At 39.6% G+C, this 65,132-nt stretch overlaps 3 protein-coding genes across 9 annotated transcripts in view; 2 read left to right on the top strand and 1 right to left on the bottom strand.

Annotated features, from left to right (window-relative positions):
* Positions 1-5,288: 5,288 nt before the first annotated feature.
* Positions 5,289-23,498, bottom strand: LOC143284261 (ATP-dependent (S)-NAD(P)H-hydrate dehydratase-like). Of its 4 annotated transcripts, none has more exons than XM_076590944.1 (11): positions 21,158-21,503; positions 19,893-20,188; positions 19,462-19,588; positions 19,005-19,050; positions 18,303-18,391; positions 17,780-17,888; positions 16,640-16,690; positions 9,733-9,837; positions 8,909-9,032; positions 7,531-7,654; positions 5,289-6,676 (listed from the first exon to the last, which is right to left on the bottom strand). In XM_076590944.1, the coding sequence occupies exons 1-11, from the start codon at positions 21,427-21,429 to the stop codon at positions 6,520-6,522; spliced, it is 1,500 nt and encodes a 499-aa protein (XP_076447059.1). In that variant the 5' UTR covers positions 21,430-21,503; the 3' UTR covers positions 5,289-6,519. The 4 variants fall into 4 exon arrangements, with proteins under 4 accessions (XP_076447059.1, XP_076447060.1, XP_076447061.1 ...); XM_076590945.1 differs by lacking the exon at positions 21,158-21,503 and adding an exon at positions 20,992-21,008; XM_076590946.1 differs by lacking the exon at positions 21,158-21,503 and adding an exon at positions 20,898-20,918.
* An 886-nt stretch (positions 23,499-24,384) lies between these two features.
* LOC143284260 (coiled-coil domain-containing protein 138-like) lies at positions 24,385-45,352 on the top strand. 3 transcript variants are annotated; one of them, XM_076590941.1, is made up of 14 exons: positions 24,385-24,478; positions 30,612-30,650; positions 32,038-32,211; positions 33,052-33,134; positions 33,815-33,946; positions 34,815-34,934; positions 35,878-35,955; positions 36,897-37,034; positions 38,027-38,173; positions 39,676-39,798; positions 40,707-40,929; positions 41,765-41,889; positions 42,465-42,655; positions 43,807-45,352. In XM_076590941.1, exons 1-14 carry the CDS (start codon positions 24,388-24,390, stop codon positions 43,940-43,942), a joined length of 1,800 nt encoding a protein of 599 aa, XP_076447056.1. In that variant the 5' UTR covers positions 24,385-24,387; the 3' UTR covers positions 43,943-45,352. The 3 variants fall into 3 exon arrangements, with proteins under 3 accessions (XP_076447056.1, XP_076447058.1, XP_076447057.1); XM_076590943.1 differs by having other exon boundaries at positions 24,391-24,478; positions 30,612-30,656; XM_076590942.1 differs by lacking the exon at positions 24,385-24,478 and adding an exon at positions 24,494-24,715.
* A 2,039-nt stretch (positions 45,353-47,391) lies between these two features.
* The window catches only part of LOC143284037 (calnexin-like), a 23,632-nt gene continuing 5,891 nt past the window's right edge, over positions 47,392-65,132 (top strand). For both annotated transcript variants that reach the window (XM_076590633.1, XM_076590634.1), the window contains exons 1-18: positions 47,392-47,481; positions 51,065-51,236; positions 52,898-52,977; positions 53,240-53,298; positions 54,256-54,320; positions 55,004-55,080; positions 55,535-55,616; positions 56,470-56,538; positions 57,418-57,465; positions 57,966-58,041; positions 58,646-58,724; positions 59,163-59,237; positions 59,897-59,932; positions 60,425-60,538; positions 60,922-60,962; positions 61,668-61,783; positions 62,513-62,587; positions 63,233-63,382. In XM_076590633.1, the coding sequence (XP_076446748.1) occupies positions 51,066-51,236; positions 52,898-52,977; positions 53,240-53,298; positions 54,256-54,320; positions 55,004-55,080; positions 55,535-55,616; positions 56,470-56,538; positions 57,418-57,465; positions 57,966-58,041; positions 58,646-58,724; positions 59,163-59,237; positions 59,897-59,932; positions 60,425-60,538; positions 60,922-60,962; positions 61,668-61,783; positions 62,513-62,587; positions 63,233-63,382 (1,413 nt within the window). In that variant the 5' untranslated portion in view covers positions 47,392-47,481; position 51,065. The remainder of the gene's footprint in view (positions 47,482-51,064; positions 51,237-52,897; positions 52,978-53,239; positions 53,299-54,255; positions 54,321-55,003; positions 55,081-55,534; positions 55,617-56,469; positions 56,539-57,417; positions 57,466-57,965; positions 58,042-58,645; positions 58,725-59,162; positions 59,238-59,896; positions 59,933-60,424; positions 60,539-60,921; positions 60,963-61,667; positions 61,784-62,512; positions 62,588-63,232; positions 63,383-65,132) is intronic.

Below are 65,132 nucleotides of genomic sequence, written 5' to 3'. Positions count from 1 at the left end.
CTGGCCGTACTGAGTGAGTTAAGGAGGTGGGTAGGGGATGGGGTTGTGTTAAAAGAAGAGGCGACGTTTGAGTGGCGTTCTGCTGTGATGGTCACAGCGTGAGCACATCAGCTTGAGTGATCAGCGACATGTGTATGTAACTCCCCCACCCCCTCTCCCATCCTCCTCCACCCCCCTTTTCCAGCCCCCTACATCTAAAGAGCCAATCACACATAAACGCATCAGCAACAGCGATCGGGCTTTCTTTCTCTGGCCTTTACATATTATTGCCCTGTCTCTGTCCCTGCCCCCATAGTTATAGATCCAGTCAGTATTAGCGATCGGCTTTATTTATTTATTTTTATTTTTTTTACAGGCCTATCTATTGCCCCCACATCTACAAACCTAGTCAGATCCTTGTTTGTCTTCCGTCTTCCTTGCATCTTCCCATACCCCCCCCCCCCCTCCCGTCCCTTCTCTACATGGGTGAAAGGAAATTGCATCTTGAATCAGATCCTAAATCTTTTGTGTCTTTTATGATGAGTTAACTGTGTCTGTGTTCGCTTGTTTGCTTGTATCTCTGTCTCTCAACTCTGTGTGTGTGTGTGTGTGTGTGTGCGTGCGTGCGTGCGTGTTTCTGTGCATATCCTCTTTCCTCCCTTCAATCTTTAATCCATGCATTCATCCATTCGGTGTTTGTGTGCGTGTTCGTGTTTGTGCATGCGGCATTTCTGTGTGTATGCGTGCGTGTGTGTGCCGGTGTGTGTAGTGTGTATGTTTGTGTGCGTGGAGAGGGAAAAAATATATACACAGAGGAAGAGATAGAGACAGAGACGGAGACGGAGAGACAGAGAGAGAGAGAGGGTAAAGCCCTTATTGAAACACAGTGTCAAGATTGCGTTCGAATGATTAGTGGAACGTCAACCTGCGTGTTGACAACAGCTGAAGTGGCACATGCGTGTGTGTGTGTGTGTGTGCGTGCATGCGTGCGTGCGTGTGTGCATGTGTATGCGCGCGCGCGCGATCGTGCACGAGTAACCGTGCATGTACGTACGTACTGTGTGTATCGTGTATGGTTATGAATGAATTTACGAACGTGTGTGTGCGTGTGCGTGTGTATGTGCACACACACACACACACACACACACACACATATATATATATATATATATATATATATATATATATATATATATATATATATATATATATATTCATTCGGATGAGACGATAAGACGATAAACCGAGGTCCCGTGTTCAGCATGCACTTAGCGTAAAAGAACCCAAGGCAACAAAACGGTTGTTCCTGGCAAAATTCTGTAGAAAAATCCACTTCGATAGGAAAAACAAATAATACTGCACGCAAGAAAAAATACCCAAAAAAAATGGGTGGCGCTGAAGTGGAGCGACGCGCTCTCCCTGGGGAGAGCAGCCCGAATTTCACACAGAGAAATCTGTTGTGATAAAAAGAAATACATACATACATACATAAAGTATTTTAAAAAATTAAAAAAATAAATAAAAATAAAAATTAATGCCTATTGACTTAGATTTGTTCACCAGCTTTTGTTGCTGTTGTTTTGTGAGTTCAGTATTACACAGATTGCATGACTGCCACCAGAAAACGCATTTGCGAACAGAGATACCTGTGCATAAAAAGGAGATGGCTGCGTAGTTTTCTTCCATACACAATTTTGTGTTTGGCGCAAACACGTGGTGTGGTGTTTGTACGACGATCAGATCTAGAGTTCACCGTCAAAACATTGCATGCAACGAACCCCCCAGGCCAAAACCAGTATGAAGCCTGTTTGTACGCCAATGTTTGTTGAACTCGCCTCATGCTGAGGGTCAAGTCATTTAATGGCCATGACAAGTTCGTTCATGATCGGCAGTGGTCGTTAACTGAACGATAACTTCGCATGTGGTCAGCTGTGACGAGCGAAGTTTGAAGACACCACGTAGTCCCTCTGTGGCTGATTGCTTCGTGTTCAGTCAGCTGTGAAGAACACCTGACCCTCACGCTTGACTGGAGGTTGCATACATAAACACGTAGGATTGAGGGGGGAGGTGGGGGGGGGGGGGTGGAGGGTGTGTGCTGGGGTTTGTTTTACGTTATGGCTGATACCTCAAGGTCAGCTCACGTTAATGACCGATTTTTCCGTACATCCTGTTCAGCGGTGTCCAGTCCCCCAACATCCATCATGTACACCCCTAAAATGACAGTGAAGATTGATACCTTGACCAATGGTCACCAACGGAAAGAAGAAACAGAAGACTAGTTGACCAGTTGAAGGACTGTTCATTCCATAATCCGAGGTATACACATGTGATGCTGTTTGGCAGATGCAGAAGTCGTATGGATTCAGATATATCACACTGACCATGACATCTGTGCCCTGGCCATATTTTCGTCTGTTGAAGGCCCATGATCAACACATTCTGGAACCTTTGAGATAGAGAGGAAGGTAGCAGAACTGTTAAGACGTTTATCTGCCAGTACAGCCCCTGGGTGTGTCAGGGTTCAAATCCCGGTCTCGCGTTTTCTCCCAAATTTGAATGGAAAATCAAACTGAGAGTCTAGTATTGCTGGTGAGACGATAAACCGATGTCACTCAAGGCCTGACTAAGCGCGGTGGGTTATGCTGATGGTCAAACATCTGCCGAACAGATGTGGCCGTGTGACGTATATGGATTTGTCCAAACGCAGTTGACATACTCTTTGACATACTGACACTGAAAATGAAAATGGGGTTCACTTCATTCCACACTGCTTACACCTCAGCCGACCACATAAAACAAACTAGGACCGAAAGCATACCAAAAAAACATCAGAAGTCCAACTCTGTTCCAAAAATCACATTTCATTGTTAAGAAAGTATACAATACTGAGTAACTTGAATTGGTTAACCACATACCGTTAACACTTGTCAGGCTGTGGAGTATAAAAAGGTAGTGCTTCACCTTAATTCCGCTTTATTTAGCACACGGTGATCTTGGCTGGATTAGAAGAAGTAAGACGTCAGTGATGCATTTTACTTGCGAAATATAGGTAGAAGAGCGCACATGGTTGTACGTAAGAAAAACTGGAAATAGACCAGATTAAACAAGTGCAACATATAATCAACTAACACCTACAAAACTGCATGTTCAGTTTCTGCTTTAAAAAAAACTTTCTATTTTATCTTAAAAATAAACAGAACTTTGTGCTGTGGTGGGCTGAAAGAGTAAGAAACTTGTATGGAACACAACCAACCCATCAAAGCCAGTCTGGAATAAAATGAACCAACAGGCACCCTGACATATTGAGATCGTCCAACCACTCAAGTCATAGCCGTTGCTTTTATGTCTGGGCAGAAAAAGGGTTCGGCAGATCAAACATGAAAACCAGTTTCTGTGTGGGAAACGTGTTCCACATAAAAGCCAAATTGTGAAACACGAGCACTAAGGGAGTCTGAACAGAAAGTGAAGGTCAGGATGGTGTGACATGCCTCATGGGTTTGACTTGCAAGAGGCTGAGATGGTCTGGGATTTATGGCTGACTGGTGTACAGGAGGGCGTGAGGATCCTTCTGGCCTTGATCTGGTCATACTTTTCTGAGAAACTTTGTCAGCAGTGGGAACAAGGGAGGACAGTGGACCCGGTTCAGCAAGACATCATCCACTTTCCTGTATGATAGTCGTGTCCGACTATCACCATCAGAACAGCAGAGGAGGCAACAGCTGTGCCAACTATCCGGGCTAGAAGTGGATCATAGTGGAGATTGTCTCTTGCCCAAGTCACATCCCCACTCTCTCTGACAGTTACCAAAGGCTGACTAACTCCCAAGCCTGCAGCACCATCCCAGTGCAATCTTGCCTCCTAGTTTTGAGTCATAGTCATTCATAACAGATCTAGTTGTAATTAACTTCCCACTGCAACGGAGAAACCATCATATAGCTCTCACTCTGCTGTTGGCCCAAGTTAGCTTTTGGTAATCTGTGATATAAAGCTGAGCGATGGATTCCCCCATCCAGTTCAAAATCAAACCACATTGATTTTACCCAGCCAACCACAAAAAGACCTTCACAGGATCGCACCACGCAATTCTGCTCTCGGACTGGAGAGATGTACCACCGCTGCTTTTTTCCCCTCTTCCCTTTTCTACAGTTAATACTTCATCATAGCAAAAGAATCATTAAGACGACTACCGACTGGAGCTTGCAGCATTGAGTTAAACAACCTATTAGCTTTCCGTCATGAAGTCAGGTTGTTTTTTTCTCTTTGCTATGGCCCGAGCACCCTTCAGATCGTCCACTCCATTTTGCAGATGCTGTTGACCTGCTCAGTAAGCCTGCTAAGATACCAAGTTCACAACATGATCTGTGATTGTAACTCCCCCTACAACAAAATGTCCTCATCTGCCAGAAGGGAATAGGTACTCAACATTCACTACTGCTTGCTCATATCACAATACTATAGTTGTTAGTGAACAGAAGCATGGCCAATCTTTTCAAAATCAGACTTCCTCTTTGGAGGAGTTGGGGGATGCTGAACTCGGTTTTCTACTGATTTTTCATTGCAATATTGATGTTTTATAGAGTCCTGGAATAGGCTCTCAATGCCTGGTCAGCACGTTGGGTTTATGTGAAGTTCAGACATGTTTTTTTGTCGTTCTTTTAACAGCAGATGTGGTGTAGTGTATATGGGTCAATATGCACACTCTGACACCTCTTTGAAGCTGAAACTGGATTGTTGGCAACAATCGGACATTGAATCAGTAAAAACTGATTCTGCATGAAGATTGCATGCCAAAGCAATGAATGTGAAAAACTTCAAGCTTTCTTTTAACAATTTTCCTTGACAGAAGTCACAATGGATCATTGCATGAAAATCACACTGTGAAAGGGCCACATTTGATGTAGGAGGGTCATTGCCATTACCCCATATTTTGCCTCCCCAACAAAACAGATTTTCAGGAATAAAATGATATTTGACATCACAGCTTTGATATCATTGCTCTGTTGTATTACATAACTTATGATTTTGTTCTCTCTGTAGTTTTTCTCTTCAGATACAAAGAAGAAAAAAAAATCATGTCAATAAGACTAATGTTCTCTAATCCCAGTATTTAGGAGTCAATTGTTGCTCATGTTTATTATTCTATGACCAGAAATACTTCTTGAGTCATTCAAAAATACGAAAAGCTGCTGACTTTTCTCGTCTGTGACAACAACAATAATAACAAAAATAACAATACTTACCTTGTGTGGACACAAAATCACTTCAATGCAAAACTCATGCAAGCCAACTAATGTGAACAATTCTTTTTTATTTCTCTCTTTATTCCCCTCTTTCTCTTATTTTCATTTGCTTACACACACACAGACACACATCTCATTAACTTCAATTGCAATAAAATGATCAAATCAGACACACAGTCGAAATGCAACCCATGCACTCACTTCACTGCACTGAATACCAGGCGCAATAATGTGAAACAGTGTGATGCAAACTGCACATCCAACGTATGGCATTCAAAATGTATACAAGCAGTTATGCAGACACAACCATGCACACACATACTCACACAAACAAATTCACTCTTTGTCTGAGCTGTTTGGAAAATAGCACAGAGGTGCTAAAATCAAGCTCTGTGTACATCTCACTGTTATTATAGAGAAAGATGCAACAACTATTAAAACAAAATAACAATTAAAAAAACACAACAACAACAATGTAGTAGCTAAGCTACCCAAACAACTTTCAGGCAAACAAAACATTAAATTTGAAATAATTTTCTCTTCCATGAAAAAACAGTAAATTACAGAGATCTAAAGAGGAGCTACACAAGTAAGATTTTCTTTTGGATTGATTGACACATTTTTTGCGTACATATCAAATTCCAAAGGAAACCCATCACCAACACTGTTTATGCTGAAATCTCTACATAGCACAGCTCCCAGGAGACTCATCATGCTCAACCCAACAGCTGGTAACTTATGACTGCAGCTTATGACCTGGGAAAACATGGGAATGAAAGTCTGAAAAGAAAAGCCTCCAGTAATGTTTGAATCAGCCGTGTTGATCAAGCAGGTTGGTGATGGGGTTACATGGAAAGCAGTAACCCTGATTATTTGGGGTTTAAAAGTTGATAGCACAATGGACAACTACCACTGTATATGACAGCTGCCAAGTTTTCTTCCACCATCACTCCCCTGGCCTTTGAATACCCAAGAATACATATTGCTGGCAAAACCAGGATTCCACTTTGCTTCTGTTTTCAGTCTTACACTCAAATATATAGCACAACTTTCACTATTGTAAGTGTACTTCACACTCTGGCAGACTGATAGTTTCTGACATTTGAAAACAATAAGAAAGAAAAAAAAACCGTCATGGTAGTTAACAGTCTGAAAACACCTGATGAAGGGCAAAAACATGGTAAATCCATAAAATCCATTGATTTCCTTTTTTTCTCCCTCTCTCGTTCCAGCAGAGCATTGAATGTGTAACAAACACAACAGGCAGTTCCTTAGAAATGAGCGCAGTGCAGGGAAGCAATCAGCTGAACAGTTCCTCAAAGGCCGGGTGAATGAAGGGCAGAAGGTCCGACGCCACCATGGACCGGCCATGCTGAAGGAAGGCCAGACGGCCACACTCCCGGATCAGTCGACACGCCATGTAGCCCGCCAGGACCCCAGGCCCCAGGGGAACAGTTCTGTCAGAGAAAGAAAACCACCACCGGTACAGTAACACTGTTGGTGTTCTAGGTACAGTAATGAACATCATTGCCTTCTTCTTTGTTCATGGGCTGCGTCTCCCAAGTTCACTCGGATACACGAGTAAGCTTTCATGTGTATAACCCTTTTTACCCCCACCACACAGGCAGTCATACTCCGTTTTCGTGGGGGTGGTGCATGCTCAGTATGTTCTCGTTTCCATAACCCACCAAACACTGGTGTGGATTACAGTACATTTAACTGCATATTTGATCTTCTGCATGCATATACACACACAGGGGGTTCAGGCATTAGCAGGTCTACACATTTGCTGACCTGGGTGATCGGAAAAATCTCCACCCTTTACCCACCAGACTGGGATTCGAACCTGGGACCCTAAGACTGGACCCAAAGTCCAACACTTGAACAGTTCAGCTGTTGCACCAATCTTAATGAATATTATACATCCCTATTTGGCAGAGCAGTAAGTGTCCAAGACATAGACTAGATACAGATTCCCGTCATGTTTTTTGTTTCTCTTACTGAATTAACGGCAAACACATTCTCAGCAATCACTTTTCAAATCTCTATTTCTGTTCCAGATTCTAATAAAATCTATCTTAATCTTTTTTTTAAGTAAACTTAGCAAAGTCTTTTTCATCATAACCTACACAATTATCAACATATAAAAAGTCAGTTGACAAATAACAAGAAACTTTTTCATCTGTACTACTGCCAAGTCACTGTTCATAAAATGTCCTGAAGAAAATCAATAAAAACAAAAGAGAAAGGCAAGTATTCTACAATAACAATGAAACGTAGGCAAACAGCAGCGAAACACCCTGCCACTCACTCTGTCTCTGACCGCGCCTTGTTTTTTTGAAGACTCCAGTTGTAGAATGCTGCCACAGAGCCTGCCAGCACATCCCCCTGTCCCCCACACCGCCTGGGGCTGCCATCCGTACTGCACAGGATCACTGCCACACACGTCATTACATCTTCACAATGACAGTGCTTGTGGACACGTTCTGTGTCTAAAGAACATTCAACAATGCTTAGGCTGCTTTCTGTGGAGCGGCGGCCAAGTTCTATCACATCTGCATAGGAAGTGAGAGATTCTGAACGTGTGGGACTGAATCCCACACGCGCCAGAATTTTCTCCCCCTCCACTAGAACGTGAGTGGTGGTTTGCGTGTTACTCATTTGGATGAGATTATAATGAGGTCCCGTGTGTTCCATGCACATGGAAGCCATGGCAACAAGAGAGTTGACCCCCGGCAAAACCTGACAATAAAACCAAGGTCCTGTGTGTAGCATGCATTTAGCACATGTAAAAGGAACCACAAAAACAAGAGAGCTGTCCCTGCCGAAATTCTGTAAAATAAATCCACTCTGACAGTAAGTCAACTAAGTCAAACTTGCAGACACAAAAAAGGAAAGGAAAAAAAGTGGTGCCTTACTGTGGCAATGTGCTCTTTCCAGGGAGAGCAGCCCAAATTTCACAGAGAAATCTGTACTGACAACAACAAAGAAACAATACAATAAAATACCATACAATACCATACAATATTGTGTGTCAGAAGGAGACATCCCAACCCACTAAAATCAGTGTCTGAATAACACTGCATCATCACTGCCTACCACCACCTGTCAAACCCACATATGACTGTCACTGGAGCAGAGAAACTGCCAATAGTAAATTGTGAAATCCAGAATGAAAAAACAGGAGGAAAAAAAAGGTAAAGAATGAAGAGAAAAGGTCAATGGTGTATTGATGGCAGTGGCAACTGCCATGATGATAAACCATCTTGTTGCTTTCATTCATTGTGTCTTTTAAAGTTCATAATATTCTTTGAGGTGAAAATATGTTGGTCAGAAACAAAAAACACACACACAAAAAAAAAACAACAACAACAACAAAAACAAGAAAAAAAACAACTACAGTATGAAGTCTGTGCAGTCATGTTTCTTCTCTCTCTTTTGAAATTTCTTAAAAATGTATGTTATTTGACAGATCATTCTAATATGATGTATTCTATTTGAATTGTGTATGCACTATGTTTTTATTCATTGTAAAAATAAAGAGATTTAATTTTTAAAAATATATAGATATAAAAAAGAAGGAACAAAATCATTTTTAAAAAAAATTATAAAAAAAATTCTGAGAAAAAAACAACTGCACAGTCCACACTGTTACTGCACGTGGTGCATGCATGCATATTATATAGTACCTGTAGCACCGTCAGACACAATGTCCTCCAGGCCTTTCCGCAGAATGGTCACATGTCCCAGCTTCTGAGCCAGGGTCTTGGTGCTGGCCACCAGGTCACTGCTCTGGTTCAGCCGCTCCCCGGTCTGCAGCAGTGCCAGACACATACACACACACACGCACACACACAGAGGGATCAGACACCACATACACACACACACACAAAGGGAACCACAGACATGAGACACAGAAGCATACACACACAACACAAGCACACATACAACACACACACACATACACAGAAGCACACAGACACCACACAAACAAACACACAGAGGTACACATACACCACATACACACACACACACTCACACAGAGGCAGACACCACACACACACACACAGAGACACGCACCACACACACAGATTAATCCAGCTTGCCAAAGCTCTGAGAATCACCGTTCAACTACTCCATTGTGTACATATTATGTTTTCTCACAAAATTCTTAAAATACACTCAAAAGCCACAATAATACAATCTAAAAAAAAAAAACAACAACACACCAATGGGAAAGCTTGATATATCTGCTTTAATCATGAACTGTTTAAATAAATAAAAGGCCCAACATGACCATTTGTAATTTTTACTTTTAAATGTCATTACATACTTTTGCACTTCTGTGGAAACAAATATTGTGTTACTCATTTACTGTTAGTAAAAGAATGCATAATATATAGAACAGAGTTTATCTTATTTCATGAAACATGAACAAAATCCATGATTTGGGAATTTTGCAGCATATTGCAGAAAATAAGCAAAAAAGCTGGCATCTTCAAAAGGTACTTACCACTTTCTCAAACAGTCTCTTGAACTCTATGGCATTTGGTGTCAAAATGGCAGTTTCATACTGATCAACCAGGTCTGGGAACTCCGTGATCAGAAACAACCCATCCTGATAACATACACAAAACATGGATGCAGTTGCAGCGTCTCAATGAGGTGTCACTGCATTCCGACAAATCCATACAAGTTACACCACATCTGCTCGGCAGATGCCTGACAGCACCATTACCCAATGCGCTTGTCAGGCCTTGAGTGCAGGCATATATATATGTGTGGAGGTTAGGGGGTGCATGGGAGGGGTAGTACTTCTAGAAGGGGGGCTTGTCACGCTCTTCCGGGAGTGGTTCATCCTCTATTGGTCCCCACCGGCACCCAGCTCTCACCTATGGGTCCTAGAAGCTGCTAGCATGCGACAGCGCCCAACCCCCGGGCAACGGCTTTGACAGGCTGGCTAAACTAGGTGAGGGTAGCCGACGGGTCTCAAACCCTCAGTGAGTTAGGGCTTGTCTACCCAAGCATGTGAAGACTGTATCCGGCAGACTCTGCGGAAGAAACCTTCATGGTTCAACGGAGAGGAAAGCGGTTGCAGCAGAACACTGTGGAGTGCTGAGGGCAGGATGAGGCACATAGGACATCCTGGTCATCCACTGCATCCGTTTCCATCTCCAGTCGTCTTGACCTCATCTTGCCACTGGATACAGACGGTCTCGGACAAGAGAGTGAGGTCGACAGTGCGCAACTCCTCCTCAATATAAACAAAGTCATCGCGCAAGTCATCAGTCATCCTTCATCCCATACCATCATTTTCCCCAAGCCCTGTGGCAACAGGCGAGCAACGAAGCGACAGGTGTGGGTATACTGGCAGTCGTAGCCGCGGACCTGCACACAGGCGGCTCAGGCCATAGGGTTGTTTTTCACCAAATGGAGCAGTGGTGGAGATCGGCAGCCCCCTGAGTGACTGAGCAGCCCTCTTCAGGACAGCACTGCTCACCTCCATGGCATGAGGAAGGGGTTAGAAAAGGTGCCCCTAAACATTTCCTGCTCCACACCACCCTAGTCAGCATACCGCGGCTGACAGGGACCCTACTTAAGCGGTCGACACACAAAGGAAATAAAGAAGAAAACAAGGAGCACCCCATTCACTGCTGTCTAGGCTGTAAGCAGAACCACACACTTAGCCGACAGCGAGATCCCCCTGACAGGCCTGATAGTGCCAGACACTGATAAGTAGGTCAGCTGCTGTGCCTGCTAACCCGTCAATGACCCTTCTTTGTCTTCTATTAAGGCGTGGCAATTTGCGCGCCTCTTTTGAGCGGGCTGGTGAGCATACTCCTACTTCTGTGGCATTAATGTTTGCACTGTTGGAAAGAGCGGACACTTCTCTTTTTATTGGTGGTAGTACTTTCCTTGGCTGGAAAATATTTTTTAAGATAGCAGTATTTACTTGACAGAACTGTGCTGACAATTGTGACTGGCGGTGGTGTGGGGTTTTTTTCATAGCAGAAGTACCGTGAGTTTGGTTTTCCTTCACATTCTCTCACATTTCTTTCTTCCATTCCTTTCTTTCATTCTGTTTTCTTCTCTGTCTTTCTTTCGTGCTGTTTCCTTCCCTCTCTTTCTCTCCTTCATCCCTTCCTTTCTTTCGTTCTGTTTCCTTCTCTCTCTTTTCTTCAATGTGCGTGAATGACTGAATCAGTGTGCCTGTGGAGTACTTGTACAAGCTGCAAAACAGTTGTGATCTTTAACACGCCACAGCTTCCTTCAGAATTTCCAGCTATCAACACAGGTTAGTGAGAGGCATGCTGATGTGTAATGCTGCGCATGGAATGTATTGTCTGTGTTGAGCGAATTTTGTGAGATTAGATTCAGTGTGTTAAAAATGTGTCAAAATGCAAGTTAACAAACTGGTTGTAAGCATACCTGCTTTTTTCAAACAGTTATCCTGAGAAAAATAATCAGATGTTCACATTTGAGTTTCCTATTGTTTTAAAGCTAAGACTGTGCTCTTTCAAACCATACTATTCATTAAGCGATTGCGATGACAAGCAATGTGTTATCAAAAGTTAACGAAGAGGTGTTGTTTTCTCCCTGTGGCCGCTGCCATCGTGCGGAACAGCACACTGGTCTTTCTCCCTCCCAACAGCTGATAACGGCTGGAGGTGCAGCGTGAAAGAGAACTCATAGCGTTTTGTGCTCTCAGTTCTTCCAAGTTAAAGTTCTAACCCTTCCGGCGGTAGCGTGTTATTTTTAGGTGGCGCCTTTCCCTCCTGAGTTGAATGCAGGGTCAAGTTCTCTCCTCGGATGAACTAAACGTCAAGCGCTGAACACGTGTGCATTGACCACTGCCACATGGAACGTGCGTACACTTCTGGACAGAGGCAACTCAGACAGACCACAGAGACGCACAGCACTCACTGCGAGTGAACTAGCCAGGTACAACATCAACATCGCTGCCTCAAGTGAGACCAGACTTGCAGAAGAAGGCGAACTCTGTGAACGAGGCACAGGCTACACCTTTTGGAGTGGTCACGGACCTGAAGAGAGACGTGAGGCTGGAGTTGGCTTTGCAGTGAAGACAACCCTCGTTGGCAAGCTGGCTGGCCCCCTGAAAGGTGTGAACGATCCGCAACGGGAAGAAGTTTACCACCATTGTCAGCGCCTATGCACCCACCATGACCAACCCGGATGAGATCAAGGACAAGTTCTACGAGGACCTGAACGCTGTCATCACCGCTGTTCCCAACGCAGACAAGCTCATCATTCTTGGTGACTTTAACGCGAGAGTTGGCTGTGACAGCACCTCCTGTCAAGGCGTGATTGGGAAGCACGGGGTTGGCAACTGTAACAGCAATGGTCAACTACTTCTCCAGACAAGTGCCGAGCATGACCTTCTTATCACAAACACCGTCTTCTGCCTCCCAACCCGTAACAGGACGTTATGGATGCATCCTCGCTCTAGGCATTGGCATCTCATTGACTTTGTCACCGTCAAGAAGAGGGACAGGCAGGAAGTACGAGTCATGAGGGCCATGTGCGGTGCCGAGTGCTGGACAGACCACCGCCTTATCGTCTCCAAACTCAACCTCTGCATCCAGCCCAAGAGACGGCCTCAGGGCATGAAAGCACCCAAACGCCTGAACGTCAGCAAGCTGGAGCTAGGCAACATCAAACAGACCTTTGCTGAAACCCTGGAGGAACATCTTGAGTCCACCGTGCTGGACAACCAGAATGTGGAGGCAGCATGGGGCGCACTGCATGAGACGGTGTACAACACTGCCATGGAGTGCCTGGGGCCTTCTGCTAGGAAGCACAAAGACTGGTTTGATGAGAACTGCACTGAGATCAAGCAGCTGCTGGAAGACAAACGCCAAGCCTACAGAGCCCACATTGAAGATCCCAAGTCACAGTCAAAGAAAGACATACTGAAGAGCGCACGCAGCACCATCCAGCTGAAGCTGCAGCAGATGCAGGATTCCTGGTTGAGCAACAAAGCTGATGAGATCCAGGACTTTGCAGATAGGAACGACATGAAGAACTTCTATAACGGCCTGAAAGAAGTCTACGGTCCCACCACCTCCGGATCTGCTCCACTCCTCAATGCTGATGGTTCTGCCCTAATCACTGACAAGGACGGGATCCTTGAGAGATGGGCTGAACACTTTGACAGCGTACTGAACCGCCCTTCCACCATCAATGATGAAGCCATCAACCGACTCCCCCAGGTGCCAGTCAGTGAGTCGTTGGATGCCATTCCAACTTTGGAAGAGACCCAGAAAGCTATCCGTCTGCTATCCAATGGCAAAGCCCCTGGCTCAGACTCCATTCCAGCTGAGGTCTACAAAGAAGGTGGTATGGCGCTGACTGAGAAGCTTCATTAGCTGTTCCAGCTCATCTGGCAGCATGAGGCAGTTCCATAGAACTTCAAAGACGCTTCCATCATACACCTGTACAAGCGCAAAGGAAATCGTCAGGCCTGTGACAACCATTGTGGAATATCCCTGCTGTCCGTTGCAGGCAAGACTCTGGCCAGAGTGCTACTCAACCGTCTCATAGTGCACCTTGAGCAAGCTCTCCTACCAGAGAGCCAGTGTGGCTTCCGGAAAGAACGTGGGACTATCGACATGGTGTTTGCTGCCAGGCAGCTCCAGAAGAAGTGTCAGGAACAGAACACCAACCTTTACTCCACCTATGTCGATCTGACCAAGGCCTTCGATACTGTTAACAGAGATGGCCTTTGGAGAATCATGGCGAAGTACGGATGTCCCAGAAAGTTCATCACCATCATACGGCAACTAAACGATGGGATGCTGGCCCGAGTCCAAGACAACGGAGAGACTTCAGAACCATTCCCTGTCTCCAACGGAGTCAAGCAAGGGTGTGTCCCTGCCCCCACCTTGTTCAGTCTCATGTTTTCAGCCATGCTGACAGATGCCTTCAGAGACGCTGACGTAGGCACTGGCATCAGGTACCACACAGATGGCTCACTCTTCAACCTCAGGAGGCTTCAAGCAAAAACCAAGGTGAGGACAGACACCATCAACGACTTCCTGTTTGCTGATGACTGCACTCTCAACGCAGCCTCTGAAGCTGACATGCAACACAGCGTCGACAAGTTCTCTGCTGCCTGTGACAACTTTGGCCTCACAATCAGCACAAAACTGAGGTGATGCACCAGCCAGCTCCAGGAAAGCCTTACGTTGAACCAAAACATCTTCATCAACGGGCAACGACTGAATGCGGTGGACAAGTTCACATACCTGGGCAGTACACTCTCTCGCACAGTTGTCATCGACGACGAGGTGAATGCCAGACTCACCAAAGCCAGCGCTGCCTTCGGCAGACTCCATAAGAACGTTTGGAACAGGAGAGGCATCACCCTGAAGACAAAGCTCAAAGTATACAAGGCCATAGTTCTCACCACACTGCTCTATGGATGTGAATCATGAACGGTCTACAAACACCACGCCAAAAAGCTGAACCACTTCCACACCACATGCCTCAGAAAACTTCTCAGCATAAAGTGGCAAATGAAGATCCCTGACACAGAGGTGCTCACTCGTGCAAACTTGCCCAGCATCTACACCATCTTGATGCAGGCCCAGCTGCGCTGAACAGGCCATGTAGCTCGCATGCCAGACCACCGGCTCCCGAAGAGACTGGTGTACTGCGAACTCCAACATGGCAAGCGCTCCCATGGAGGCCAAAAGAAGCGCTTCAAAGACACTCTGAAAGCTTCTCTGAAGGCCTTCAACATCAGCCACGACACATGGGAGCTGAATGCAATGGACAGACCAAAGTGGTGTTCAGCTGTCCACAAAGACGCCAAATCCTGTGAGGCGAACAGAACTGCTGCAGCAGAGCAACGCAGACAGGCCAGGAAAAGCAGTGCCAGCAAGTCCCCGACAACCGCCACCATCCCCTGTCCACACTGCGTCAGAACCTTCCGGGCGTGGACTGGCCTGACCAGTCATCTGTGCACCCACAGAGCCCAACCCACCCACCCCCAGGATGACTAGATGGTCCTCGTCGATCCCGATGGACGAACCACATATATATGTGTGCCTATCAGAGTGGATTTCATTTACAGAATTTTGCCAAAGGACAACACTTTTGTTGCTATGAGTTCTTTTTCAGTGTACCAAGTGCATACTGCACACAAAACCTCGGTTAATCGTCTCATCTGAATGAATAGGATGCTCAGACTGATTTCTGTCAAACCTGGGAGAAAACGCGAGAGCAGAATTTGAACTGAGACCCTCATGGACGCTGTATCGGCAGATGAAAGTCGTGTCCATTCTGCCACTTTCCCTTTGGTGAACATGGTCACATGGGTGGGTGCACACACACACATACCTATATCATATATGTTAACTGCTAGATACTTCAATCAGCAGAGGCTGACAAATTAACAGCAAGCAAAATTTAACACAATAGTCTCCATCTACAACAGTAACCACGCATGCGTGTGGATGACTGGTGCGAAAGCGCTTTGATCTGTCTCTTGTCTCTGCACAAGATTCAGTGCTATATAAATATCATCATTACTATTATTTATAACCTTAAGAATCAAAACCATATCATTATGGTAAGTAGAAGCATCACACCACAGCAAAGAAAAAATAATAAACAAAAAACACTAACTGAAACACCATTCCAATGACACCAAACATGACTGAATAATCTTATGAGGAAAATGGTTTTGGGAAACTCAAACACAAGCCCTCTCCTTTTCCACTATCTTGCTGACTGAGAAAGCTATCAGCTTCTTGTTAACAATGCTTCAGGCTTCAGGCCAGTCTCCAAAGATATGAGATGATGGTGTCAAACATTCCAAATTTTAAACATAATTTCAAATACAAAACTTTATCGGCATCAAACAGAATAAACACCTAATGATATAGATAAAAGAGAATCACTGGAATCATTTCTCCATCAATTTTTTTTTTTTTTTTTTTTAAGAAAGAAAAAAAAGACCTTGCAGAACACAGACCACTTTTATTTATAACATGCTGTAGACGGGTTTATTTAATCTGCCAAATATCCACTTAGCAGTATAATCTATCATACTATGAAGACAAAGTGTGACAATGAATGATAAGCTTTCTGCCCCAGGGAAAGGTCTCAAAAGGAGACTGAACCTTGTAGATCAGCAAAGGATAGCTGTATATCCTGCAGATACTTTTTCCTCATTACACACACACACATACGTACAAACATTCAAATGTGTGTGCCAATAAATACACACATACACACACACATTAACATTCAAATGTGTGTGCCAATAGTAATACAAACTTGCATTCATGGATAATGTATACATTTACACATCCATGCACAACATACACTGTAAAATGTATCCTAAAAGTTTACAGCAATAAATAAATGACAACAAAAAAATTCAATCAACTTACAGCGTCCACCACAAGTGGAATGCTTCTGCTCCTTGCACTGTTGATAACAGTCTGAAAACGTACAAGAACATTCATTTAAACAAACAATTTCTGCAGAGAAGGATTCTTCACACAACTACTCCAGTGCATAAAAGACTATTCTATTCAAATCTTTTATCCGTTTAAGCATTACAAGTAATACAGCTTAGCCTTTTCAGGGAGCAGGTTCTTGCTTTTTCTTCATTAGTTCATTAAAACTTTATCCATACTCGAAGCTGCTTTCAAAATTCCATGATGAGGATGGTAATTCAGTGTTGGCAACAAGACCTGAATGCTGTGCACTTGAAAGACACTCTGCACACTGCTTCCAAGAAAACAGACTGCAGGCAATCACATACAAGACTTTATAACATGCCCACTAGTTATGGAAGCTAAGAAGTCTGCACAATCTATCATCACTTCGTAGTTTTTGCGCACATTTCTTTCATTAATTGAGAGGCGTCTTTTCTACACAAGTGGACAACACAAGTACTTGGTGTGCCAAACTAGGAATCCATCAGTCAGGGAATGGGGCCATACACTGAGATAGGCAAATAAAGTCAATCAAATAATTTCCCCTTTGGTGTGCCAAACTAGGAATCTACCAGTAAGGGAATGGGGCCATACACTGAGATAGGCAAACAAAGTCAATCAAATAATTTCCACTTTATGAAGAAGGCACATCATATAAGTGTATATTTTACCAATCTCAAAAAGCAACCAACTCAAACACAACATGAAATTATACAATTCATTTTTTTTTTCTTTTTTTTTTCTCAAGGGTTCTGGGGGGACTTTTTTTCACAAGAAAAAAAAAGACAACATAAGAAAGAAAAAGGATATATTTTGATTGTTTTTTTCTAATATCACTTTCTTTTGACAGTACATGAACTGTATTGATTTGACACACATCAAACATTAAAATTTAATGTTTTGTTTGTGATTCTCTTCCATTACATTTCACAGTTTGTAAAATTACCTTGTTTATCAAATCAAGTTGTTGTTTTTTGTTGCTTTTTTTTTTTTTTTTTTTTTTTTATCTAATTTTTCATTTTTCTTCACCATAAGAGCTTAATGATTTTATTTTTCAAAATCTAACAGGTATGCCTACTGCCGACTTACCGAAACAGTTTTCAAAATATCTGGATCTCTTCCCAGCCCGGGACCTATAACCAGTGTGTGGAGACGTGGTAACCATTTCTCAAACTCAGAAACTGCGTTCTCCCGGTCTCTGAAAAAAATATAAAAAGAAAATAGTACACAAAATGCCCAATATTTTCTGAATATATTTAAAAGAGGAAACTAATAATTTTGTACAAAACCAGTTTCTCAGTAAAGAAGGCTACACACAGTTTTGTAAGAGTGGCTTTTTGATAACAATAATATGTACATGTGCAACAAATACAGATATACAAATTCTTTTTTGAAAAGAATACGTATGTTGTTTCAATCAAAATCAAGAAAAGAATGAATAAATACTGCCTATAAAACAGAGGAAATTTGCAACTTCAATATTCATAAGATTTTGCCACCACAGAAGAGAGGAACTGAATAATTTTGTAATTATTTTTTTATTTAAACAAACAAAACAAAATAACCCATAATGAACGTACGTCTACATCATGCTGAATTCTCAGCTACTCACAAAATAGGATGAACAATGAGCTCCGGACTGTAGCTTTTGATAACAGGGGCCGCATCCCTTGTGCAAAACACGTGAGAAAGGTCAGCTCCCTGAAAAGGGAACTAACTCACATGAATTCAACACACCACATGCCACTGGAGAGAAAACAGCAACCACACAGTAAATGTGTTGGTTCACCCAAAAAGAAATGGAGAAATGATAATATATCCATTTACATGAATTTGATGAAAATAAGAATGAGGTGACTGAAGTAGGAAAGCCCTGAGGATTCCCGGGCAACAAATTATAAAATCATTAATGAAACAACTGTGATTTCAGCTTAGCTGTTAACATTATTAATAACTGATTATCAATTTTGATGTTTAACATAAAACCTTCCCCTTTCCAAAATAGCTCCTCTATTCCCGCGCTTTTTCCGTCCATAGTTTCTCTACTCTAGCCTTCAAGATTAATACCCCGCTTTTTCCATCCATAGTTTCTCTACTCTAGCCTTCAGGATTAATACCCCGCTTTTTCCGTCCATAGTTTCTCTACTCTAGCCTTCAGGATTAATACCCCGCTTTTTCCGTCCATAGTTTCTCTACTCTAGCCTTCAGGATTAATACCCGATCACATTTTGTGATGTTTTTCTTCTGTAACAGTGTAAGCATTCAAAACCCATTCAGGGAGTTTTTGCTAATATATATATATGTAAGAACTCACCACTTTCAGAGCTGAGATAGCAGCAAAATATGGTGCACCAGTGTACCTGTCCAACCAAAACAAAACAATCCGAACATTGTAAAGGCATTTTCTGATGGCCAGAAAAAGAAATAACAAACAAAACAAAGCTCAAATCATTAAAAGCTCACTCCATGTACCAAAGTATAAGAAACTGAACAGAACATACCCATACGTAATGAACTGTACTAAAGCAAATAACTTATATATATTCACTAAAGTTCTCAGTAATGAAAAATGCAAATGGCTAAAACTTGTAAAAGTAAACAGCAAATCATAAATGAAAGTTGGATAGTAAGTACATCTACCAGTTGGACAGTAAATTACACTACTACCAGACTTTCAAAGAAATCATGCTTTCTTCTTTTGACAGTCAGTGACAAATATGGAAATAATTGCCATCTCAATTATCAATGTCTTGCTTTTGAAAACCACTTACTCTTGACAACCACCAATGATTCCAATCCGTCCTGTCTGCCCCTTGTGTAACTGGGTGGTGAGAGGAGGGATCACAGACTTCACCATGTTCTGCAGTTCTACAAGGCCAACAGCTCGACCACTACCTTCTGAAATAGAAGAAAAGTGAATGAGTTAAATTAACTCAACTAAGTCACCGACTGGCTAAGTCAAAACATGTCCACACTGTATTAAAGAAATTTGAAATCTTCCTAACAATGCACATGACTAATACTACACTACAGTTATGCAAGGTATTACTGTAAAATAAAATTAAAAAGTATAAGGAAATTTTATAGTGACAATCACTATATCATCCTACACATTCTTAAATGAATACCATACTAGTAGTATTTTGTATCTCACTAAATCAAAATTTCAATTGCTGTAAAAAGTGAAATTTTAAAGTCTTACGTTGTTCCTGTGTCGCAGATGACTCTCCATTTTCAGAATCCAACCTTTTCTCATTTTGGGAACTATCCACCACTTTCCCATCATCTTTCAACATGCTGTTCTCAGCACCAGCAGTGTCACCGCCACCCACAGACTTATTGAATATTTTGTCTTTCAGCCTACCCACTCCTTTTCGATAGGAAACATCTGGTCCAATGGGATGGTTGTGCTCTGTAATGAGTTTTTTCACTTCCAACACTCCTTTTTCACGATAACCTCGTACATACATAATAGCTGGGCAACCTGCCCTATTTGTTCTGGAAAACAAAAATGTATTATATTTTGACACTTCATTTTTTGTTCACATGCACAAATAGAAAGTGACAAATATTTTTCTTTTGACAAAGGTAATTTAACAGGGCAGATCTTAAAACATTTTATAAAAAGAATACATGATGATGCCTACTTATTCATGGACTATTGAGTATGACTATCACTGTATCAGTAATATAAGAAACAGGAAAAAGAACTGTTAATACTATCAGGCAAATAAAAAATCCCCCATTAAACTGATTAAAGTATAAAAAAAAAACAACATAAAAACCCAAAAAAAACAATAACTTAAGCTAAATCAAGTGAGAAATCAAGTATTAATAATCAGTTAATCACTATATCAGTAGTGGAAATCTTAACTTTTCAATGTTTTGTAAAAAAATTGTCATAAACCTTTGTTTATTTTTTATTAGTCTAGTAAATATTTTAATAACTGACAAAATGAAGAAAGAGGATTTACTTTAGTCAAAGTGTGTGTAACTGTTATGGGACTGGGTGTACACACAGTTAAATATTTGTAGGAAAAAGAAAAAAAAAGGAGAAAAATCAGGTTATCCCAATGGTTAATAAACATATAAATTAAATGATATCAAACTGGGGAAAATGAAGAAAGAAAACACTTTTATCCCAAACGAAATACTTATCAGTAATCTCAACCAAAAAAATTAAACTTTTAACAAGTGACAAAGAAACCATCTGTTAAGTGGTTTGCATTTTCGTTCATGAAGCTATCAGTATCTATCATTCACTGCTTTGCAAAAGCAACAGAGTACACTGTAAATATTACAAAAAGTTAGCATGATCGTTCTTCTGTCTATGTACAAAGTTAAAACAGAAACTGCTTCTTCGTGTAAATAATCATCGAGGTGTCATCGTGCAGTGAACAATGCGAGCATGCCATCTTCAGTCACGTGTGGCGTGTAATGAAATTAAACTGCCCCGAATTAACATACGATGTTCTCCTGATTCCTTTTGTAGATGTCTGATAAAATCCTTGTCGAACACAACGGTACTGTATGTAGGCATACACGATACGATCTGTTGGTAACGATGCTTTTTTGATGGAATGTTCCTGTTTCTTGTGCTTGATCGCAGTTTCTAATTTTTTGGATCCACCGATAACAAATTTTTGATGAGTGGATTCACAGTATGCTTTAAATGCCTTAAGAAAATCATCAAAAGACGTGAATGTTGCACCAATGTAAAGACTCATTGTCCCTATCATCCAATTTGCTCTGTAAATAAAGGCAGCGTGGATTTTCTCCAAATGCACATAAGCGCGAAAATCACAAGCCTTCTGCAGGGACAACCGGAACTGAAGTCATTAGGATTATACACACAGCGACGATGTAACATACGCTCTACAGGTACATGGTTGCTGTTTATATAGTCGTAATGATAGTTGTTCCAGTTGTCTTAAGGTTTTTAGACCAGCAACATATGTCTCTGTTAAGACCAACATTCACTTGGCTTTTAACATACCACCAAGTTTCTTGAGATTGTAATTAACTGACTAACAGTGTTTATTCAAAAGGTGAAAATGTTCACAAGTTGTCAAAACCATAAACACTCTGCAAATTCAGACTGCATGATTTTCCTCCCCCCAGTCCTGCTACTGGGGGTCAGCTCAATGTTCCCCCTGGTCTATATTCCCCAAAATTTTCAGCCAGGTCTAAGTCCCCCAAGCTCTATGTTCCCCTGGGTCTATGTTCCCCCAGGTCTATGTTCCCCCAAATTTTCTTTCAACCAGGTCTGTGTTCCCCAACATCTATATTCCCCCAGGTCCAAGACCACTGCTGACTATGACCCAAAAGTGCTCAGACTGCATTATTCTGTTTCATCTTTCCATTATCATGTTGTAGCAGGTGTCTGACCACTGCTTGACCACAACTGACCACTGTTATACACTATCAGAGTTCAGCTTGTATCACTTTATGATGATACGTATTATTTGGTCGTCTTGATAGGGTTTGACCATCAGCTGGCTACTATTGACTACTGTTGGCCATGACTGACCATTTCTTGCCACTACTGACCATTACTGACCTGTGACCTCTAATGCAAAAGTCTTCAGGTTGCATTGTGTTATCATGTTTGCACATTATTATGATGTCCTGACCACTACAGACTACCACTAATCACTCACCACTGCCAACCACTGACCACTTCTGACCACTGACCATCATCAACCACTGACCAACGCTATTTACCACCACTGATCACTGCTGATACTAACCACTGCTGACCACTGTCTTGTTCTGACCACTGCTGACCTGGTGTTTACGTGTGCACATACCATGCAAGCTTGCATACATGTATTCATTAATTTGTGCATGAAAAAAGAAAGGAAAAAAAAAGAAAAAAGAAAGAGAAGTGTAGCATGTGGGTATATATACTAAAAAGCTATAAATGTAATCATGAATGACTGTTGCCATGATTAATGTATGTGTAAATATTAACTCTGTTATGTTCTTATTGATAATCTTTTTTGGCACATGAGTAACATCATACACTGTGTATTTTTACTTTTCAATATTCTTCTTCTCAATGGTTTAGTGTCTATTCACCCTGGGGTAATTTAGACCAGCATACAGTTTACTTTTAATTGTCTCTAGTGGAGTAAACAAAGTTCTTTTGACTTTACTTCCACTCGCTCTTGCTTGCACACACACACACACACACATTGTGCATAAAACATGTTGGATGTACTGTTCTCCTGTTGTCACACACACACACACACACACACACACACACACACACACACACACATATATATATATATGTGTGTGTGTGTGTGTGTGTGTGTGATTTTATATTCTGACATAAGTTCGGGGTGTGGGTTTTTTGTTGTGGCAGGCGTACATTTGCAACTGACTTTTTATCATTTTGCACATTCTGTGTACTAGTTTTGCCAAACAGAGGAAGATATTGTTAAATCTACATGTATGTGTCCTATGTCTGCCCATGCATCACAAGTTGTGCACCAACTGATATGCATCCAGATCTTAGATGAACTGATGTGCATTATCTGCACACAGCAATGGAGAGACAAAAAAAAAAAGAAAAGAAAAAAGAAGTGAAGATAACATTACCTGTGATATTCACCCCTGTGGAATAAGACAGACCACCTCGAATGAATAAAGATAAACTTCTCCACACTCCTGCCATGTCATTCAAATCCCAAGTACATCAATAATAAAAATGACGTCGCCTTCGCACTGACATGGGTTGCAGACGAAAATTTTGTCATTGAACCGTTTAGGAATCGGAATCAAGGTCTGGCTTTCGACAACTTTGGTCCGTTTCGGCCACTGATCTAAAAATAGATCTGTGCGTTTCGGCACGGTCACCGTCGTTTTCATGACTCGTTGCAATTAACATACCACAGGACTTTCAGAGTGAGGATCCTGTGGGCTGAGGGTGGAACTTTTCCGTTCTCCGAGGTCATCAGATGAGGAGACATGCCAGTGTCTAAACCCCAATCGTTTGTATACACATGCACAATATCAAATGTAGATATGCACCATGAGTTGTAATCCATATATCAGAGTTCAGTGGGACATGGAAACAAGTGACTTAGAAATGCATCTACATACCTCCAAAAAGGATAATCACGAAGCAGATGCTAATCGTGTAATAACCGGAAAGAAGAAGAAAGAAAAAAAATCATTCCAACACTTTTTGTGTTAAGCAAATTAAACTAACAGTTGCCATGCATGATTCATTTTTAATTAGCACATACTTTCTCTGAGCAAACCGTCTTTTACATGACTGGGACACTGTGTCTATGAAAGAGTCCATCCTTCCAGCTTTTCTCAACAGTCTTAAGTGTGTGTGTGTGTGTGTGTGTGTGTAATTATCATAAGTACTCTGCATTGTCTTTTTTCTTTTCTTGTGAAACGCATTTGACTTGAGTTCAATGTGTTTTGTTTTGCCCCCCCACCCCCCCTTACCCGATCTAAATGATTCTTGATAAGTGCTAGAAATAATTGATGGTTGTAGTTGTTGCAGCAGCATCAACAACAACAGTGGTAGTAGTAGTAGTAGTAGTAGTAGTTATATCAGCCAGCACATGTATAAATCAGAGGTCTGTGGTGCCACGTCTGTACCATATCGTGTTCAAGAACGGGTAATGTTTCGATAGGTTTTTTGAGTTGACTTGTTAGCTTTAGGCTAGCTCAGAATGGTAGCTTTAGCTGAAAGATTGTTTGAAAATGGCGATTGTCTGCTGTTTATAAACAATAACCAACCAACAGGAGTTTGTCGAAGCAACAGTCAGTTCTTGTTTCCAATTTTAGTACTAATTTTTGTGCTGATCGATTTTGAATTATTGTTATAGCATGTTTGTCACTTGTTAACATCGCAGTGTTAAATTTCAACACACATTCACAACGTGTTGAAACTTGAAAATACTCCGAATCAGACTCGGATTCCACATATTACTTTATTTAAGACAAAGAGCGACTGATTTTGAATTTTAATCGCCATTATCTTCCACTTCTGACATCAAAGTAAGTGAATTCTTTCTTTTTTAGTTTATTGTCTCTGCCAAAAGCTGACTAAAAACTGAGCTCTTGACTTCAAATTTACCCGTGTGTGTGTGTATGCGTGTATATGATATATATATATATATATGTGTGTGTGTGTGTGAGAGAGAGAGAGAGAGAGAGAGAGAGAGAGTCTTTACTGTGTTCTTCTTCCACTGACAACCAAGATCAATATGTTGATGGAACTGTCGTTTTGTGGGAGGCCGCTGTTGGGCGCAATTTAGCAGGGGGAGGGGAGGGGGAGGGGGTGCATGCTGGAAGATGCAGGGTGGGGGCAAATAAACAGAAGGGGAGGGGAGTGGGGGTAAATTTAATCTGTTGTGTCACAGACAAGACGCCAATTTGGACTTGAAGCAATCCAGCGAATCGGCTGTGACAACCTTCTGGGGCAGTGTGTTCCATTCCGGGATGGTGCGGGGAAAGAAAGTCATCTGTCTGTACTGCGTCTTGCCGGCAGGGATATTACAGTTGCAGGTGTTGTTGTTTTTCTGGAGCTCAGCCAGCTGTCTGATGGTCTTGGTTGGCAGACTGAGTTTATGGACATGATACCATGGTGCAATTTAATTTTTATTTATGAAACATCTCCGGGCGTGTTTTTTTCCATCTGGCTTGTAGGGGGTGCCAGTTGAGGGAGCTAAGGATGAAGACATCACATGACATCTGTTGATGTTGGTTGGTGACCCATCTTGCTGTTCGGCGCTGGACCTTTTCGATGGCCTGGATGTCACTGGCTGTATAGAGTTCCCACACAGAGGCTATGTACTCAAGGACAGGTCGAACAAGGGCTTTGCATACAGTTTCCTTTGTCTTCTTGTTTCCTATCTTGAGATTGCACCAGAGAAAGCCTTGGGTCTTGTTGGTTTTATTGGTTGTAGAGTTGATGTGGGATCCCCAGCGCAGGTCATCTTGGATGTTCACACCAAGGTATTTTATGGTGTTGACTTTTTCCAGTGGATGGCCATGGAGTTGGTAGTCTGGTACTTTATATTTCTCTTTCGACTGACACTCAAGATGGAGCACTTCTAAAGACGGGTGGAATTGCATGGCCACTGTTTCTCATAGATAATAAAGGAAACAAGGTCTTGGAGTATGTGCTGGTTGGCTACCTTCTTTGTTACACATGGTGTCATCTGCAGATCATCTGGCCTCAGATTTGATGGACTTTGGGAGGTCATAGTTGCAGAGATGGAAGAGACGGGCTGAGAACCGAACACTAACACCTGAGTTGACTGGTATGTATTCTGAGGCAACTCCCTCCACCACAACTGCTTGTTGCCTGTCCTCAAGAAAGTTTTTAATCCAGGTGTTTAGCCGACCTCTAATTTCTTAGCGCTGTAATATGTGAACAAGCAGGACATGGCTGACCATGTCAAAGGCCTTGTAGAAGTGGAGGACAATTATGTCTACTTGGTTCCCTTTTTCCAGCTAGAATGTGGTTTCATCAATGTAGCCGAGCAGCTTTGTCTCACAGGATTGTCCTCTTCTGAAGCCATTCTGTTCTGGGTATTGTTGCTCTTCAGGTACATCGTGATGTGGCTGGTGAATATGTGCCCCCATCATTTTGCCTATTACACATGTAAGGGAGATTGGATGATATTTTCTGCCTTGTAGCATTCTCTCTTCTTGAAGACAGGTTGTTCCATTATTTTGCCGGTTACACATGTTAAAGAGATTTCACAATGATTTTCTGCTTTGTAGCATTCTCCCTTCTTGAAGACAGGTGCAATGTGAGCCTGCTTCCAGTCAGAAGAGCAGAGTGAAGGCTGGGGCAATCTCCTCAGCACCTGTTTTCAGGAGCCTGGTTGTGATGCCAAGGCCTCAAGGCCTGACTAAGCGCGTTGGGTTACGCTGCTGGTCAGGCATCTGCTTGGCAGATGTGGTGTAGCGTATATGGTTTTGTCCGAACGCAGTGACGCCTCCTTGAGCTACTGAAACTGAAACTGAAACTGTGATGCCATCAAGTCCACAGGAATTTTTAGGTTGAGTTTGAGAAGCAGCCTGTGGACTCCCGGCATTGGCAGTGACCTGTCATCCCCTTATGGCGAATGATCAAGAACACACACACACACACACACACACACACATATATATGTATAGATAGATAGATAGATTGACAGGTACATACATACATACATACATACATACATACGTACATACAAACACATACACACATATTCTTACACACACATTGGTTAAAAGATGTTATGAATAGGTAGGTATTAATTATCAATGAATATTCACAAAAAATGATAAGGAAACTACAAATGCTATCAGCAATAAGTGTTTAAATTATAAATATATAATTAATCAGATAAAGTAAAATAAGTTATCAGTGGATGAACTTATTATGATCAATTAAAAACAAACAGTCGAGTAAAATGTTATTGTAGTCACTCAATTAGTTTTTTTAGGCAAACAGTTCAGTAAAATACCATTGTACATGTGTAGTTATTCTATCAATTTTTCTTTGGCAATCCTGCCCAAAAAATGTGAAGACATAGTTCATTATTTCCTTCTTCTTTTTCTCTTTTTTTTGTGTGTGTAAAGTGAATGCTGAGACTGTGGCAAGGAAAGATGTGGTCTGATATGAGAATTTTTCTGACATATATACCAGACCAGTGTACTGTAAACATTCTATGGAAGACCACACAAAGGTGTGGGTCCACTGGCCACCATGGCCAAGTAGTTAGCTGGGCAGACTGATCAGGAGGACACAGAGTTTGAGCTTCATCAGAGATGGGTGTTTTCAGCTTGTGGCTTGCTCCCACGGAGAATTGAGTAAATTATGGGCTCACATGGGAAGACTGGGACACACAGTAAAGGGTCATCCATTTCACAGATGCACTGTTGGAAGTCTTGCTCACATTTTCCTGACTAACACTGCAGCTGTCTGTATATCACAGTCCTGATTGTTGGTGGGATGTGTTATGAAAGGAAACCTATGGAATGCAGCTTTGTCTCATACTGACATAGTCCCAACCTAACATGGACCTATATAACAGTATTTTTATCATCCCCATTTAACATCAGTGAAGAAAAAAAAAAAGGTTGTGCATTCTGTGGGCTTTCATGATGTGTTATCATAACCACAGTTTCGATGCTTTCCCACTTCCATGCCTGTGGTGAGTTCCTATCAAGGTCTTCAGTGTCGGCAGATCTGTGATGGGGCTGTCATTGGAGGGAATTAGTAGCACTCTTCACTCTGGATGGGACTGTCACTAAGTATGGCTTCACATCTATTAGATTATTATCTTTAGTAGGAGGCTCAGTAAGTGGTGTCCTGCTTACGTTTAATCAGAACAGGAACTATGGAACACCACTGGGCAGCAGTGTAGGCCCGGTCTTCTCTGGTGTGTGGTGATCAGGAGACCTAAATAGCCACATTGGTACCTGAGGACTGCTGACTGTAGCACACGAACCGGGGTGTGGCTGCATATTGAAGACTCCTAATGAGCGGCATTGCAGAAATCCCATTCAAACAGGCAGATTATGCGGAGCCAAAAATAAAATAAAATAAATCAGTTCATAAACTGGAAAAAAAAATAATATATATATATATATATAATTTGGCTTGGAAAATCATCACTGCTGAACAGAAAAAGCAGACCGAGGGGAAAAAATTCCACACTTCATCTGTTAATAAAACCAATATCCATTGGTGGCAAAAATTATGTGAAGGGCATAGGCCTAGATCTAAAGTCAAGACGATTAGCCTATAAGGCCAAACCACAGACATGTATGTGTCCACGGATCGTATGATCACAGCTTCGTGTCTAGTTCAACACATTGTTTTGACTGTTCATGTAGGTTTAATTAACTCAAGTTAACCTCAAGAGCAATTCAAAGCTGAAATTTACCAATGGAGTTCACAAATTGTGTACCATTTAAACATTCGAACACGTAAAAAAAAAAACAACCAACAACAAACAATTAAACCACCCCAACCAACCAACCAACCAAGCAAAACTTTTCTTCAGTGATTTGTTGTCCGATCCACACTTTTGAAATTCAAATTTAACGGACACAAACGATCTTCTATGGCGAATGTGACGAAAACAAACAAACAAAAAAGGAAAAAATCGAACTAGATGGACTGGTTCACGTACATCCGTGGATCTACATGAAGTCAGCGCTCATCGTTTCAAAACTGTTGTTTCAAGATAAGATCTAAAACTAGTCCTGCGGACATTTCAGTCTGTGCTCGACCTTTGCAGTTAACGATTTGCTTCTGCCGACAGTCGATGCAATGAGAACGCAATGGCTCAGTGTCAAAACTTTTCCCCGACAGCTGTAAAATCATTGCCACTGGGTTGAATATTACAACGTTTCACAACACGAATTAACGGGTACCGTCGGCGCCATGCCATTTTTCCAAGATCGAAAGAAGCGCTTGGCATTTCTTCGCAGCATTGTCGAAGGACATTTCTCAACAAGTGAATCAGGAAACTGTCATGATGTGGTGGAAAACGAGTGTTCTGTGGATAGGCCTATTGCCTCATTGCAAAGTATGACGAAGAATTCATACTTTCCGGTGAATAAAACTAACAGAACTAACGCGGTGTGTGTGTGGATGTAGTAGTAGTAGAACTAGGGGGGCGCTGGCTTTATCGCCTGGGCCTATTAAACGTCCCCATGACATGCATTACAATTGGTCAAGTTTTGTATGCCTGGACAGGATTCCCAGTTTTACAAATGCGCGCGCGCGCGTGTGTTTTTTTGTTTGATGCATTTTCAGTATGTATGTGTGGCCGAATGTTTGTCATCAGTTCTTAAAACAGTTTCATTGCAGTCATGTTTAAATAGTCTACCAGTACATCAGTTTTCATCAGTATTGCAAGGAACAGTGAATAAGTTCAATAACCCAGAATCATCCCAGAATGAAACTGTGTTCCAGAAGATAACACTTCTACAGCACCAACAAAGGCAGATTCTGTCATTCTGCATGTCTGTCTGTTCACTTGTCTTGCTTTCTGTCTGTGTCTTGCCACATCTCTCTCTCTCCTTCTCGATTCTTTCATTTGTCAATCAATCAATCAGTCAATATCTATCAATCAATCTCTGTGTGTGTGTCTGTGTGTGTGTGTGTGTGTGTGTGTGTGATAATTCATACACAGCCAGTGATAGGGTATCTGATGGGAAGGGGAGGAAACGTAAACCAAGATCAAGGTCAGAATGATTTTTCAAGAGACTTGGAAATTCCACAGCTTTAGTGCAAGGTCATTGGAGTTGCATGGTTTAACCCATTCCTGATTGCAGGATAGCGTACATGTATAAATTAATGCTTACTTCGTTTGACTGAATTATTTTGCTTTAAAAAAATGACACAATAACATGTCTTCCTTCTTAGGAAACAGGTGAAGAATTTATCACACATTCTAACTGCTTCATATAGTTTTAGGTTCACAATACCCTGGACATAGTAATTTTGTTGAAAATTAAGTATTTAAAGAAAATAAAACAGCTCATTACTCATTCTTCTGCAGAGATATATGGTGATGAGTTAACTTGTCGCCCTGCAAAAAATACTTCAAGATATTGTTCTGGTGGACTTGTAGACTGTGCCTATTGTGTTTTTGCAATTCAGTGAGCTCTGAGTTTTAAAAGTCTAGAACATGCTTCTGTTGCTTGAAGTATGACCAAAATCATCCTTGAAAATAAACACAAAATATTGAGTGTCTCTGTGACAGAAAGACAGATGAGAGAGAGAATGCATGTTAAAGGCCAAGGTTCCATTATCATGGACAGTGACAATGTCAATAATCCAGGTACTGTTAGATAAAACTAATGTAGCTTTTTTTTCAGGAACCTCACAGAATGTGTGTTGAACCATAATGTGTAATGTGTTTTCCCATATTTTCAGATTGTGCTTTCATGGACAACTCAGACGAAAGTGACTTGGGTAAATGTGTGTGTGTTCACTCTTTACATGTCTGTCAGTGTGTTTGTGTATATGTGTGTGCACACTCATGTGAGTGTATGTGTCTGTGCATGCACATGTGAGTGTATGTATACTGTATATTAACTCACCATGTATGTGTGTATTTTTAGCATATATATTCTTTGCAATGTAATGAATGTATTGGTAGAAAGGCTTAATCAAGTTAATAAAGTAATCACCAACCTCCAATCAGCCTGCTGTAGTTTGGTAATTCTATTGATTATGAAATACTTCTGGCAATCTCAGAATGGCAATATCCACAATTTACCTCCTCAAGACAGAATGAGTAGTGTTCACAAGGCATGGATACTCACTTTGCCAGTCACAGAGAGAAGTGGAGGGGAAGAAATGTGGATTTAGCCCCCAGAATTATTGCTTGACAGCAATGTCATTGCTGCAACAGCACAGTAAGGAGAAAGAATTATTCCTGGTCTGCCTTGTACCCTTGTCAGTATGTGTCAGTGTATGCATGTGTGAATGTTTGTATTCATGTGTGTGTGTGTGTGTGATTGTGCATGTATTGTGTATGTAAGGGAGAAACCAGTTTTATTATTATTCTGGGAATGTTGTGGGGATGGTTTCTTCCTGACATTTTCATTTCTTTTGGATGACTGAGTTATGTGGTTTAACTGGAGCTTGTCCATAATCGGAAATCGTTAAGAATCTGCCTGCTTCCTCTATCCTCTTCCTCATCATTCTCTCTCTCTTTTGAATGCACTCTCTGTGCTTTCTCTGTTCCTACCTGCCTTTCTGATCTCTGGTCTCATTCTCTCTCACCTGTGTCTTAGTGTTTCTCTTCATCTGTCTCCAAAAGTCTAGTTCTGTCCAAATCTATGTATTGTGTGTGGGGGGGGGGGGGGGGGGGGGGGGGAGTTGCAGGGCGGGGGGAAAAGATAGAGTGAGAGAGAGAGAAAGATGAAGTGAGATACTTAGTGTATGCGAGTGTGTTTATATATATAATTGCAGATGCACATGTATACTTATATATTTATATATATATATATGTGTGTGTGTGTGTGTATAAACATGTCTGTACATGTTGTTTTTACAGTGTTCTGCAACGGTACTCAAGTCTTGTTTTTTGTCAATGATGAGTGATTGTTTGCAGCCATAAACTCTGAACAAATGATATGTTGTACCATAGAGAGTTGCATTTGACAGTTGCTGTATCCCGTTTATGCCAAAAATAAATAGATTAGATAAGGTTTTTTTTAAAGTTTCATTGAAAGGAGACTCACATAGTGCATATTTGAATTTTCGAATAACTAACTGAGCTGTTCTGAAACTGAATATTTGTATTTAAAGAAAAAATAAATGACACGGTGTTTCCCTGTTTGCTGAATGACAGAGGGAGCTGTGACTCCCATCATGGGCTCCCCCTCTGCAGGCCTGCAAGGGCAGGTGTTGGACTCGGACAGTCCCACTGATTTCTCACCTGCCCACAGGAGAGAAGCTGCACGTGCCAGGAAAGGAACCCAGGGGCGAAAACGGAGAGGAAAGATAGAAGTCAGCTTCAACTTGGGTCAGTAGGTGTTGATCTTTTCACAGCTCTTATTCCTGTTATGCAGCATGAAGCATGTTCATTTTGTCAATCCTGAAAAACATACTCTTAGGTTTATAAGCTACATGAATGAATCAAATGTTGAAATTGTAGCTTGCTCCCGAACACAGAAGAACAGGCTTTATACAGTTTTCACAGTGATTAAAATGTATATACATTGGTGCACTAATCACAAATGTAACAAGTCCAAAACCATACAAACTAGCATTATTTCTCCAAAACAGACAGAAAGATTAAAACAATAAAGGGGCCGGAGGGGGGGAGTTAGGGTGCATGGAGATCGTAACTGGTTTTTATCACTCCCACATTGTGCACAAAGGAGGAGGAAGGTGGCAGAATGAATAAGATGCTCATCTGCCAGCATAGTGTCCATGAAGGTCTGGGTTTGAATCCCGCTATGGCCCTTTCTTTTGTGTTTGACTGGAAAATCAAACTGACCATCTAGTCATTTGGATGAGTCGATAAACCAAGGTTCCATATACAACATCCGCTTGGCGCACTGCAAAAGAACACTGGCGACAAAAGTGTTGCCCTCTGGCATAATTCTGTTGAAGAAATCCACTGATGGGTACACAAATATAATTACATGCCTGCACTCAAGGCCTGACAAGTGCGTTGGGTTATGCTGCTGTCAGACATCTGCCTAGTAGTTGTGGTGTAACATATATATGGATTTGTTCAAAGGCAATGACGCCACCTTGAGAAACTGAAACTGTGCACAAACCTATACATACAGTCATGTTGGTTCCGATTTATTGTTTTTGTTTTTTCAGATGAATGTTTGTTTCTCTGTTTGAGCAGAAGGAAATGGAGGCAAACCCCCCAGCCAGGACTACCTCAACGGCATATATGAGGAGCTGCAAGCCATCAGTGAAAAGTTGAAAGTTTGTACAACAACATGTTATATAATACACATGAAGCATGCAAACACTGTGTATGATTTTATGTACACACACACAAGCACTCATATACACTGATATTAGGATTGAATTTTGCCCTGGTTAGTCATTTTCACCAGTAAGCTTTTACCCAGATTGGCACTGATTTCAGGACTCATCCACTGACAGGTTTCCTATGATTGACTTCTTCCCTATGTTACATGCCCAGTACTTGTCAGAAAATATATGCAGGTGTGTCTTTCAGGTGAGAAGATAAACGTAGGTCCCATGTGCAGCATACATTCACTGCACTTAAAAGAACCCATGGCAACAAGAGGGTTGTCCCAGGGAAAATTCTGTAGAAAAATTGCACTTTGATAGGAAAACGAATACATGCGCAGACAGACAACAACAACCCTCCCCCACCCACCCACCCACCCCCAAAAAAACCAGGCAGCGCTGCATTGTGGTGCTCCCTCCCAAAGGGGAGAGCAGCCGGATTTCACACAGAAATCTTTTGTGACAAAAAGTATAACCATATGATGCAATGATTTGATACAATACAATACAGTACAATACAATTCAGTTCAACACAATATAGTGCAGTACAACACAATACAATAAAATGCAGTGCTGCAGGCTACATTTATCCCTGAGTTCAAGTTTCTAACTGGCTGTGTGTGTAGGAAGAGAACCAGTTGCTGTATGAGCGGGAGCAGAAGCTGAAGGAAAGGGAACGCATGCTGAGTGTGTCCCAGAGCAACCTGCAGACCATCACAGACCACCAGGCCAGGCAGCAGATAGCAGCTGTCCAGCAGGTCACTATCTAGCATTTGTTGACAGACTTTAACACTGTTCTGTTACACTCATGCTATGATGCATAGCTGCTGCATGTATAGTCAAGTATTAACCCTTTGACTGCCATGGGGGAAAAGAACAGCAGAAGTGGTGTTTCAAGTCATAAAACAATATCCAGAACAATCATCCAAAAAGTGAGAAATGGTCTAGAGATATATCACTCTTGATCAAATGTGTGAATTTTCAGCCTTCCACAGTTATTTCCTCTCTTTTGATGTCACATCAGTGATGTCACTATGGTCCTGAATTCTACGGGCAAGGCAGTCAAGAGGCTAATGCTCTTTGAGTATGGGCTTTCTACTTGGTGATCCAGCCAACGACCGATGCTCCAGTTTATTTGTTATTGTATAACTTAGTTCAAGTAAAAAAAATTTCAGTAAGTTAACTTTAGTCCTTCCGTCTGTGCATCCACAACATGTTACACAGACATAACTATATTTCAGCATTTTTTCTCCCATTCTGATTTGCAAAACAAGACAGGCGTACAATGTCTGTCATGTGAAATTGCCAGGCAGGTTAGATAGCAAGTAGTTTACCAATGAAATTGCATGGTTTAGACCTTGACAGTTTTCAGAAATGAATTGAAACAGTTCTGTTGTAGAAAAATTGTTGCTGTTGTTATTTATTAGTTTTAGTTCTGAATAATGAGAGCAGAAAAAAAAATATATGCGTTTTGCAATTAAAAGAATTTTTAATTGTGTATGCAGTTTGTTGTACAAATTCACTACAGACCAGGAATTCAGAGTTATATCAGCAGTTTTGAACTGTGGTTGGACATCGTGTGGTTAACTATGATGATGCATATGTGTGTTTTTGCTTGACTTTCAGAAATTCCTCAATCAGATTGCTTACCTTGAGCAAGCATTGAAAGAGAAGAACAAAGAAAACAAACGGTTGAAGGAAAACTTTGAGACCATGAAGCAGGCAAATGATACACTAAAAAAAGAGGTGAGAATAAAAAAGAGGTGAGAATGTCTCGTCTTTGAAATGGGATAGTATGATCTCATTTCTGTGCAGTTTTCTTGGTTGACCGTTAAACTGTTCTGTGGATTGAGGTTTTTTTGTTGTTGTCCTAACTCTTTTCTAAGGACTGTATATCTAGTCCTACCTTGCACAGCGCTTGTTTATTCTAGGACTGCATATGCAGTCTGAGATGTGGGAATTTTTCTGCTGGTGATAGATTACAAAACTGTTACGTGCAGCTCCTGCATTGTAACTGGAGTGCAAGAGTACTGTTAATCAGGCTTAGCGAGCCATTGCAGACTGCTTGCTTTGCATCATCCAGTTATCCCTGTTCACCCAGTACCTAGTCAGGCACCCATGGTGAAAGAAATTGCTGTTGAAGTACAACAATGACTGTTATTTTCACATCAGTAATAGAAATCTGATGTGTGCAGATTATTTTAAAGCACAATATTTGTTGGTGTGAAAATCTGTTAAAAAAGTTCGTACCACCTGTATATTTTCACATGACATGTTGTTCTGGTGGTTAGTATAGTGTCCCCCCCTTCCACTTTCTGTGGATGGTTATCCCTGTTGACTGTTTCATCTGAGATGGGAGTCAGCATTAAATCTGAGCATAACAAAAAGAGCTGTGGCAGTTGCTTGTGGAAGCTTCACATGTCAAATATGCATAGAAAGGATTGAGCAAGTTTGTTGAACATTGTTGATTCTGCTTTTTTGTGTGTGGAGAATCATGATGCTAATGAAATCAGCCTTAATCCCTGGATGTGTTTTTGCTTGATTGCTTGTGAGTAAAAAGAATGAGAACAGAATTTAGGGTCAGTTTTGCACATTTCTGGCGTGTCTTTCATGGGTCAGCGAAGATCAGACAAAACTGTTTGAGTATGCTGACAATGGCAGAAATAATGCAAATATGTTTTTGTTTCAGGTAACTGCATCCCAGACCCAGAATGAGAAATTAAGCAAACAGAACACAAGTCTACAGGCTAGGCTCTCAAATCTTCAGGTAGTGTGTGTTCACATTGTGTGTGTATGTGTGTGTGTGCGTGTGTGTGTGTGTGAGAAATATATTTATTAATTTATTTATTTCACATGAACAGCACAGCCATGAAGACAGTACTAACAACTATTTTGATGGGTGCAACAGCCAGGTGGTTTTATGTGTCGGACTTTCAATCTGAGTGAGTTTAAATCCCGTTCATGTCGCCTGGTGGGTAAAGGTAGAAGATTTTCCGATCTCCCATGTCAACTTATGTGCAGACCTGCTCGTGCCTGAGACCGCTTCGTGTGTATACACATGCAGAAGATCAAATAAGCATGTTGAATATTCTGTAATCCTTGTCAGCATTCAATGGGTTATGGAAACAAGAACATACCCAGCATGCACCCCCTCAAAAACCAGGTATGACTGCCTATGAGACTGGGGTAAAACCAGATATACATGTAAAAGCCCACTCGTGTACAAGAGTGAACGTAGGAGTCACAGCCCACTAACAAAGAAGAGGAAGAAGAAGAAGAATCATATCAAGAAATCATCAGAGTTAAAGAACCACATGATAAAAAAAAACCCAAAAACATGAAGGATATGAGAGAAAAGGAGAAAAAATGAAGTTAAACAAGCACATGATAAAAGAAAGAAAAGAAAAAGACATGAAGGAGTTTGCACAGCAGTAGAAATAAAGAAACTAGCACACATGTGTATTCCAGAAGAAACAGGAGTTTGCACAGTGGCAGAAATAAATAAACTGGCCCATGCATGCATTTCAGAAGAAACAGGAGTTTGCATAGCAGTAGAAATAAGTAAACTAGCACATGCATGCATTTCAGAAGAAACAGGAGTTTGCACAGCGGCAGAAATAAATAAACTAGCACATGCATGCATTTCAGAAGAAACAGGAGTTTGCACAGCGGCAGAAATAAATAAACTAGCCCATGCATGTATTTCAGAAGAAACAGGAGTTTGCACAGCGGCAGAGGGACGGAGAGGTGAACACACAGCAGCTGGAGCTGGCGGTGAGGGCGACAAAGAGCGGCAGAGACAGCAAGGAACCGGAGGAGAGGTCCTCCAAACAGCACAAAACAAAGGTAACATAGTGCTGCCAGTCCTCTCTGTAGCACAGCACTAATTGTAGCGCTGCAGCATTGCCTTGACAGAGATTGCTGGTGTAGTGCTAGGAACATGTTGAGAAAGTCTGCAGTCTGGAAGAACTATGTGAGGGTATCAAAAAAATACTCACAGATTCTTGTCAGAAATTGACATATGCATGCACATGCATGCACACACACACACGCACACACACACACTTTCACACACACACACACATACACACACACTCTCTCTCTCTCTCTCTCTCTCTCTCTCTCTAGTTGGAAAAAGGAATAAATGCAGAGCTGGAATAGCCTCATCACAAAGTTGCACCAACAAGAACTTTTCATTCAGGCATGCTGTAAGCTGATTGAAACAATAAGAACAAAAGTAATAAAGTAATAATATCACACTGATGAAATTGTGTTGGATGTAGTAAAAAAAAAATTTTTTTTAAATTCCAGAAAAAGTACAGAAAGTTTTCAAACTGTAGAAACTTAAAGATATGTCAGCAGACATCATTTTATTGGCCATGTTCATGAATGTCTGCTATAAATAAACATTTTCCAAACTCTCAAACCTACACCAAAAACAAAATGTGTGTTTGAACTTTATTTGGACAGAACCATTTTCTTGTTTGAATTTGGTGAAAATTTTGAAAAATATTAAACAATGTGAAATTGACTTGGTGTGTCATTTGGTATGTTATATCCTGTTTGTTTTCAATTTGTGTGAACCTGTGTATCACACCTGATATGTGAATTAGTTATTTACAGTCATTTAAAGCATTGAACGGATTTAAAGTCATTTGAAGCATTGAACGGAAAAACACAAACGACATTTTCTTCTTTGTTATGGGCAACCAGTGTCATGTTTATGAAACTGATGTAATAAATTTATAGCCCAGTAATATTGATGCAGTGTTAAGTATTGAGATGTCTAGAGGTAGCAGTCTTGAAAGGATCAGTTGCAGTGTATCGCTTTTTCTCAGGCACTACGCAGTCCGGTGTATGACATGCTGTCAGTATTGTTGGAGTGGGTGTGTGAAGCTCATCTTCGTCAGTCCATCACAGACCAGCCCACGCATCCATCGGAGCGATTCTCAGCAGCAGATTTCTTGCAGGACAAAGTTCTCAAGGTAACATTTAATTACACCTCCTTTTCTGTGACTCACTGGTGCACAGGCCAGTAAGCATTGAGACTTCTGTCTCGTTCAACATGACATGAGCCCTCCTGAAAACGGAGTATGACTCCCTACATGGCAGGGGTGAAAGTGGTCATACATATAAAAGCCCACCTGTGCGTACTAGTGGACGTGGGAGTCGCAAAGAACAACAATATGATATGAGGTGTTTTAGCAGATAAAAGATCCAGGTTTATAATGTAACTGTCAGAAAAAAATAAAACCTTGAAAAGAAAAACATAAGTAGTTCTTGGACATCACTTAGTTCTTGGACATGCACTTTTTATCTCTTAGAAAAAGAGGGATACCCAGTACTGTTTAAACGCATTGTAATATCCTTACTTCCCTGTTTCCAACTTCATGTTTTGGGATCAGATCTTCATAGAAGTGGTGATGACTTAATCTTGAAATGTTAACACCCACAGTTGTGGTCACATGTTCAGTGAAAGCTTGTCAGCAGTTTATAGGAATCACTGTTTTGGTCACAGTTTTGTTTTATGTAATTTTCTTCTCATTACCAACAATACATATACAGTAATCATTCATGTTTCATGAAATTAAATTAACTGTGTTGAATTTTGTTCTGAATTATGAACACTTGATAGTATTCATTGGACCTAAAGCCATGCATGTGAACACCTTCACATGTCATCACAGTTATAACACTGTTTCTTCCCTGTTTACAGGGTGGGCATGAATACATGCATGACTTGTATTTCTCTTTTGTCACAACAAATTTCTCTGTGTGAAATTCAGGCTGCTCTCCCCAGGGAGAGCATGTCACTACACTGAGAACGACACCCTTTTTTTTTTTTTTGTTTTGCCTGTGTGCAGTTTTATATGTTTTTCCTATCAAAGTAGATGTTTCTACTGAATTTTGCCAGGGACAACCCTTTTGTTGCCATGGGTTCTTTTACGTGGGCTAAGTGCATGCTGCACACGGGACCTCGGTTTATCGTCTCATCCGAATGACTAGTGTCCAGACCACCACTCAAGGTCTAGTGTAGGGGGAGGAAATACTGGCAACTAAGCCATGATTCGAACCAGCGCGCTCAGATTCTCTCGCTTCTGAGACGGACGCGTTACCTCCAGGCCATCACTCCACATTACTTGCATTTGTGCATGTGTATATGCAACTAGACTTTGAGATGTACATTTATCTTGGAGTGTATGAAAGTTATGTGATAATTATATTGTTTCATATTCTGTTGTACTGTCAGGCAAGCACATTCTTTCATATTTGCTTAAACCAGTGTTCATCAGCCTTTTACAGTTTAGAGATTACCACATTGCAGTGCTTGTTGGACTGTTAAAGCATTTCTCATGTGTGTGTGTGTGTCTGTGAGTGTGTGTTTGCATGTTTGTGTGTGTGCATGTATTTTTGTGTAGAACTTCTGGTGATCTGCACTGTCCAGCAGCCATGAGGTATTAATACAGTCTGGTGTGACTGTGTGCAGCTTCTTCCGTCCTTTGTGGAGATCCTGCGGGAGAGTCAGTTGGGCAGTGTCAAGCGCTCCCTTCCCTGCCTGCAGTTCATCTACTGGTCCCTTCTGCTCCTTGAGCAAGGCACCAGTCAGCAGGTGATGAGTGCTTTCAGTTACACACATGCAAAACACAGAACTGTTTCAGATTGGGACTACGCTCAATAGCATGTGTATATTGATTTTTTTTTTAATCAAAAATGAATAAGCAAAAAGATGTTCCTGTCAAAATTAATGTGAACTTGTCAAAACATAAGTTTTTTTGAAAAAAAAACAATAAAAGAAAACAACAGAAATGAGGTAGTCTTGAATGATATGACTTTTTTGAGCTTAAAGTATAGCTTCTCAAGGTAACTGGTGTATTTCAAGAATCTCATGGACTGTGTATTTGAATAGTGATTGGTATGTAATTTGCTTATGTGTGTGTATACTTGTGTATTATTCAGACTCATTCCACACACTTGTAGTATTAAATATGTTGTGTTTGTGTTTCTATGTATGCTTGTGTATGAGTCAAACTATTCAGACACATTCCACACACATGCAGTGTTAAGTAGGCTGTGTGTGTCTTTGTACGCTTGTGTATGATTCAAACTATTTAGACTCATTCCACACACATGCAGCGTTAAGTATTTTGTGTGTGTCTATGTATGCTTGTTTACGATTCAAACTATTTAGACTCGTTTAACACACATGCAGTGTTAAGTAGGTTGTTTGTGTGTCTGTGTATGCTTGTGTATGATTCAAACTATTCAGAATTTATTCCACACACTTGCAGTGTGAAGTAGGTTGTTTTTGGTCTATGTATGCTTGTGTACAGTTCAAACTATTCAGACTCATTCCACATACATGTAGCGCCAAGTAGTATGCTTGTGTACAATTCAAACTATTCAGACTCATTCCACATACATGTAGCGCTAAGTAGATTGTGTGTCTGTGTTTATGCTTGTGTATGATTCAGACTCATTCCCTACACAATGATTGCCAACTTTTGTTGGAATTCTCAGAAAGCCAGCTTGTCCTCCACGTTGCGGCGGTTAGGTGAGGAGATCTATCGGCCACGCTGGTTGCGAGGGATGGAAGACGGGGCCACAGGTAGCGCCATAGCTCTGGCATCAGGGATGGGGGACTGTGCCGGGGATGCCTCACGGGATGCACTGTTTTTACGCAGTCATAACCAGCACGTACGGCTCCTGTCATGTTTCATCATTCTGAAAACCCTGTCACAAGGTCAGTGGACAGAGGGGGAATATCGTAAATGAATGATATTGGTCGTCTTGTATGCTTGTCATTTTCATCAAAAAAATATGTGTTATGCATTCAAAAGAAGAGGTCAGATTGTGGCCTATTTAACCCTTTCATTTCTGACACATTTTACTGGCCCATGCTGTATGCTGAGTTAAGTTCCAGAAAAATGGAAAATTCATGCTGTTAATCTTAGTTCAGTCATATCTTCCAGGCTATTGAAGATTATTATTTAAAAGGTATTTTCACTATGTTATATTCATACTGTCAAAACTCTCAGAAACAATGCAGCTTTCACATGCACACACACACACACACACACACACACACACACACACACACACACGCACATACTTCAACTTGATCTTGAGTGATGTTCTGGATGTTAATCATTTGGATGAAATGATACACCAAGTCCAATGTGCAGGTAAAAGACAAAAGGTAGTCCCTTGTAAAATTCTGTGGAAACATATAGAAACACAAAACATATTCACAGACAGGAAAAAAGAAAAGAAAAATAAAGGTAGCTCCATACTACAGCAACACACACAATGCAAGGAGGGCAGCCCAAGTAGAGAAATCAGTTGTGGCCAGAATAAAACAATGCAGTACTAATACAGTATGATACAGAACAGTACAATACAATACAACATAGCACAATACAACACAATTATATTCAAGACAACACAACACAATACAATACAAATACAGTATAATACAGATCAGTACAACGCATTACAGTGCAGTGCAACACAATTATATCCAACACAACACAATACAACATAACACAATAACTAAACTATTCGAATGTTGTGAGCAGCAGACATCCTGGCTCATGCCTTTGACGTGCTGAAAGTGGAGCTGAAGTCTGAGGTGTCCAAGGAGCTGTTCCTGTACTACCAGGCAACACCTGTCATCACTCATTTCCTCAAACCCACCAACAAGGTGAGAAACAGTTTCCATCTTGACCAGCATCAACAATATCAACACAAAGGCAGGGAGAGGGATAGACCATTTCAGAGTTTTGTTGTGGTCTTTGGTCTAAATATTTTGACCATCTCCTTGAGGCTTTTATGGGCATGTGTTGAGAAAATGCTGTTTAATTTCATTGTGGGCAGGCAAACAGATTAAGGAGTCTCTTCAGTCTACGTGACAACAGTTTGACAGTTGTTTTTGTATTTTAAAGTTTAACAGATTTGTATCACAAAATAAACAATATCAGTAAAACCTGGTGAAATCTTCCATCATATTTCTACTGTATTAATATGCATATATACAAATACTTTTTCACAACAGAGAAAGGTTGATGGTATGAGTCTGTGATAGCTGTCATCCTTGATATGACTTCTCCATTATTTTGTGACTCTCATCCTTTTTCTAGGTGCAGTTTGCAATTCATTCAATGAAAGTTCCTGTGTATCAGTGGATGAAAGTAGTGGAGAAAAGTGTTAATCTTGTAACTGCAAATCTCACTTTGTCAGTAAAAAGAGATGTGATAAACTGTGTTTTTCTTTTCACAGGCTTTCATGGGCACAGCAGTGGACATTCTTCTACAGATGTCAACAGACTCCCCATTCCAGTCAGCCTTTCTTGACAGCTGCAGCAATGAAGCCTTCTTTCGCACAGCTGCCATGGTGATCCGCACCCCACTGTCAGATCCCAAAATCATGGAGAGACTCAGCATCATTCTGCAGAAGTTATCTAAGATCAGGTAGGACAGTTAGAATGCAAAAGCCTGATTTGTAGTCGTTTATTTTTGGGGATGGGGGTGGGGGAGAGGGGGTGGGGGGTTTGTTTTTTCTCCCCATCAGCACAGTTTCAGTGGCACTACTCCTAACCTGTTCATTCCGATTCCTTTATACAAAGCCACACCAGGGTTCGTTCTTGTTACTTGCTTTCCACAGGGAACTATTAATGGTTAGTTACCAGGTCACACGCCCAATTGATTAGTGTTAGGGTTTTTTTTGTTTTTTTGTTGTTTTTTTTCACATATTTACTTACGCTCATCTGGCTGTCCTTTTCTAAACAAAATCTGGTGAAGAATTTATTTCACGGGCAGACATCTTGTTATCTTGCGTTTTCTAGACGATTGATGAAGATGATGTTACAGTGTTTTATTTTATTTTGGGAATCCTTCACTGCTGTTCTGATTGTCATAGCAGCATCGGCCAAATACATGAATGAAAATGTTTCATTGCCAAGTCAGTTTTAGTAAACCTGCTTTCCAGGGAGAGGATCCTGAATCTCACACTGAAAAATCTGTGAGCTATGCAGTAGAAAAGAGTACAACACAACACAGTGTGATACAGTGTATTTTTTTTAATTTTTGCCAAAGAGCAGGAAAATGAGAAACAGTAATTTGCCAGATAATGAAAGCCCAATTATAACAGATGTCAAAATTATTGATTTATAAAAAAGAAAACAACTTTGGTGTCATTTTTGTCAAAAGAGCAGGAAACCAGTGGGTGAAATTGTGCCACAAAATTGACAGCCATCCGTCTCCACAGGTGAAATGAAAATAAGAACTCATGGCGAAGTGAAGCATATATAGTAAAACTGAGAACAGACCACATTAAGTCAGATTTATTTACCTTTTTTCTAGTCTATCATTATGTTGCATTGTATTACTTTTTTGTCACAACAGATTTGTTTGTGTGAAATTCAGGCTGATTACTTTTTTTCTTTTTCTATATGCAGGTGGTTTTTTGTTGTTTTTTTGCTATCCGTGTTTTTGTTTCATTTTTTTTTTAAGTACAGAGTAAAGAAGCAGGCACCAATCTGACATGGTGACTGTAATGTTTGTATTATTTGTATTGTCTCTCCTGAGCAAAGCAACTGAAAGTGTGTTCATCTATGTTGCAGGAGTAACAAAAAGTTCTTTGAAGTGTACACCATTGTCACCATCATTCAGGAACTGCTGAGGAGCTGTGGCAATGACAATGCTTTTCTGGCGCTGAATCTCAAATCCATTCTTTTCAATCTCAACTCCACCGCTTGAAGACCAACCACTCTTTGGATATTTGACTGTCAGTTTTGAGGCTTCCATGACTGACAGTGCTGGAAGAATACGGTGCTGTTTATTCAGAACCAGCAGAGGGACACTGAAAGAGATGCTGAGATGTTAAGTCAAGATTCATGGAATGCTGTTTGTCTGTGATTAAGATAAGTAAGGGAGAAATATGGTTTGATTTGACTAATCCTTACAATAGAAGACAGATAAAGCTTGTAGGTGATTAGCAAAGAAGTAATAAACAGATAGTTGAATTTCTGAGGTTTTTTGGGACTGGGTTGCTTTTACTACTTCACATTCCAGTCATTGTTTGGCATATTTTTCTTCTTGTCTACCGTGTCATGCTGGGAATGTCATCAAAACATACAGATTCATTCCTTAAAGTTGAAATCAAGAGGTTGGGAAGTCTGAGAAGTTTGTAAATGGATAGATAATCACAGAATCATGCATAAAGTCCCCTTGTGTTTTTGTTCAAGTTCCACTTATCGATTCATTGTATCTCAAGAATAGTATGCTGAATAAATGAAAAATAATGTTTTTTTTTAAAGCATGAGCCTATCACTGATCGATGTATATATGGTTTTGCTCAATGGAATTTGAAATTGACAATTGATCATTCAGATATTGACTTTTTTGTTTTTTAAAATATCATTTTGTTATTAGTTGTCCCTTTACACATTTCTCAGACTGTGAAACCTACAGATTTTGTGTCTTCTGTAACAACTTCTTTCTGACCTCTGAATTATGAACATGACTTTGCATGAATTGTTTTGGAAAAAAAAGTGTCCATATAACACCAGTAAAAGGAAATGGTAGAGAAGGAAAAGGAGGGTAAATATGATAATGGGAAATACATAACAAAGTTACAGGGACAGTCTTCAGCAATCAGTCTGTCTTGACAATGTGTGAAGAATACAGTGACAGTTGCACAAGAACTCCAAGTGATGAACTGTGATATCTAGATATTGAACTTTATGCCTTGAATGTACAAATAAATTCCGTCCTTGTTTCCCCAGTGTTTTCTAATCAGTGTATATTATGCAGTGTTTTTTTTGTGTGTGTTTTTTTTGTTTTTTGCTCTGTGTGTGTGTAGGTTTCAGTTAACTTAACCGTCTCAAGACATCAGACTTAAAAATTGATGCCTTAAGATGTAATCATTGCATGTAGACAGAGAGTAGCTGTAATTAAGAGAAGGCTGCAAATTATCAGAGCAACACTTTTGGGTTGTTTTCTCAGGAAGATTGCAGTTAAAGAAGACAGTGGAGAGAATGGCAGCCGCTTTGACCACATTTTTATAGACCTTTTCTTTTCTTTTTTTTTTCATTTGGCATTATAAGAACTGTGAAAAGTGATTTTACTGTATGGGAATTCCTTCATCAAAGATGCATTAAAGATCCCTGTTGATGTATGTATATGGGTGGTTTTGCAGTGTGTGCATGCATGTGTGTATAAAGGAGAAGAATAAACAACTGTTACATCGCTCTTGCAGCAGCACAATTTACATACACTCTCACAGGACAAGGCTTTGACATCTTTAAACTTCAAGGACAAAATGACTTGTTACTTTCGACAATTGATAAGAGATTTATGTCAATTATTTCAAACTGTGACAAATAGATACATACAAACAAACATGTACAATCCTCTCTCTCTCTCTCTCTCCTTCAAACACACACACACACATACATATGAATCTCAAATATCTGATATAACTGCAGACACCCATCTTTCTTAATTAGAAAAAAGTGCACTGGAATAGTGTGATAAAACAGGCACTGGCAGTGTGGGAAAAGGCAATAAAAGGGATAAGTATCCCACACAGAACAGTTTGTTGTGGTGGTGAAAGTGTATGTGACTTCATATTGCAGTCAAATCCGAAAATGATGAACTGATGTGTGACACTGCAGTTAGTACAAATTGGGCAGGTAAAAACTAATCTAACAATAACACCAGCAACAATAAGTATTCTTGTGCCGTAAAGTTCAAGCAAATATGACAGCAGAGATTAGGAAAAGAAGTTTGTGTTTTATTTTTGTGTGTGTTTTTTTTTTCCTGCCCAGTCGTTGGTACCGTTTCATTGGCATTACTCCCACACTGCTCACCTGAGTCTCCACATGATACATACACACTAACGGCCAGGTTCATCTGCTACAAACCCACCACCAACAGTCCAAATGGAGCCATCAATGTAAGGTTGCTAAGTGGCCACGCACCAGCGGAGACTCTGCACTGCCACTGAGTCACATGGTGGTGGTGTTCAATCATGCTTGTTCTGATTCAACATATGTAGGACACCACTTTCAGAGCCTGCTACTGATGACAATAATCAATTAGCTGCAGAGCCAGACTGTTTGAGCATTCCTCCTGGAGCGGAGACCACAGACATATTCTAATTTCTTGTTTACCTCTGCCGAATTCCCAGCCACAGCCAGAACAGAAGAGAAATGATGGGAGCTGATATGTTTATGTAAACAAGGCAGCTGATCAGTACAGAGATCCACTCAAACCCCTAAACATATTTCCTGACTGATATTTTGAAGAATGTGGCACTTCTCAGTCATATATACAGGTACACATGCAAAAATCAAAAGTTACACCAGGCAGAGTGGTGTAGCAGTTAATATCACAGATTGAAGTGGCAGACTAGCATCCCATCAGAGGCTTAACCATCACTGTGTGTATTTAATGCCCCTGCTGGCTTAATTTTAGCCACAAATAAATGTGTGTTGTGAGCTAAAATCAATGAGAATGAGGCCACACAGTTGAATGTCATCCACTTTACAAAAGCTGTTTTGAGGTAGTTGTTCAAATTTCGTATCAGTGCTGCAGGTGTCTGTCATCTCTCAAGCCTTTATCAGTCTTTTGTGTTATAACATGAAATAGATCTTACCACAGAAAAGGGACAGTTTCCCACCTCTGCCATACACCAAAAAGAACTAATCTTCCTGATATGCAAATTAAATATTTGTTTCAGTAATAAATGGCCATGGGCCCTTGTCAACATGTATAGTTATTCTTTAAATGGACCACTGTCACAAGTGTACACACACACACACACAAAGACATGAGCACACATATTGTGCGCACACACCAAGGAACACACTTTGGATAAATCCCACAAAAAGCTCAACATAAGGTAAACACACACACGCACATTCGTGTAGGCAGCCAACTAAAACTTACAGTTGATGACATTTCTTATGTTGTGCCTTTCTCTACAATTTCTCTCACAATCTCTACAGCACATTCGTTATAATCTTTATCATATCATTAGAAGTAAACATAATTGTCCCTTTCGTGTGTGGGGCCCCGGGGTAAAAAAAAAAAAAAAAAAGGCCTTCACACTCCTGACTTGCCTCCCTTCAGACCAAATTAACCAATGGAATGAAGCGTTCCAACCCAAGATGGACGAAGCCGTCAAATGAGAGCCCACCACGTTGGAACAGTTGTCTGCTCTTGGCGTCTGCGGTTAAGAAGATTCTCGGCGAAAGCTTGAAAATAACTTTATATATTCAGCCAATTTCAAGGTATTTATTTCGCTATACCCTTCGAATACTTCATTACTGTAACAACTGATATGGTTAGGTAAACTAAAACTGATAATTTGTTAATTATATCTTAATAAAAAAACAAGTTTTAGAATCTGGTAATAGGCATGCCGGTCACCACGATGGCCGTTGGCGTTGACACATGACTGCTTTCAGTGTTTCACTTCTTAATTTGTACTTGGAGTTAAGCTTCTAGTTCTGTGATAGAATTACTTCTTTCCGTAAAGTAGTAGTATAGAAGCGTGATTCGCCCCCTATCATGTCACATTCATTTCTGAAGGAAGAATGCGGGAACAGTCGTAATCTCATTAAGTGACGAGTAATTTACAAATGAATTGCCTAATTATTCACCTTTAACTGACTGGAGTATCATGACCTTATTGAGTGTGATTATACGATTACTTTAAATGAAAGAACCAACAATTAAGAATTCCGATATGATTTAGTATAATATTGACAATGTTTGAAAAGACTAATTCATCGAGTCTGTTTACGACCCCACCCATTTCCCCACCACATCCCTTCTCCCCAGGTCAAACAAATGTTATAGGCTTCTTTCCCGTTTCTCGTAAAAGAAGAATAAATAAAGAAAAGAAAAAAAGAACTGTATACGGTGAACATTTCTGGCTATAGCATTTCATTTTCTCATGGGGTTTTCAATATTATAGTTTCTACAGGTATCGGGTATGATTTCTTTTTTTCTTTTTTTTTTAAACTGTTTTTGCCCCATCATCATCTGAACCTGTATAGTAGCATTGATTATCCCAAGACCACACATCCAGTTCCCTCATACACATTAACACTCAGGTTCATATGCTGTAGTTCCATTGCCAGTAGGCCACAGGGAGCTGTAGATCAGAATCAATCAAGAAAAGGTCACACCCTGGAGGAGACAGCACTGCTCCTGAGTCACTTTGGTTGTGTTTAGTGGTGCTTGTTCTGATTCAACTATGCAGTGTATCACAGGTATCAGCTACCTAAGCTTCCTTCTTATAATGATTGTTAAGTCACTAAGCCAGACTAAGGAAGTATCCTCAGGGGTGGAGACACTCACCAGGCCCCCTCCACAGTCCAAGTGGAATGACCGTCCCCTGTGAACCTGTTGACATTGATGAGTGAAGTCTTTGGCAGGAACTCATCACAAGCAATGAGCATGGAACTGGAGGGGAAATCGAAACTGAGGTTACCGTGAGAGTGGGGCAGTAAGGGCCACAGATTTCATGACTTTGTTTTTCTTCTAGTTGACTCACTTGTGTAAACAAAGTGAGTCTGTGTTTTAACCCGGTGTTCGGTTGTGTGTGTGTGTCTGTGTGTCCATGGTAAACTTTAACATTGCCATTTTCTCTGCAAATACTTTCATCGGTTGACACTAAATTTGGCATAGACTAGGAAAAATTCAGTTCTTTCCAGTCATCTTGTTTAAAACAATATTGCACCTCTGGGATAGGCACAGAAAAATAAAAAAGAAGCCAGATTATATGCAAACTGAATTTACTGTTATATTGATTTATTATTGTTGTTATTATTCTCTAAACTTGGCACTTTGATCTGATATTCTGACACAACAACAAGAACAGTCATTTTTTTCATTTTTTGTTCAAACAGGAACTTCTTTTGCTAAGCATGGAAGTTATATTTATTTTGCATGTCTTTGGTGCAGATAGTAAAAAAAGGAAATTAATCTGTAATTAATGCTAGGGGGCTTAATTTGCTTTAAACTGATCTTTCTCATCTTAAACATTACATTTTGAAATTATACTCAGTACATAAAGAGCTTGTTTGTTTTACTCTCAGTGTACAGGGCTTTCACTATGTTCATTCACCCAAGTGGTCTTTTTCAGAAAATACTAAAATCAATGTGACAAGTGGACTTAATAGATCTATTGGCTGAGTCCTGAAGGTCATGGGCAAAAATCAGTTGCGTACACATATTTATACATATTCAAAGCGTGTGCTCATATTCTTCGTGAATGTGAACGACGCCATTTTGTTTCAAGTTGTTGACCTGCCAGTTCAATCCTATATTCAATTGACAGTACACGATAACATGTGATGGAAAGTTGGAGAAGGAGACTGTTAAATATTTATTCAGAGAAAGATTTGTGAACACCTCATCACTTAATGGATTATGCCCCAAACTGCCATAAAAATATGCACAGAACCAGTCGGAATTCACAGTTAAAAATAATAAACCATGAGAGTTAATACCCTTGAATTGATGAAACATAAAAATTTCCAGTCTTGACTTTTCTCAAAATGAAGTCCTTTTCACTTCATACAACATTTAGAAGTACTTGTACTTGGTTCTACATGTTATTAGTTTAACAAAATACTCAATTTTCATATCAACTTTAAAACTATAAAACTAGAATGAACATAAAAGAGAAATTGAATCAGCCATGTCAGCCGGGTGTAACTAAACTTGTACATCTATCTAGATCCAGAGAAAACGGCTAAATGTTACAGTGTGATTGCGGCGATCGCCACGTCTCCTTTACCATGGACATAAAAAGAATTTATAATTGCCCTTAAAGATTTTTTGAATGCCCAGGATACACCTGAATAATATGATTTAAACAACGTTCTCACTTTGAATACCACAGTCGATTTATCGCCCTTAAAAAGGCATGTTTAAATATTATATTTTTGAACATCAATTAAGGACTAAGGAGCCACAATAGTGTAATGGGTAAGACAGTTTCTTCTCACCCGAACATGCGGGGTTTGAATCTGCCGTTATGACTTTTTTCTTTCTTTTTTTTCACCCGAAGCTTTATTAAATAACAAATACAGAACTCATTTTAACTATTAGATTTTTTTTTTTTTTTTAGTGTATCACAAGTGAGTATTGAAGGCCTTGCCTCTCTTGTTTTACATTTTATTTTTATGAGAATGATGATGCTGCTGCTTTGGATACCTGTCCATCTAGGTTTGGAAATTTTTTTCCCACCTGATACTTGATAGGACTCTTCCAGTTGAAAGTCCATTGAAAAAATGATTCTGTGAAATTGAAAATGAAGACAAGCTTTCCCCTTCTCTGTCTTCTTCTCCCTCCCTCTTTTTTTAATATTTTTATTCTCTATCTCTCTCACCGTGAGTGTGTGCTTGCATGCATGGCTACTGTAATGCGCTGAACATGATTGTGTGGAAACAGTTTCCCGCTGCCATGATATATTTGACATCAACATTGTGATTTTCATTGTGGTAATTGATATCTTCTTTTTCCACAGGATTCAGCTTTGCCCTTAGGTCCATACCATTGTGCATCAAGCTGTAAACCTGCACACACACACACACACACACACACACACACACACACACACACACACACACTATCCTGTTTTTGTTTCAAAGTTGACTCTTTCTACACACTCATGTATACACGAAATGAATAGAATATACAGTAAAATGACAACATACAGGTATACTATGGACAAATGGAGTGCAGTGGAGTGCATGTGAGGACTAAAAAGTAAAATGCATTTCATTTATAAAGTAAAGTGAACTTGCATAGTTTGAACAAAAAGTCTAACTGTTGAAAACTTTGCTTTTTCTGTTACAGGATGAGGATTTGGCGTACATTGTTGTTGCTGTCCATCTTTGGTTTGACATTATTGAGTATCACCAGGTGTGATACTGAAGTTGATGACGAAGATGAGGATGATGATGAAGATGGGCAGGTAGAGGTTGAAGACGAAAATGAGCCGATTGTTGAAGAACCTCCAAGAGAAAGGGTATGTATTTTTCCTTTAAAAAAAAGTTTTAAGCATAGAAACTGTTGTCTCTAACACTTGTCTAAGATAATGGGGGGGAAAAGAAGATAAAATAAGGGGTGTAGAAACCTGACTGATCTGTTCTCTGCATTATCATTGTTGCTCATAGCCCAGCTGACCACAAAGGCTGAAAAACTTATGCTGACCTTACAGAGCTATATTACTGTTTATTAGGGTTGAAAAACAAGTTAATATCAAGCCCATTGATAATGGAAAAAAATGGAAAAGAAAATAAGGTACAAAATCGCAAAACAGCCCTCTTAGTCACTTACAGTTACAATAAGACAAGCCTCTGTCAATTTTTCATGAGAGGATGAAAAGGCAAAACTACCCTCTAAATAGTCATATTTGATACACACAATTGTGCAAAATGGCTGGCATACATTGATACAAAACCAGTATCTTATGCCAATGGGCAGCTCACACATCATAGGTGCACAAAAAATACAACATGGTAAGAATGCCTAATTTAGTAATTATCATGTCCAGAAAAAGGCAAAAAATATTTTAAGTTTCTAGAGAAAAAAAATGTAGGTGAATGGGCCAGCAAGGCAGAAAATGAGTAGGAAAGGGCCAGAAGCCAAGAGAATAATAGACAAGGGAAAATTTCTTGCAAGAAATTTCCTCCAGGTGTGGATACATTTATAAATATACTGTTTAACTTGAAAAAGAGCCCCTAGCATCCGTACGTACGAAGAGTGTCCTCTGTATGACCACATCTGCTGTGACTTCCATGACAGGTGATCTTAAGCAGAAAATATACACAGCAGCTGTTTCAATGCAAGGTATGGGAATGAATTTGGTCAAGCATATTTACACAAGAGCAGTAGTGTCTCAGTATCAGTGGTTGTTCACACTGCCTGCTGAAAACACTGTAGATGCCTCACAAGGTTTCAGACACACAGTGCCTGCAATAAGCATTGTGGATAAATGTTTCTGTGTATAATGTTGAAGTAGTTAATGTAGAACCAGTTATAAAATTGATAATAACCAGTTCCATACTTATTTTGATTTTGTAGTGTAGTTCACCTTATGTTTGTGCTTTTTACAAAACAAGGGTCTTGTATATTGATGCAGTTATATCATGTAGCATTGCTTTGCTTATTACATTAATGTTCTTTTTACTGGGAAAGTTTTGATTTATCTTTAAAGAATGAACTGCTGGAGCACTGAAGTTCACAGATTCGTGATTTGGTTACTGTGTTACACAAGCTGGTGATTTGAGGTTTTTATGGCTTAGTTTTGGTATAGTTAGTTTATTAAAATGAAATGCTCGAGACACAGTCTATTTGAATGTTGTTGTTTTGGGTTGTTGTTTTTTTGTTGTTGATTTTTTAATGAATTTTGTTTCTTTTAATTATTTTTATTTTATTTTTTAGCAAGCCTTTGGGGTTTAATAAAAATTCAAAGAAGCATTTATGAAGCAGGTTCAGTCAGCTTGTAATATGAAACAATAATTTTCGTTTTTGTTACAACTTATAGCTAGTACTCTAAAGAGGAATGCAAAAAGCATTGTGTGCTTTTGAATAGAATACATATTTGTATCCTGTAATCATAATATATCAGTACAGATTTAAAACTCAAAGCAGATGAATCATTAGAAATGACGATGCCTGTTACAGCCAAAGTACGAAAGGCCTGTACCAAAAGCCCCTGTCTTCTTCCATGAACCATTCGACTCTAAAGAATCTTTTTCAAAGAGGTAAGGCAATATCTTTGCAAGTGTGGTGATCTGTGTCAGCATTTAGTTGGTTATGTTTTGGAAACACATCTACCGTACCTCCCCCTCCCTCCCCACACATACAAAGAGTAACCCTTGTTGATGGTGGTTTAAAAAGAAATGCACACAAAATGCCACTTGTAGCTGAGTGAATATAGGGGTCACAGCTCAGATACATGGATTTACCTTTTGTAAACAGTCTAGAGTTATGTGAATTGTAACTGAGTACACTCGTTTGTTACAGATGGACTGTATCCCAGGCCAAGAAGGATGGGGCTGAGGAAAGCATCGCTAAGTATGATGGTAAGTTTCCTCTTTAAACATGTGTTCATATACAGATTATTACACAACTGTCACCCAAGAGAAATGTTCGTTCATTTTTAGCCACATAAATCATTAATTTGATGTGCTGATTTAAAATTATTAGTGGATGCTTGTTGAATTAAACAGATCTTTTGATTCACCGGTGCAAAGGGGCCTGTACAAGTCAAGTGTATATCTGCTAGCAATGTACAAAGTATTAGTCTATGTAGGATAAAATGATCAAGTTCTTAACCAATGTGGGAAAGGAAAACAGCTATTAGCCACAGTATGGAAACTCGTGTCAGTCTATGCTTCCCCTTTTCTCAATCTCGGGTATGCTATGTTGTTCCATGGTTTCAGTGTGTTGAGCAGCTTATTCAACTCAAATGGTCAGCTTTGTGTTCTCAGTGCAACTTTACCTGTCCTCCACTCCCTCCTCTCTTTTTGGTGATTTTTTAGTTCATAGAAAAACTGCTACTGTCTTCATCCCTCCTCCATATTCATCCCTCCTCCATATCTATTTTTCTGTTGTGACTTTAGATAAGTTTGATTTTTACTTTCCTTCTATCATTGTCAGCAGTTTAGCTCTCTCTTTCCACACTGTGTGGGACAGAGCATCGACGTGGTCTCTGGACACTGTTTCAAACGCTGACATGGGTGCTACAGTTCAGGTCTCTAGCAGAAGTCAAACTGCCAGTCAGAGGGACCAGTTTTATTTGAGTGGAACTGGCAACAGATCTGTATTTAAAAGATTTTTTTTTATGTGATGGTTTGCTGGTGGTTTGTATCTGGTTATGGAAGCACAAACCTATCTTTAAGATGGTGCAACAAGAGAATGCACATAAAAGCCCACTTTCAGAAATGAGTAAGAACAAGAAAAAAGGGGAGGGGAGGGGGGTGCGGGGGGGCAGAGCCTTTAAGTTAAACTTAATGTGTTCTTGTTTTTTTTTGTTTCAGGAAAGTGGGATGTAGAGGAACCCAAATCCAACCCAATTGAGGGTGATCTTGGACTGATTCTGAAGGTTAGTGTTTGGCTGTTGTTTTGTCTGAATCTGATGCTAGGCACACATGAGCATGGATTTGCATCAGGCATCCATTGTTTACTTTCAGTAGTAGATTTTCTTACCGGAGTCAGTTTCAAATTCTTGATTGCAGATAGCTTAAAAAAATTCTGGTTTGAAAAATAGCCTACAGAAAATGGGTTATATTATCAGTGTCAGCTTACTCTGGGAGATGTTTTTGTCCTTCAGATCAATTTTTTAACTTATTTGTTCCAGACATGTTTAATAAAACTAGACAGATGTTTTCCTGCTTGATAGCATTTATTCATATTGAGAAAAGTCTTCAGTTTCTTTCATAAACAGTTCAGTTTAGCAAATGTGATTGTATTTTATTTATGAATGGAGGACACATTTTTTCTGGGCTTGAAGATTGTGTTCTCACAAGGATAGCTACACTCTTGACACTGACTCTCACACTTTTGAAACAGACACAGTCACAAACTCACACTTGCATGCACATGTACAAGCATGCACACACACACACATGGGCATACACAAATACACTCCTCTCTTTTGCTCTCTCTCTCTCTCTCTCTCTCTCTCTCTCTCTCTCTCTCTGTTTCTGTCTGTCTTTTTCTCTAGATGCATGTGATTGTGACCCTACCTGTGTGGATTAACAGTGTTTACTATGTTGATTATTTCAGTCCAAGGCTAAACACCATGCTGTGGCAACTGAGTTAGATAAGCCTTTTGAATTCACGGGCAAGCCATTTGTCGTGCAGTAAGTATATGACATTGTCCTGTTAGCATCATTTTGTCCGTCTGCCTGGGTGTTGGAAGTTTGTATTATGTAATTACTATTTTGTCACAAAAATTTCTCCATGTGTATGAACTCATGTGTTTTGCTTCTGTGTTGTGTGATCTTTGTCCACGTCTTGAGCTGAAAGTGTGATTTCTTGACAAATATGTGCTTTGTATGTGTTTGCAAATGTTTACACTTGGATGCATGTGTGTGTACTGGGTGGAAAATAAAAAATAAAAATTGATGGTGGATGGGGAAAGGGTAGAAGGCAGTGAATGGAAAGACTTGGTTCAGTGATGAGTATTGACTTCTAAGGCATATTTTTAACAACTTTTAATTTGAACAAAATCATGTTTTTACTTAATTTAAAGAACAAAAATAAACAAGTGTATTTGTGCATGCTTGTGCTTATTCTGCTTTCTTCCATTTTAAGGTATGAGGTTCGGTTCCAAAATGGCATGGATTGTGGTGGAGCTTACATCAAGCTGTTGTCCAAAGAAACCAGTATTGACCTGGTAAGTTAGCATGCTTCTGACTTGAGATACACATCGTCATGACTGTCATGGATTATGAATATGAGCTATACAAAACAGAACAGGCAGGGTGATGACGCCTGTTAGACATATTCATACAGATGGCATATACAGTGTGGGCCATAAATTCTCAGTTAATGATTAACAGCAATTTAAAGATAAAATATGGAAAACTGGCTTTTTGGTTTGCAAGTGTTTTAAAAAAAAAAAAGTGTCACTAGTACTTTGTTGTTTGGTGACAGAAGCTCCCATGATTGTTAGACACAGCACAAACACATTGCAGCCAGTTTTACTGCAAACGAGAACACAAGAACTGAAGAAGAGTGTTGTTTGGTTCACTCAGAACATTGACATTTGAATCAGTGAAGATTATTAATATGTGTACATTAAATTATTTTTAGGCAAAATTTTAGACTGATAAATCAGATTTGTTCTATTGATGCAAAATTGCTGCTAATTTGGTGACCATTTCAGAATGTGTACATGCCACTGAAACTTGATATATTACATTCATCATATTGCCTGTCTTTTATATATATATATATATATATATAACACTAGATAATTTAAGTCATACTGCAAAATTTCAGTTAATTAGATTTAATGATATATTTTATCAGCATTAGGAAATCCTTCAGTAAACATAATATGATTTAAGAGAAAGTTCATGGTAGGAGAAATAGTATTTTGATAAATAGATGTGTTGTGCTGTATGTTGAAAGAACTGATCTGAGGCCAGTACACATTTGAGGTTTTTAAAAAAGATCAAGTAAATAGTTGTGGGGGGTTTGTCAGACCACAACCAAGCAGTATGCATGACAGTTTCTTGTTGCAGAAATCCTTCCATGACAAGACCCCTTACACTATCATGTTTGGACCTGACAAATGTGGCATGGATCACAAGGTGAGTGAATTGTCAGCTGATTTGACATCGCAGTGCTGTAGTTAGTTGTCCACACTGTTCAGAACTCTTGGAGACCAGAGTATTTCTTACTTTTTACCGAGAGAGATGTTAGAAGCAAAGGAAAAAGCCATATACAAGCTTTTATTGTGTGTGGTCCTCAGGTGATAAAATAATACCTGTTTATAAATAATTTTCAGTAAAGCAGTATGACTAGAGGAAACACAAAACTACAAAAAGAAAAAAAAAAGATCCACACAAAAAGTCTAGATGAAAAGAAAAATCAGAACAACAAAACAGTGGCAGGTTTCTAATGCAGGATTCTGTTGATCTTGCTGTCAGTATTATTTCTTAGCTGTTGAAGATAGTGACAGAAGTATTTGCTTGATGTTTGAGGTCCATGATTAGTTTGAGCTACTCAGCTTAATGTATTTAATAAACACATAAATATGTATACTGTTTATTTACTATCATATCTTCTGTTGGGTTTGAATATTTCTATTTATGAACACAGTATATTGCCTTCAAATGTAATACTTCAGAATACTGAAGGAAGTGGAACAGAATCAAACTCTATTTCATCTTATGTTTATGTTGTTTGAGCATGAGAGAAAGTAAAAAAAAAAAATTAATAACCTTTTTTTTTCCATTTATTTAATGAACTGGCATAAATGCTCACCTTTCCCCTTACAGTGATGTTGATGTCTCCTTTTATTCAGAGTGTTATTCCTTGTTTCTTAAATGTGTTATTTGTAATAACACATTCTACCAACTGAATCAGAATCAGTGTTTGTGACTGTTCACACTTTTCACATGATGATGTATGCTGCCTTGTATCTTTGCTGGAGTCCATGTGTGATTCATTCCTGTACTGGCTTGCAGCTGCATTTCATCTTCCGCCACAAGAATCCCAAGACTGGAGAAATTGAGGTAAGGATACTTTACTGTGCACAGAAAATTTCCTTTTTTGACCAGACATGTGGTTTTGTAAGATGTAATTGCATAGATTTTGCATGTAATTAATGTGGAGGATTCTCCTGTGGGAAATTGATGGGCAGGTTATAACATGAACAGTATCCTTGCCTTCTAGAAATTCAGTTAGAACTTTCTTTTTAAAATTTATGGAAGGGTATTGTACAATTCTGCATCAGTACATATTTATATGAACAAATATCACATGCACTTCGAGTGCATTATTGCCTCCTGTGCAGCATATGAATGTGCATATTTGAACACAAAAATACATGCACACTCATATGCATACACATGCACACACACACACAAATGTTTTTCCTTTTATGTTGCTTTGTAACTGACACACTGCATGAATATTTTACTGAATTGTAATGTTTGGGTTTTGATTGTAGTTACTAGATGTATCCATTCATTCATGAGTGAAGATTTATGTGTGTGCGTGTGTACAATTGCAGGAAAAACATGCAAAGAAGCCAACAGCCAACATTGACAGTTATTTTACTGACAGAAAAACACATCTGTATACCCTTGGTAAGTCAAGTGCATGTGCTTTGTTGTCACTCTTTTTTATAATCTTTTTTAGTTCCTTACAAGAGTGTGTCCCAACAGAAGAATGAATTGCATCAAATAAGATCAAAGAGAATTTGATATTTTAGCATACAGGTGTGGATAGATTGAATGTCCATACAAATTTTTATATTATATTTATTCTTTATATTGGTTTATTCATTCAAGAAACAATATTTTAATCAGTTCTGAAGAAGTAAACATTAGAAAATTTCCAGTTTATGATTTTGTCCTGAACTCCAACAACTTGACAGGGGGATAGTGGTGGTGTTAATTGTCTTTTGTATTTTGCATTGTTTAGCCTTTATTTTTATGTTTTTTTAATACATGTGTTAAAAGGATTTGTCTGATAAGCAACTACATCAGTGATGAATATCAGTCTGCCATTTTTTCATGAACACAAACACATACACACGTGCACACACTCACTATGTCATTCACATAATGTGAATATTTGATCTTGGTAAGTAGGAACTGAGAGAAGAGTAATGGAAAAGAAAGTAGAAGAGAAAAAAAACTAGCAAGTAAACACTAAAAATTGATGCACTGTTTTTGTGAATATGTGCAGTGGTGAATCCTGACCAGACGTTTGAAATGCGCATCGACCATGGAGTCGTGAACAAGGGTAGTCTACTGGAAGATTTTAAGTGAGTTATAAATCAACTCTCAGCTTGAGACCCTTAAATGAAAACAGGTCAATTGCAATCTACTGTCTTGTTTTTTTTGTTTGTTTTTTTGAGAAAAAGAAAAAATCTTCAGTTCATCGAACTTGGGTTTTAAATCTTTTTCAGTTCTTCATCATTCCGTGTGTATAAGTTCCTAGTGGAAATGACATGCTTACTGAATTGCATGTCGCCAGTTTTCTTTTCTGTTGTGCTTATTTAATCAAGTGGAATGTATATCACTTATCTTGACCACTTTAGTCTTTTTTGTTTGTTGCTTGGTGGTGGTTTATTCTGTCTGTTGGGGTTGATCATTTTGACTTTTTCAATAACGAGAAAGTCTCAACAACCTCCCCAAAAAGTCAGAATTGTGTACGTGTATAATCAGTGGCTTTTTTTGTCTTTTTCTTTTTTTTTTAACAGCCCTCCTGTAAACCCACCCAAAGAGATTGAAGACCCCAATGACAAGAAACCTGCTGACTGGGATGACAGAGAGAAGTTGGTTCACTTTTTTTGTTTTGTTTTGTTTTAGCTCTTTATATTTTATTGTAATTTTACTGGACTTACATTTTACATTCTGATGTCACTGGTTTAAAAAGATGGGTTCATATTTTCTGACAAACAAAATGGTTGTTTTTTCAGGGGGGGTGTATGTGGGGGGTGGGGGGGGGGAGAGTGGTGATTTTTTTCTTCATGAAGTCTCTCCAGTGTTAAGTGTTAAGGATATCCCTTGAGTGCCTTGAGAATGTATTGTCACCTGTTTGTGTCATTTTCTGTGCATGTGGGAAAATGTATACTCAGTTGGTACTCATTGGAATCTGCCTCCTTTGGACTCGTGGAAGAATTTCTCCTTTTCTGGATAAGCCAAGTCATGTTGTATATCATGATGTGAAGACATTCCTTGGTTTGATTGTTATGCAGTGTTCCTCCTTTTTGGACCCATACCCCACCCCTCAAACTCCTGTGCTCAGTAATTTCAAGCTTGAAAAAGATTTATATCCAAAATGTTGATTTTAAAAAAATGTATGTATACTTTTTTTTCTCTCTCTTTTTTTGTGTGTGTTTTAATGTCGGCTTGTTTGTTCATTGATTTCAAATTTCTCTCTCTTTCTCTCTCTTCATATATATATATCAGTATTTATATTTCTTACCCACAGAATTCCTGATCCAGAGGCCACCAAGCCAGATGATTGGTAAGTGTGATATATCAAAATTTATAGGTTATTACTTTAGTTTTATTTCATCTTACCCACTTCCCCTGTGTATGAAAAAGAATATATGTGGTTGTGTGTCATATTTAGTCTCATATATATATATATATATATATATATATATATATATATGCATGCCTGGTTCATTTTCATGGTCTGAAATTTTGCGTGTTAAGTCTTAGCGTTCGATAGCAAAAAACTTGATGGTGTGGAGGATTTTGGAACAATGCTTGTGTGCAGCAACAAGAATTTGATGAAATGAAGTATGTTTTAGCCAACAGCAGAATGACACTTTGTTCTTACTCCAGTTTACTTTGTTCTACTCCAGTTTGTTTGGATCACAGTTGGTCTGGAAACATTTTAGATTGAGTTCTTTCTGGATTTTGCTCCATAAGCCAGTTGTATAACTGTACTTTCATGCTTGTCAGACATGCATGTAAACAGACATAAACTTATGTAAATCACTGGTGACAGGGATGAAAATGAACCTTCCACCATCATTGACCCTGATGCGACAAAACCAGATGGTTGGTTGGACGATGAGCCTCGCCTCGTGCCAGATCCTGAAGCTGTAAAACCTGATGACTGGTCAGTCATTCTACCTTTTTTATTCTTATTTCCCATGTTTCATCTTATATTCTGGTGAGCCATAGGTCATACTCTGTGTGGTAAACTTTAATTTGGTGTTGTAAGCAAGACGATGAATATGGATAAAGATGTATTGAGACCAGAAGTTGAAATTTATTGCAAGAGTGCTCTCACTAGAAAGAAATGGAGAGAGTTCAACCAGCCGAACATTTGTTGTTATATTTGTTGAGACGACTAAGAAAAGCTGAAAGCAATGCAAATGATTGCCAAAATTATTTATTACAAGTGAGTTATGAAAGTTTTACATTTTGCTTTTGTGTACTTTTTCCCATTGGTTATTAATCTAATGTCATCAGATCATAATTACTGTATTTGATTTGCAGGGATGATGAAATGGACGGTGAATGGGAAGCACCATTGATAGGTAAGTTGGGGTTGGTTGGGTTTTTTTTCAGAACAAGGGGGGAAATGTGAATGTTTCTAATACAGAGTAAATAATATGCTTTCAGTAGACTTTTCCTACCCATTTTAATGCGTCATTGACATGTTGGGTATCTGAATAGGTGCCTGGCTGAATAGTTATTTTCCAAAGAATGGTTGTGGAGATAAATGCTGCATGAAAATGTTATGAAAATGCTTTGAAATAGTGATGGTCATAAGTTTCAAAGCAGGATAAATGAAGGGTTTGAGCATTTGTGAAGTGATCATACATTGATTTAAAACTAGGGATTTCATCACTTTGGACTGGACTTAACCAGTGTCATTAATACTTTAAGAAATGTGAGATAAAGGAGCCTGCGTTTAAAAATCAGTAATATTATTGATAAGGTGGTTGTGGTTTTGGACATGTACTTGTCATTGTATGAACATCATTAGAATTCTGTGGATAAGAAGTAAAATGTAGAGAATAATGCAAGGGAGAAAAAAGCCTCATACCTTTTCAAAGTTATATACTCACCCAGAAATATCAGTGCCATCATCATGTTTTATGCTTTCTTCAATGTTGAGATAAAACTATGAACAGATTATAGTATTACAGAGAAAAGAAGATGAAGTGATTAATTAAGGCCAGACAGAGAGATCCGTTTTTCCTATCAAAATGTACAGTATGTGTTATTGGTGTTTGTAGACAATGTGAAATGTAAGGAGGCCCCTGGATGTGGAGAGTGGGAGGCCCCATCCATCCCCAACCCTAAGTATCGGGGTAAATGGAAGCCCCCTATGATTGACAACCCCAACTACAAGGTAAGAGACGTTGCACTTTTTTTTTCTTTTTTTTTGCCTATTGCAGTTAAAACTCAGTAAAGAATATAACTTTAAAGGGAAAATCATTTGGGAAGAAGTTCTTATTTCACAACAGTTATCAAGGTAAATTTTATAGATATCTGTTCACTTTTATGGGACTTAACCACTGTTTGATTTCATATCTGTATTTATAACAGTGTCTTGTCTTCATATTTCTTCGAAACTACTCTTTCCTCCTGGCTTTGTGTGCATGCAGAGTTTTTGGTGGGATCTATGTAGGTGTATGGGAGGTTGTTCCCTGAATTTCAGGAGCTGCATCTTTCTTGTGTTTGGGACTTTCTCTTCAGTTGGCGGGCTTATGGATCAGATGGAATGCTGAAGAGGCTTGTGGACAGTTTGAGAAAACCAAGTTAGAGAAAAACCAGGTTGCCCATGCAAGCTTATCAGCAGCAACATACAGTTCCTTGATGAAATCAGGGGAGGAGTCATGCAAGATTCCTTCCCCTGCATCAGCGCAAAGGTCTTTCACATACCAGTGCTGGCAACTTCATCATCATCTGCTACAGAAGATATGGTTGCTTGGCGCCTGGTGTATAAAACTGTATCTGAGTCCAGGACAAAGGCATGGATTGGCAGCCCTTGCATAGGATGACCTGTCAAAACTTTAATTAAAGAGCCATGACTTAAGAGATGTTGGTCATGAATGATATTCCTTTTGGTTGCTTTCAGGGTGTATGGAAGCCTCGTATGATTGAGAATCCAGCCTACTTTGAGGACAGCAATCCTTACAAGATGACACCAATTGTAAGTGAAACCGTTTTTATTCATAGCCAAAAATGTTGTATGCAAGTAAAAGAAAGTTTACTGCTTTGTTATTGTTTGCTGTGTCCCATCTTTTGCACATGTGTGTTAACATTGTGGGCAATGTGACTGACAGTCTTGTTGAAATTAATGGACATTTTTATCTCACTCATTGAAAACTTTCTTTGTTACATCAATGTGTAATGTTAAGCAGGATGCCAAAAATGGGCCATGCTTTTTTGAGTGAGTAAATAGTTGGAAAATGAGCAGAAAATATTTCGATAAAAGGAAACCTTTTAACTATGGCTCTGATGAAAACTGTCCAAGTATTATTTGTTGTGTTGCATTTGAGAATGTTTCACAGTGTTGACTGTAATACATATTTTATGTATAAAACCAAGTTGGGGTATGAAATGTCTACAGTATGTTGCATTGCATTACTCATATCCTCTGGAGCACTTCCAAGGTTGGGCTGTAATTTGCTCAGTGTTGGCTTTCACAGACAGATAAAGCAGTTGCCTGTCAGTGCAATCAGCATTTCCACAGTATGTATGGATAGATATACTGTATCATGTGATCTGCGAAGGTAAAGTGATCTGTTGGTGACAAGGTTTATGCGTATCACAATACACATTATTATCTGTGCAGGGAGCTTTGGGTCTGGAGCTGTGGTCCATGTCGGATGACATAATGTTTGACAACTTCCTCATCGCTGATGACATCAAAGTGGCGGAAGAGTTTGCTGCAGCCAGCTGGGAGATCAAAAGCAATGAAGAGCGAGCTGCTTCCTCAGCAGGGGTAGGTATTGGTTTGGTGGAGAGGCGTTCCGGGTAGTGTGTGAAGGCAACATCAGCTTTTTTTTGAGTGCCAAAAAAATTTTGTCAGAAAAGTAAATGATAAAGGAAACTTGGTCTGTTTGAGTTTTCCAGATTTTATGATAATAGACCTGCATAACAAATGACCATTTACCTCTGATCCGGTTTTCCAGTCAAGAATTGTTCTTACCTCTTTCTATACTAAAGTACGCTATAGCGTACCTCATGTGCACAACACTTCGTTACTGTGGTATGCTATAGAGTACCGTGAGTTTAAAAATTCATAGTTCATTTGTTAATGGTTTTGTGCGAAACCAAACGGTACAGCTCTGTTCTTCAGTCACCCAAAAGTGTACCTGTACTTTAATTGTGGCTGAAAATGCCTTTGTTTGGGTACTATACATGCGAGGGTACAGTCACACTTCTCGCTCGCTCACTCGCTTGACAAGATGGTGTCTCCGTCAACTTCGGCAAGTACTGTGGCTCAAAGTCGAATGCAAACTGATTCTATTGTGAATGTCCAATGTGCATACTCATTTGCCCATTCAATTGCTACAATTAGGAAGTGTCTATGGTTAAAAAAGACCACACTTGTAAAATTTCCGTTGTATGAGAAAAACTCACCCCCTTTATGTCAGTTGTGAAAAACACTTTTTTTTTTCAAAATATGATAAATCAGTCAATAATTGAGTGAGTGCTTTGAAGTTTTGCCAAATGTTAGTTCATTCTATTCTTTATATTATCACAAAATTTCACAGCTGTATGTTACTGCATTCTTTTTTCTCATAACAAACAAATGGCCAGTACAGAGAGTATAATGAAGGAAGTCATTGGGCAGTACAGAATGAGTAAATCTGTGATGTCTTATCATTTTGCACATTTGCTAATTGATGACATTGAAAAAAGTGACAACTGTCACTATCACAGTGTCAGTAAATAAATCACATGGTGAAAGAGAAGCAAACGCATTCATACAACTGTCTGTCAGGAAATAAGTCCTAAAGTTTGTGTACATGAAATACAAACACATGACAGACTTTCATACATTAAATAAACTACATTAACCATTTATGGAGGTTAGGATTTGTGTACTATTATATCCTCAACATACTGATACATACTTCACATAAATTGCAGTAACTGAACACAGCTGGTGTCTTTGTGAACACAACATGTACCAATTCATGAATTGGTAATTTGGAAATGCTGATCATATGATTTATGCAAGAATTTGCTTTGTATGGATATGTGTGTGTTCAAGGAAAATGTTTTGCTGTGAAGAAAAAATTGAGACCTTAAAGCTGTAAAATTTTCATTAAAGTACACATACTTAACGTAACCCACTAGTGCAGTGATACATTATGATGTCGTGTCACTTTTAATGTGGGTGAAAAATGCCAGATGAACAGAAGAAAAGGAGAGAGATCTTTATATAGACTAGTTCTCTTGACATAATGTTTTTTGTTTCCCAGTTTCATAAACAGCTCAGAGTTTTCATCTGTCATCAGTAAATGCAATTTTAAGGTTCCTGATTTTTATGTTTTTTGCTTAGTCATGTTTTAAAATGTCTTTGTTTTGCTTTGGCATAGTTAATCCATATTGTTTGATAATATTGATTATTTTTAGTGTGAAAGTGATAAAAGTGCATTCACTTATTTTAGCTGTTGGCATAGAATGGTTGATAGATTTGTATTTATCCAAATGAAACAAAGGATGTGTTGTTTCTTAGCTGA

The sequence above is a fragment of the Babylonia areolata genome, chromosome 7 (assembly GCF_041734735.1).
Source record: "Babylonia areolata isolate BAREFJ2019XMU chromosome 7, ASM4173473v1, whole genome shotgun sequence".
Classification (NCBI taxonomy): Eukaryota; Metazoa; Mollusca; class Gastropoda; order Neogastropoda; family Buccinidae; genus Babylonia; species Babylonia areolata.
The sequence above is the reverse complement of the archived record's forward strand: the minus strand, read 5'-3'. Positions and strand labels throughout refer to the sequence as shown.

What these genes read in the sequence shown, in the direction of transcription:
- LOC143284260 (XM_076590941.1), top strand. Translation starts at nt 24,388, where the DNA reads ATGGTAGCTTTAGCTGAAAGATTGTTTGAAAATGGCGATTGTCTGCTG. An exon ending in AGGAGTTTGTCGAAGCAACA is followed by an intron (nt 24,479 to 30,611) that starts GTCAGTTCTTGT and finishes CCATATTTTCAG; the next exon opens with ATTGTGCTTTCATGGACAAC. An exon ending in TCCTCAAACCCACCAACAAG is followed by an intron (nt 41,890 to 42,464) that starts GTGAGAAACAGT and finishes TTCTTTTCACAG; the next exon opens with GCTTTCATGGGCACAGCAGT.
- LOC143284261 (XM_076590944.1), bottom strand. Translation starts at nt 21,429, where the DNA reads ATGATAGGGACAATGAGTCTTTACATTGGTGCAACATTCACGTCTTTT. An exon ending in AAAGGAATCAGGAGAACATC is followed by an intron (nt 20,189 to 21,157) that starts GTATGTTAATTC and finishes TTTGTTTTCCAG; the next exon opens with AACAAATAGGGCAGGTTGCC. An exon ending in CTCATTGTTCATCCTATTTT is followed by an intron (nt 17,889 to 18,302) that starts GTGAGTAGCTGA and finishes TATTTTTTTCAG; the next exon opens with AGACCGGGAGAACGCAGTTT.